Source organism: Arvicanthis niloticus, chromosome 1, assembly GCF_011762505.2.
Source record: "Arvicanthis niloticus isolate mArvNil1 chromosome 1, mArvNil1.pat.X, whole genome shotgun sequence".
Classification (NCBI taxonomy): domain Eukaryota; kingdom Metazoa; phylum Chordata; class Mammalia; order Rodentia; family Muridae; genus Arvicanthis; species Arvicanthis niloticus.
Window position 1 is genome coordinate 141,747,590 of NC_047658.1, and position 72,089 is coordinate 141,819,678.

At 38.2% G+C, this 72,089-nt stretch overlaps 1 protein-coding gene across 4 annotated transcripts; it reads left to right on the forward strand.

Annotated features, from left to right (window-relative positions):
• The first annotated feature begins 1,286 nt into the window (after window positions 1-1,286).
• On the forward strand, window positions 1,287-51,001 carry Kif20b (kinesin family member 20B). 4 transcript variants are annotated; one of them, XM_034487926.2, is made up of 32 exons: window positions 1,287-1,413; window positions 3,350-3,497; window positions 5,721-5,807; window positions 5,887-6,003; window positions 6,745-6,883; window positions 10,248-10,432; window positions 14,453-14,489; window positions 14,937-15,161; window positions 15,651-15,762; window positions 16,954-17,025; window positions 17,111-17,257; window positions 17,554-17,716; window positions 18,518-18,805; window positions 19,842-19,981; window positions 20,115-20,253; window positions 21,262-21,490; window positions 22,624-22,658; window positions 27,068-27,209; window positions 29,195-30,431; window positions 30,910-31,048; window positions 32,338-32,457; window positions 34,658-34,718; window positions 35,557-35,682; window positions 37,056-37,183; window positions 39,017-39,172; window positions 41,512-41,688; window positions 42,266-42,376; window positions 44,088-44,285; window positions 46,596-46,697; window positions 47,074-47,224; window positions 48,666-48,808; window positions 50,765-51,001. In XM_034487926.2, the coding sequence occupies exons 2-32, from the start codon at window positions 3,351-3,353 to the stop codon at window positions 50,840-50,842; spliced, it is 5,331 nt and encodes a 1,776-aa protein (XP_034343817.1). In that variant the 5' UTR covers window positions 1,287-1,413; window position 3,350; the 3' UTR covers window positions 50,843-51,001. The 4 variants fall into 4 exon arrangements, with proteins under 4 accessions (XP_034343817.1, XP_034343824.1, XP_034343833.1 ...); XM_034487933.2 differs by having other exon boundaries at window positions 30,910-31,036; XM_034487942.2 differs by having other exon boundaries at window positions 21,382-21,490.
• Window positions 51,002-72,089: the final 21,088 nt, after the last annotated feature.

Consider the following 72,089-nt stretch of genomic DNA (forward strand, 5'->3'; position numbering starts at 1 on the left):
AGTCCATTAGAACCTGATGTTCATCTAGGGCAGTGTGCTGGTACATTCCTATAATTTCAGCATTGGAAAGAGGCTGAGGCAGCCTGGGCTGCATAAAAATTTTGTTTAAAAAAACTAAAAGTTAAATTCCACCCTGGAAAGGAAAAAAAATTTCTATTTTTATGTTTTCTCCTTTCATATTTACATTTCTTTGTTCATTTTTCCTTTTGGTCTTGTATCTACGTATCTATTCCAAACTAGTTCCTCTCAAGTTTGATTATTTCGTGGGGGGAGGAGGGTGTGTGTTTGTGTGTATGAGAGAAGTTAGAGGCAGGATAGTGCTGGGAGATGTAAATACTGTATCAAGGTTGGAAAACACTAAGTTCGTCGCGCTAGTATTCCCAAAACGCTTCTAATCAAGAGAAATAGCTGAAAATGTGATCACAGAAAAGCAAGCTCACAAAACTTCTTCAGCTGAATTAAAATCCCGGTTCCATTTACTTTCGTGCTCATTACTTACTTAGAATGTGTAAATTGGGACGGTAGCAATACCTACCTTAAAGGGTTCTCTGGACCAGTGAGGCAATCCGTTTTATGAACGTAGTGCCTGCGGGGGCATAAGGTAAATGCTCAATTTACGTCAGCATTATTTTTATTCAAAGTGAAGTCTCGCCTCAATAGTAAATTCTCGTCCTATGAGTGTATTAGTAAATTAGTCCTGAACTCACAGGGTTACTTTAGGGAAGCAGAGAAGGGCGCATGGGCAGTTGACATTTTGGGCACCGCTAAGACCTGTCACAGCCCAGTGCCTCTCATTGGTAGCGGATTTATATTTTTAGAGAAACCAAAAGAGGGTAAAAAGGATGAAGAAAATGCTCCTAAAATGTATTTTGAGGAAAAATCTGTTTCATCCACGAGGGTTGTCATCGACAAGTAGAATCACTCAACGAGGGGAGTGACCTCGGTCCCAGGTCGCAAGTCCTTTCTGGCCCGGGAATGACAGGACTCTGAGGTGACCAGTTCGCCATTCCTCCGCTCCTGGGGGCATCGCAGAAGTCACTGTGGAGACAGCGGCCTCAGCAAGCCTCGTCGTCACGTGGGTCTTGAGGACGGAACCTGGGGCCTGAGTACCGAATTAGTATCGATAGGGTTAAACTTACTTGGCTCAGAGAAACTCCCAGCCAGGTAGCCCACGAGCCTTGCTACTGCCCCATTGGTCGCCTAGAGCACCAAGCCCCGCCCCCAGATTTGAAAGCCGTTTCCCGAGGGCTGGCGAAACTCCGCGGCGCGCCAGGCCAACCCTCGGTTTTCTCCGGAAGCCCCGCCCACTCCCAGGGTTCAGCGCGGCGCCTAGCCGCCATTGTTTGAATTTGAAAACCGAGAGGATTTGGTGCTGCTTCTGGGGAGGCAGGCGGGCACAAGCGATTGCTGCAGGTGAGGAGCTGACGCTTTTGGGGTTCAGAGGGTGGCTGCTTGCACAGGGGGCCTGAAACTGCGACGCCTCGGCCGTCTCAGCGATCACGGAGTTCGTGACTCCCGTAGTTTAGGAGCTGGGCTGCTGAAGGTGGGGCTGAGCCGAACCTTCAGGTGGTTAAGTCGCGCAAGACTTTAATCCGTCTAGGCCTCGGTTTCCTGGTCTGTTAAAGGAGGTACATTTTAGATTCTCAGACACTGGTTTTCTTAGACAGGAAAAGACTTGCCACAGGTGGATGCCTGAATCCTGGATATGAGCAGTTGTTTTGTCACGTGACAAGGTCTTCTAGGTCGAGACCAGTGTTTTTTTTTTTTTTTTTTTTTTTTAATGTCACTGTACTTCGTGGCTAGAAAATAAGCTTATTTGGGTTTTATGTGTATATAAAGAAAATGGAAGTGAATCAGGTTTAGTTGGGCACGTTTGTTGATCTGTATTTTGAGCCTGCGGTGAAGAGTAAACAAATTTAGATGAATGCCCATTTACTTAAATTGGGATCACGGTGCTAGATGCTTTAGATTGTTAATCTGTTTCTTTGGAAAAAATTAAGAGAGAGGTGTCCTTTTCTCTCTAGTATTGTGCATCTGGTAGATTCTTAAACATTTTTAAGTTAATTTTTTGGGGTCAGATTTACTCTATAGGGATTTGATGTTCAATTCAGATTTAATAGTTTACTGATGGCATTATTCTATATTCATATGAAACCTTGTGATGTGTCAGTTACTGATTTTTTTCTTATTCTTCTCCTGTTCTTGCTCCTCCTCTTTGGAGATCCTGGCCATGGTACCTCAGGTACCCAGAGTTGCACTCTACTGGCCAGGACCCAGTTCTCTTACTTTAAGTGTAAAGTTTATATGCATTATTTCACTTTTTACTTATAATATGAAAAAATCAAATAGGAGTTTATTTTGTAGATAACTGTGTTTTAGTCCTAAGTGTTAAAATTTGGTTTGCAACATTTTCCAAAAGATACTAAGTAATGAAAACAGCAGAAGATCTTGATTCACCCAGAGCTCTCTCTGCTGTTTGACTTCTGAGAGGAGGGGATCAGGCTAAGTGAACATTTCATAATTTTTTCTTTTACTAATTGCATTTGTTCATGACATGTCTTTGGATAAATCTACCTAAAAAAATTGGATCATGGGCTGGAGAGATGGCTCAGTGGTTAAGAGCACACACAGAGTGCTCTTCCAGAGGTCCTGAATCCAATTCCCGGCAGCCCTCTTTTGGTGTGTCTGAAGACAGCGACAGTGTACTCATATACATAAAATAAATAAATAAATCTTAAAAAAGATTGGATCACACAAATAGCTGTAGGTAGTGTTCAATATTAGTATATTCAAAATCGATTAATTTAATTTGGCCTTTTGTCTTTTCATAGGTCATTGTGTACTGTAAATGAAGTGCCTAATGTTTTCTTTCTCTGAAATTAATTTTTTGGGGTTGGGGTGGGGAAGTAATGGTTTGGATTGTAGACTTTGCTTTTTTATGTTAATTAATTGGTTAATTTGTGACAGGCCCTGACTATATGGATCAGGCTGTCTTCAAACTCACAGATCTACCTTCTTTTGTCTTATGGGGTGGGTGGTCTGGACTTATGCTGTCCTATCTAGCCTATTTTTAATTTTTTTCTTTGAGACAAGGTCTTTGGCCTAGATACCTTGGATACCCTATGTAACTAAGATGACCTGGAACTTGTGATTTCTACCTCCCTAGTGTTGGGAGGATAGGCCCATGTCATCACACCCTGTTTATGCTTGGGATGGAACCCAGAGTTTCCTGCATGGTAGTCCTTTAAATCAATTACTTCTAAGTTCCCAGGAGTGTAAACTTCAAATTGTGGTGGCTTACATGCTGATTTATTAAGGCTGCTTAAAGAGGTTGCTGTTCTTCTTGCAGAATGGAATCTCATTCGAATCAAGATGGATTGCCTAGACCATCTTATGTTTTTAGTGCTGACCCAATTGCAAGGCCTTCAGAAATCAATTTTGATGGTATTAAGCTTGATCTCTCTCGTGAGTTTTCCTTAGTCGCCTCAAACCCTGGGGTAAGTACAATGTAAGAAAAACACTTGATTATTGTGCTCCAGGGAACATGTGTTTATTTCACAAAGGCATTGAATATATGTATCAGTTTGGAAAACATTCATAATATGATTGAGTGTTCCAAACACTGAGCAAGCTGTGTCTTTATTAGGGTTGGTTTTTAAATTTCTCTTAGCAGTGTTTTGTAGCTTTCATTGTATAAGGTCTTTTCTTCATCTATTCTGTTTTAGAATTTTTTATATTCTTGTGAATGGTGGTGTTTTTTAAAATATATCTCTTAACTGTTCACATGTAGCTAGAACAGTAAGTGAATTTGCATATTCATCTGTACCCTACATTGTTGACTACTTTGATAGTTTAGTAACTCAGAGTTTAAAGGTAGATGTTTATGTCTATGAGAAGACATTTCATTCATAATTGGGAGTATTTTCATTTTCTGTCTTTTTTTTTTTTTTTTCAGATTGGACTGAGTAGGAATGTTTATAAGTGCAGTGTTGAATAGAGTTGTTAAAAATTTTATTTCATTTTTGTCATGGTTAATTATTTTTGTAAATGACCTTTATCAAGTCAATAAATTATGTGAATTAAGTTTTTTAAAAAACTTTTTCCTGTTTTCTATTTAAATGGGTAAATTTATTTAAATAGAATCACCTTATTTTAATTAATTTAGAAATAGAATATCACACATCTGGTTTAAAGAAGCCACTCAAAGCCGGGTGGCGCACGCCTTTAATCCCAGCACTTGGGAGGCAGAGGCAGGCGGATTTCTGAATTTGAGGCCAGCGTGGTCTACAGAGTGAGTTCTAGGTCAGCCAAGGCTATACAGAGAAACCCTGTCTCGAAAAACCAACTCAAACACTCACCTAATCCCAAACTCTATATCTCTGTAAATTTAATCCAGTTAGGATAAAGTTTATTTTCATTTTTGAGTCAGGATCTCTCTTTGTAGCTCTCCCTCATCCCACCCTCCAGTCTCTGCATCCCTTGAGTCCCGGGATTTGTTGTTTCTGAGAAGGAGATATATATAGTCACTTACTCTAGGTCTGGTCTGGAGCTTGTATGTGGCTGAGAATGACTTTGAATTCCTGAACCTCCTACTAAAATCGTGTGCCTCGTTCTCACAACTGGGTTCCCTCCCCCTTCCCCTCACCCACAGAGGTTAAAAGCTTTTCATATTTATGTTTTTTTTTAAAAGAAATCTGAATTATTTTGATAAAAGTCATGGCCTGTATATGTTAGGTGATCACTTTACCACTGAACTATATCTCTAAGATCTTTTAAGTTGCCCGACTGGACTGGCCTTGAACTTGTGTATATCTTGCAGGCTTCCATTTTTGATCTTCCTGTTTCAGAGTATCTGGGATTATAGGTGTGTGATAGCATGCCTGGAACACTGAGATTTGGTTTTGATTTTGTTTGTTTTGTACAATTTATTTTATTACATGTGTATCAATCAGTGTTTTGCCTGTATATAGTACAGATGGCAGTGAGTTGTCTGGTGTTGATGCTGGAATTGTTGTCAGGTCCTCTACAAGAACACTATCCACTCTTATATTTAAACTATCTCTCCAGTCCTTCCCCATTTTTCATCCTTTTTTGGGGGGTTGGGAGGTGGGTATGTAGTCCTAGCTGTCCTGGAACTCACTCTGTAGTCCAGGCTGGCTTTGAACTCAGAGATACTGCTGCCTCTACTTCCCAAGTTCTGGGATTAAAGGTTCTCAACACCACTGCCCAGCCCATTTTTTGTTTTTTAAATGTATAAAGTAGTTAAACATGTAGTGGTGGCTGGGTATAAATGGTGCAGGCCTGCAATCCCAATACCTGAGAATCACAATTTAGTAGCTGGTTCATGTCTCAGTGGGAATAGCTGATGTTGTTATGCCTAACCATATGTGTTTGATCCTTCAGACCCACATAGGAGAAGGGAAGGACCAACTCTTGAAAGCTGTCCTCTAAGTCCACATGCTAGCCAAGACACCCCTTCCCAACAAAACAAAAAATACCACCACCAACAAAAATGGTGACTTTTGGCTAGCCTTAGCTATATAATAGCAAGACCTTGGCTGTAGAAACACTAAGAAACAAAGCCAATATAGGTTAGTGACTGAATAAAAATTCTGTAGATTATTATATAATCAGCTGTATGAAGACAGTTCATTTCTGAAAAGCTATGTTTTGTACTTTCCTTTTTGAAATGGCATTTTGTTTTTTGTTTTGTATTGTAGGCAAACAGTTTGGGATCTAAAAATTACCTCCAGGTTTGTCTTCGAATCAGACCATTTACCCAGTCAGAGAAAGACCACGAGGCTGAGGTGTGTGCTGAACGTGATTAGATTTTACTGTTTTGCTTTCATTCATAAATGCAGTTCTTATTGTGCACATGTTTTCTAGGGCTGTGTGCAAGTTCTGGATTCACAGACTGTTCTGCTGAAAGACCCTCAAAGCATCCTTGGCCCTTTAAGTGAGAAGAGCTCTGGACAAGTGGCACAGAAATTTAGTTTTTCTAGGGTAAGGAAGTACTCTGGGAAACTGAGGACAGGTTTTGTGTGTGAGGGAGCTATGGAGTAGACTGAGTGAGGGCCTTGCACATGCAAAGCATGTACTCTATCCCTAAAGCACACCCCAGCACCCCCTCCTTGCTCTGTTTCATTTTTCCTTCTTTTTTATAGAGTGAGATTCGGCTTAGGTTCAGTTGTTGTATAATTGTGCAGTGACGTTTATGCTCTGTGGTCATAAAACTTCAGTCTTTTGTGCTGAGTTTTTCCCCTAAGACTTAAGACTGAAGTCTGTACATTTATAATTTGAAATGAGTAAGTAATTGTATTGATCATAAATTATTTTATTGCCCTTTTTATTCTAATTATTTTTTTCAAACTTTGAAAAATTGACCAGCCGGGTGTGTGAGATCTCAATCTTAGAGTTGTTTTATAGTTATACTTTATTAACTGTGTGTGCGTGGTGTACATGTGAGAACCTTGCAGGATTCTTCGTTCTCCTTCTACCTTGTGGTTGTCAGGGATTTAACTCAGGTTGTTAGGCTTGCTGGCAGGCACCTTAACCCACTGAATCATCTTGTCAGCCTTGAAGTTTCTATCCTAAATTTATTTGTTGTATAGCAGTTAAATACCTGTCAGTGTACTTTTTCGGTAGAGATATGATGCCTGTTTTAAATAAATATTTCAGAACAAATGTTTAATAGTTTTGGAACATGAATTTTTTTAAAAGCTATATCCTAAAATGGTCTCATAGGTTTTTGGACCTGAAACTTCACAGAAAGAGTTCTTTCTGGGTTGCATTATGGAGCCAGTAAAGGACCTCTTAAAAGGACACAGTCGACTGATCTTCACATATGGGCTGACTAATTCTGGAAAAACGTATACATTTCAAGGTAAATTTTGTTTATTTTGACTAGAAAAGAAAAAGAACCATTAATTCAGTATTTTCCCAATTATGTAGTAATATTGCCATCATACAGTCCATATTTTTTAATTTTACTATTTTACTATAATTTCTTCTCCCCTAGCTCCTTTTATATCTTCTCTGCTCTCCTTTTCCAACTCATGACCTCATTTTCTTTAATTATTACTGTTATATATATATGTGTATGTGTCTTAGAATTTCTATTACTGTAAAGAGAAACCATGACCACAGCACTCTTTTTTTAAAAAAAAGTTTATTTATTTATGTATATGTGTACACTATTGCTATCTTCAGAAGAGGGCATCAGATCCCTTTTCAGATGGTTGTGAGCCACCATGTGGTTGTTGGGAATTGAACTCAGGACCTCTGGAAGAGGAGTCAGTGCTCTTAACCACTGAGCCATCTTTCCAGCTCAGCCACAGCACTCTTATGAAGGAAAATATTTAATTGGGTTGACTTACAGTTCAGAAGTTTATGTGGGAATCATGGCAGTGTGCAAGCAGATATGATGCTAAAGAAGGAGCTTGGATTTTAACAGTCAGTTCAGCAGACAGAAAGAGAACTGTCTTGAGATGCTGAGACCACAAAGTTTACCCTTACAGTGGCACACTTCTTCCAGCAAGGTCATATCTTGTAATAGTTCTACTCCATATAGGCCAACCATTTAAACACATGAGTCTGTGGGCCATTCCTACTCAAATCACCACAATATATGAATAAATATATAAATATAACCTACTGAGTGTTAAATATTGTTTATATGTATATGTTTTCAAGACCTATAAACATGTTAATGTAAAAAGTCTTGGAGCTGGAGGTATTGGTGCACTCCTTTATTTCCAGCACGTAGGAGGCAGAACAGGTTGCTCTTTGAGTTCCAGGACAGCCTGGTCTATGTAGTGTGTTCCAGGCTAGCCAGAGCTAAATAATGGGATCTTATCTCAGAGAACAAAATGAAAGTGTTGGTTTCATTTTGCCATTTTTGTGTATATATGTCACTATATGTTGTTTTCACTTACCCTACTTTGTTCATTCACCTCCATGGCTTCCTCTTCTTGTCTCCTTCCTTCTTTCTATGGTCTTTCTACTTGTGTGGTATATATCATGGATATGCATATATTTATAGTTACATACTCTAGCCCTCTGGTTTTGCCTTCTCTTCCCTTCTCTTTCCTACTTCAGTGATATTCTCTTTCTAGATCTGCATAGGAGAAGAAATACACACACTTGGTTTCTACATTTGGCTTATTTCCCTGAACACTGATGTCCATCTTGTTGGACAAGCCCTTTACAATTATACCACCTCCCCAGCTGTGCTCCATCATTTTCTTCTGACTCTCCTCCTTAACCTGGTTATACAGAGATAACTTTTAACTAGCTGTCTTCTCTGGATGTCCTTTTAATTTTTAAAAACATGTCACATATATGCTGCTGATGATATTTAATTCAAATATATGTATAAAATTATTTTATACATATAATAGAAAGTAAAATAATGTTAAGATATGCTTTAGAGAGTGAATAAATGAGAGGCCTGGAATAAATGAGAAACTTCGTATTTTTATTTTGTAATTATGGGCGACAGGAAATTATATTAGGCTAGATCTGAATATACTTTCTTGTCAGGAGCCATAATGGGACAAGCTAATAATTAGCAGATGATCATCCTGAAATGCTTGCCTTGGATTATTATATAATCTGCAACGAGTGTGCCCCATTAGCAAGGCTGTGGTGGACCTATTTTAGGAAAGATTCCTGCTATTAAAATGCTTTTCCTCGCACGCCTTTAATCCCAGCACTTGGGAGGTAGAGGCAGGTGGATTTCTGAGTTCGAGGCCAGCCTGGTCTATAGAGTGAGTTCCAGGACAGCCAGGACTACACAGAGAAGCCCTGTCTCGAAAAACCAAAAAAAAAAAAAAAAAAAAAAAAAAAAAAAAAAAAAAAAAAAAATGCTTTTCCTATTATTATTAAACATATGTAACAATCACTAAGCAATATCACACCCCTTTGGAGCAGATCTCTGCAGATCCACAAAGATGTACTGTCTTGTAGTGACACTATATAGACATATAGATGACTTCTTAAGTCTTAATAATGATCCTATAAGAATTCCTAAAATTATATCAGTGATTATTAACCTCTTTTATAACGGGACTGCTATTAGGTCCCTCACACATAGTCAAAACTGCAGTGAGAACTCTTCCAGTCTCCTGAGTGTTATCAATTAATTGCCCCTAGATAGTAACCAGACTTTTCTCCTGCTCAGAGCACATTCCAAGAAGTCATAAATCTGTTAACTAAGGTCACTAAAAGGGGAACTCATGATTTATTATAGGTACCAGGACAGAAGAGAAAATATTGCCTGGGTTTATCTATACAAAACTTCACTAATTTCTTAAGTTATAGTGTTAAACCTTCAGCGAACCTGTGGAGTTAGACAGGTGATAAATGTCTAGCTAAATAATTACTCCTAATGGATATGCATGTAAACATTCTGTGTTGTAAACTTCTATTTCAGTTTATGATTTGAATTTTGGTGTGAACTTTTGATGAACTTTGTTACATGTGATCATGTACTGTGAATGATGTATAAGTACTGAAGACAAAGACAAAGGGGACGTTCGTTAGGAGCCATTTGTCCTTTCTTTTCTCCTGCCTAGAATTTTTTCCCTTAGAATTTCTCCTTTGTTAGAATTTTTTCCTTTTCCCCACTAAGGACCTTTCCACCTTTCCCCTCAGATAGCTTTCATAGGATACTTTTTACATTTAATAAACTCTATAGCAACTTCTCTAAGTGTCTTTTCTTCCTGAGACCTCAGACTAGCAGAGGTAAATTAGAGCCCAGCAGTTCCTGCTGAGAGTGCAAAGGCTGTTTGCCTAATTCTCTGCTGTTAGGCTACAGGTGTTAATCACCTAAGCCTGCAGTCTTTTACCCTCAGAAGTTTTTAGGATATTTTCCTAAATCCTCTGCTGTCTTTGAGCTGAGGTGCTAGTGCCAGAGGCTGCAGTCTTTGATCAGAGAATAGCAGAGGGCAGGCCAACTACAGTAGCATAACCCTAGGTCTTACTGCCTACTGATGTTTCCCATTTCCCTCGGCTGCCTCTAGAAGAATAGGAGAAGAAAGAAGAAGCTGCTTCTCTTCCCACCAAGCTGGGAAACAATTTCTGGGTATCGAATCAAAATATGTTGACAGTACAGTAAAGACTAAAACGATAGAAAACTGAATAATTCCTTGAGTTCTTACATTTTTCCTTTTTACTCCTGCTTATTAGGTTGTGTAAAAGGAGTGTTGTTAATCCAGAAAAGTTGCCTTTGTCTTATTCTTTTACAGGCACAGAAGAAAACATTGGCATTCTGCCTAGAACACTGAATGTATTGTTTGATAGTCTTCAGGAGAGACTATATACGAAGATGAACTTCAAACCACACAGATGCAGAGAATACTTACAGTTATCATCTGATCAAGAGAAAGAGGAAAGTGCTCACAAAAATACATTGCTGCGACAAATTAAAGAGGTACACTAGTATTTTAATAGTACAAAAAATATCAAACTCGGGAAATTTTTTTGTAAACTTTCAGGATATTTTTAGCTTGTATTATAATCTGGTTTTGGTCATAGTGATTTTTGGTTTTGAAAAAAATATGTAAGGCAGCAAATGACAATACTAAGTAGAAATGCAAATGATACTGGTCTTTTTGGTTATATAGCAGTAGACTTTGAAAATATGAAATATTAATTTGAAAATAATACAAAGAAAATTTAAAGAAAAGAATGTATGAAATGAAAGGTGATTTTTATGACAGGCTCCCTAGTTAGTTTAGCTGACCTCAACTTTGCAATCTTGCTTCTGCGTCCTGGGTGCTCGACTTACTGGGTGCACCACACTTCTGCCTCATGCAGACAGCTTTGTCTCTATATGGGTACAAGCATATGTAGTACCTTCACATTTTATTTTTCTGATACTGGTTATTTGAACTATATCACTCCCCCTTTGTGTATGCAGAATACAGTTTTTTTTTTAAACAGAAGTGAAATACTATTCTTTTAAAATTTAACTAGTTTCTCAATAACCTGACTTAAATCTCTTAGTACTATTACTTAGTACTCTGTACTTAGTACTCTGTACTATTACTATTACTTAGTACTCTGTACTATTATTAATCGTATCTATTAGCAGTTAAGTTTGTGTGTTCAACTTACTTCCTTTTTAAAAATTAGCTTAAAAACTAATTTCATATTGGTGAACTTTCTATAGTCAGTGCTTCAGTGAGTACATGTTCTATTTCAAATATACTTCCTGTTACTTTCTAAACTGAGTTCAAGAGTGAGCAGTTTCTCTTCCTTTTATGGACACAATCTCACTATGTAGCTGTGGCTTGCCCTCACTCTCAGTGGAGCCTGCCTTAATCCTTGGTGCTGGGATTACAAGCATGTGACCAACACTTGTTCCTGAGAGTGATTTAATAGTTTGTAGGTAGACGTCTAAACAATGGTCTCAGTTCAGCCTTTTATGTTTCTCTATAAATGAGGTAGTTAGTGCATCTGAGAATTTTTCCTGTGAAATTGCAGGTGTTTGTTGCCATTTGATTTATTTTTCTTATTTTTAAAGAACTCATTTGTTAAAATAAATCATAAGGGCTAGAGATTTACTGCGGTGGTAGAGGGCTAGCGTAGCATGTATGAGACACACAGTTTACATAAGCAAAACATGCAAAAACGTTAAACGCATTAGTAATGGCTTACAACTTTTCCAGACTGTCATTGGCTTCTCTTTTGCATATTTTGCTTTTCTCTAAATATATACACAACACACGTGCACACACACACACACACACACACACACACAATTTTTTTAATGTTTTTGATGTGAATGTGACAATGCTGGTACACATGTGCCAAGGTACAAATGAGGTCAGAGGATGACGTGAGAAAGTCCTTCTGATGTTGGTTCTGGGGATCGAAATCAGATCATCAGGAGGTTTATGTAGCAAGTGTTTTATCAGCTGAGCCATCTCCCTAGTCTTTATTTGTTTTTTTTCGTTTGTTTGGTTTTTTGGTTTTTTCGAGACAGGGCTTCTCTGTGTAGCCCTGGCTGTCCTGGAACTCACTCTGTAGACCAGGCTGGCCTCGAACTCAGAAATCCGCCTGCCTCTGCCTCCCAAGTGCTGGGATTAAAGGCGTGCGCCACCACCGCCCGGCTATTTGTTTTTTTCAACATTCATTTAGTATGTAACTTTTTGTTAATGTACTATGATCTAATAATGTTTCAAATGTTTAGGGGATATGGTCTTACCTTTATGTAGAGAGACTGTTATAGTTGTTAATTGAATACTTCTGACTGGGTAGTTTATAGTTAGCCCATAGTTCTGCACCCAATGAATTTTTAAAGTTAAGTGTGTGTGTGTGTGTGTGTGTGTGTGTCTATGTGTCTATCTGTGTCTGTATTTGGTTTTGTCAAGGTTGTAGGAAAACTTAGATAAGTCTGTTTTCTCTACTGTTTGTGCCATGGGGATCTCACTTAGGTCTTCAGGCTTGGCAGCAAGTGCCTGTACACTCCTAGCCATTTCACTGATTCTGGATCCAGAAAGTTATCAATAATTTCAGCTAGTGAGGGCCTTTTTGCTGGTGAGGACAGTACAGAGTCTCAAGGTGATATAGGGCATCATGTGCCAGGTACAGAGCCACATCAATTCTGAGATAAACCATTAATCCACTGATTAATAAATGGATTAATCCATGAGGTCAGAGCCCTTACAATTTAATCATCCTCCCCTGTCCCCCCACCTCCTCAAATTGAAGCAGGGTTCTCACTGCAGATCTGGCTTAGAACTTGCTATGTAGACTAGGCTTGCTTTGAACTCACAAAGATCTTTCTCTAACTGCCAGTGTTGAAATTAAAGGAGGGAACCACTATGCTTAGCCTGTCACCTCTTAATAATTCACAATGGGGATTATTTTTTGATGTAAAGTTTAGTTGGAACATTCAAACCATAATAGACTGACAAATAGAAAAATGAATACATAGCATGCTCTGGAGAGGTGCTATGCTATAGAGGGGTGCTACGCTATGGAGGGTTAGTGTTTTATAGAAGATAGTACCTTGTTAGTTTCAAAGAATCTTAAAATGAGTTTATCTTCTGTCTTTCTGGATTTTAAGTTTTCAGATATTTTTACTGTTAAAGATTAAAAAGCTATTAATTTGTTTTAATTAGAACTTTCAAAATAGTAATGGTTTTTTTCTTTAAGACTTTAGAAGTATATACCATGTGCCTTTATAACCATGTAGTTATAAATTCCTCCAGATCCTGAGACAGGTAGATTTCTTGAGTCCAGGTTTTTAGTGCTAGCCTGGAAAACATAGTGAGATCCTCTTTTACCTCTATATTTTAAAAGACTTGTATTTATTTTATGTATGAGCATTTGTTTGTATGTGTTATATATATATGTATATATATTTATATTTATAACATGTACATGCCTGGTGCCTACAGAGGCCAGAAGATGGCTTTAGATCTCTTAGAACTGGAGTTAGATGCAGTTGTGAGCCACCATGGTGATGGGAACCAAACTTAAGTCCTGTGCAGCAGAAGCCAATGCCTTTAACGAGTGAGCCATTTGTTCACTTGTGACACCTCATCCCATATCCTATTCCAAACTTACAACTGATCAAAGGACAGAGAGTAAGTGTCAGTGTAGTGCTTAGCTACAATCGAAACATCTGTATCACACCTTCCTCTCCAAAGAGCAGGACCTATTTTGGAGGAGGGAACAGAAAGATTGTAAGCACCAAAGTTTGGAGAGGACCAGGAGTAATATCTTCTGCATATGACAGGACCTCTGTACTCATCAATTCACATCAGTGTGGATGCCTGGATAAGATTAAGCTAGTCAAGACATTAGCACGAGTGGGAAAGGGGGTTCATGAGCCCCCACCAACTGAGGAGTTGTGGACAATTGATGTCTTTTGGGGGGAAAGAAAGCCAGTATTCATTAAGAGTGGGGTCCATGAACAGTCAACCATGCTTAAGTAAATAGCTCCACATCCAAAGGTCTATGGCTAGCACAAATTGGAGTTGAGAGAAGTAAAACTAAATGTAAGGGGTAGGGATGGCTCTTTGTTAGAATTTGTTTAGTATTCACATAGCTCCAGGTTAATGCCTTAGCACTTCACAGAATTAGGTATGTTGCATATACCTGTAGTCCTGGCAACTAAGAGGTAGAGGCAGGCAGATGAGAATTTTAAGGGCATCCTCTGGTACATTAGCAAGTTGGAAGCCATCCTGGGCTCCATAAGAGCCTGCCTCAAAAGACCCAACCCAACCCAACCCCACCCCACCCCACCCCACCCAGTCCAACACCAACACCAACACCAACACCAACACCAACACCAACACCAACACCAACACCAACACAACACCAACACCAACACCAACAGTATTTGAAAGTTTATGAATTTGTTTATGGCTTAACTGGATAGGTGATTAAAGTAGTACTTATTTTGCTTTTAACAAAAACTTTACTCTTTCTTTTTTAGGTTACCATACATAATGACAGTTATGACATTCTTTGTGGTAAGGATTCTTTTCTCACTTATGGTCATTTGCTTGTCTTGAAATATATTTGAAAGGTTTTACTTTCAGAATCAATCTCAGTGTTGATTTTTTTTTTTTAATCATGTAGTACCTACAGTGCCTAAAAACTGTTTCGAAGCTATATGAACTGTTAAGTTTGACTTGTACTTAGTATCATGAATGTATTTTCTCTGACTTTAATATTTAGAGAATTGATCTTATTTTTCTTGGTCATTTGCATTAATTTGTATTTGATTCCTTCTTACTTCAAAATAAGTAAGATTAAAAGAAACTAAGCTTTTATTGTCACAAATATTTGTTCCTTTGCTCCCTAAAATGTTTTCCATGTAGATGGTAAAGAGATTAAGGATTTTAAGAGTCATTAATCTATATATTTCTGTTTCATATTTAGTCAGGATTTTAATTTGATGCCTTTTGTTGTTATAGGACGCTTAACAAACTCTTTGACTATCCCAGAATTTGAAGAATCCATGACCAGTTGTGACCAGTCTAGTCTGAATGTGGATAATATAAAATATTCTGTGTGGGTTTCTTTCTTTGAGATTTACAATGAAAGTATTTATGATTTGTTTGTTCCTGTGTCCTCTAAGTTCCAAAAGAGAAAAATGCTACGCCTTTCCCAAGATGTAAAGGGCTATTCTTTTATAAAAGGTATGTTAGCGACCATTTTAATTTTATTGTCCCAAAGTTTACTATTAGGTTTTGTGATGGGTATAGGCAATAAACAGGGAGGCTTTTTTTTAAAATTATTTTTTTAATCCATTATTAACAGAAAGAAAATGAGTTTGTGCTTTGGAAGTATATTTTGTTATGTTTATTATAATTGAGTAGAAGAGGGCCTAGCATGATTGATTTGTTTGGTGATAAAATGCAGGATGTTCTTTACAGTATTTTACTTTGTATTTGGAACTGTTAAATGTTATGTCCTCCGTGTGTGTGCGTAACTTAAATGCTAAGTGTCTTTATAGCCTATCTTTACAGGTCTTGTGGTATAAAGATTAGTTTCAGTGGATGCTCTAGGATGTGTGACCAGAAGAAAGATTTTATGTAGTGCTAGGAAAATACTTTGCAAAGATTATACTGTAACACAAATGCCATTTTTTCCCCTAAACTAGTGCATATCTTCTTTATTTGTTAAAGATCTGCAATGGATCCAGGTATCTGACTCTAAAGAAGCATATAGACTCTTAAAACTAGGAGTGAAGCATCAGAGTGTTGCCTTCACCAAACTGAACAATGCTTCTAGTAGAAGGTAAATCTTGAACCCTAGGGTCCAATCCTGAGACAACCACAGTAGTCTGTGTAAATGTAAGAAGCTAATTTTAGATGGATGTGACCAGTAGGTTCCCTGAAATATACTGTGAGTTTGTAGGGATGAAAACCACTTGTAGATAATAGTAGTAGTTGATTTTCCTGTATATTAGGTTTTCCAATATGCAGGTTGTTTCTGAGGCATTTTTATTTTACTCTTTATGTCAGTGTCTTGGATCATTTTCCCAGTGGCTTAAAGTGGTGGCCTTTTCTCTATGCCTTACCCTAATATGTACTATTTGGAAAATGATTCAGATCATATTCTCAAGACGTTAAGGAAGGATGTTTGTGATGAGTAGGGTTAGGAGGTAGAAGACAGAATAAGCTTTATCAGTGAGATGAACACATTTTTTCTCTTAAGGAGGAAATGCCCTGTCTTCCTACATGAAGATGGACATAGGGGGATAATGTAATCACGTATGTAGAGCAGTTTATGCTTTGCTTTAGGTATATTTTCAAAGAATGTAGTTTGCATTCCAGCATTTTCACTAATAGCAGATCTCTGCGGACATTGTTGTTTCCCCCCATAGTTTTGGAGGTTGAGTCTGGGGTCTCACATGCACTAGGCAGGCATTCTCCTGCTGACCTACATCTGACTCCAGCCATTGTTTCACTTCTTATTTTCAAAGAGTCCCATTTAGTAGCCCGGACTGGCCTTGAACTTAGATCTGTTTGATTTATCCTCAGGAGCAGCTGCATATTGAATCTTTTTTTGGTTTTTCGAGACAGGGTATTTCTGTGTAGCCCTGGCTGTCCTGGAACTCACTCTGTAGACCAGGCTGGCCTTGAACTCAGAAATCCGCCTGCCTCTGCCTCCCAAGTGCTGGGATTAAAGGTGTGCGCCACATATTGAGTCTTATTACACATGATTTTATTAATAATTAATAGAAATTAGAGTGCCAGGAATGGAAGGTTTGAGGGATTTGGGGTTTGGGAAGTGATAACTTGATGCTAGATAGTTGGGCAGGTGTGGGTGAGAGTGGAGTCTGGGGTTGACATGTCTGGTAGCTATGTATCTGTGACAGAGGATAGATGAAACTAGTGTAAAGAAGTCCAGGTTTAGATGCGTGTCTCTCATAGAGTATGGGCAGTGAATTGGAATAATACTTGATCTTTGTGTTTCTCTTTTTAGTCACAGCATATTCACTATTAGAATATTACAGATAGAAGATTCTGAAATACCTCGGGTAACACGAGTTAGTGAGTAAGTTGAACACTTTTAAAATTGTAGTTATTTTGAAACATTTTGAAAAATTTTACAGTAACCTTTTTTGGGGGGGTTGATTTAGATTGTCTTTATGTGATCTTGCTGGTTCAGAACGAAGCATGAAGACACAAAACGAAGGTGAAAGGTTAAGAGAGGCTGGGAATATCAACACTTCTTTATTGACTCTGGGAAAGTGTATCAATGTTTTGAAGAACAGTGAAAAGTCAAAGTAAGTGTCGTTAGTGTAAATATCAAAATCTTTAAATATTTAACTTTGCTTTCTTTAGAAAGTACTTTGTGAAAACCTGTTTCTTACATAACACTTTGTAGTGATCACTTTCTTCTCATAGTGTGGGAGTGTGTGTGTGTGTGTGTGTGTGTGTGTGTGTGTGTGCGTGTGTGTGCGCGCGCACGCATGACTACCTATCTATGTATGTACTAGGCAAGAGCTCTCATACTGAAGCATATTCATAACCCTACATGGAAATATATTTTAACTTGCTGTATTTTCAATATTTTCCATAGGTTTCAACAGCATGTGCCTTTCCGAGAAAGTAAACTGACCCACTATTTCCAAAGTTTTTTCACTGGAAAAGGGAAAATATGTATGATCATCAATATTAGTCAGTGTTGTTCTGCCTATGATGAGACACTCAATGTCCTGAAGTTCTCAACCATTGCACAGAAGGTGAGTGTATTTAGATTTGTGCTAAATGTATGAACATCTCATAGAGCGTTAACTGCTTGCCTTGGAAGAGCAAATGCTTAGGTTTTGTTTTGTTTGTTTTGCCTTTTTTTTTTTTTTTTTGTTTTTTTTTTTTTTTTTTTTTTTTTTTTTTTTTTTTTTTTTGAGATAGCCTGACCTAGCAATTGCAGAAGTCCTCCCTTCCGCGCTGCCTTTGTTTCTTCAGTGTGAAACTATAGGTGTATGCCACTATACCTGGGTAATGGTTCTGTGAAATAAGTAAAATTTTGTGTCTGTTACTCTAAGATTAGGAAGTATTTGAAAATAAAATTGTAATTGTTGAATTAATTAGAAAAACAGGAAGAACTTGAACTTTGTCCCTGAAAGGAGTAAAATGACATTTACTATTATGTATTAGTGATAAATGGATTCTAGATTCATGGTAATTATGGAATGAGTTGTCCACTCTGCTACTCATCTGGCTTATGAGTGATGGCCGTCTCTGCCAGAGGCAATGCAGAGGTTAGAGAAAGGCATGTCTTCCTACCATACGGTTCATTTAGCGATGCTAATTCATTTTTAAATGTTTGCTTGCATAGCTTTAGTATTTAAAGTGTCATTTGACTTACTTTACAAAGTTAGGCTGGGCGGAGTGGCTCACACCTTTAACCCTAGCATTGGCAGGCAGAGGCAGATGAGTTCTAGGCAGGCTGATGCTATCCAGTGTGAAACTGAAAAAAATTACTTAAATGAAAAAAGTTTTTTCCTTTTTTCTTGTAAAAGCCATGATGGATGTTTTAACAGGTCTATGTTCCGGATACTTTAAGTTTTTCTCAAGAGAAATCTTTTGGGTCTATCAAATCTTTACAAGATGTATCACTAGACAGTAATTTGGATGATAAAATACTAAATGTAAAAAGAAAAACTGTTTCATGGGAAAATAGTCTAGAAGATGTGGCTGAAAATGAAGATTTGGTTGAGGACTTAGAAGAAAATGAAGAAACACAAACCATGGAAACAGAACTCACAGATGAAGATAGCGATAAGCAGTTAGAGGAATGCAGAGTCTTCACAGGTCACAAGAAGAACAAGGTACCATTAAGAACTTTGCTTGGCCTATTTGTTTTGAAGTTGGAAAATATTCTTGATGCCCTCTCTTTTTGTATGTGTAAGTGATCATGTGAGTATGTGCATGTAGAGATCAGAGGTCAATGTCAGGAATAAGTGTGGGGGTGTATGGTGTGTGTGTGTGTGTGGAGAGAGAGAGAGAGAGAGAGAGAGAGAGAGAGAGAACGAACTTATGCCATGATGCTCATCTTAGGTGTTGGTCCTTTTCTTCTTTTTTGAGACAAGCTCTTGAGTCCACTGTTGAAATGTGTACTACTGCATCTGGCTTTGTATCTAGGTGTGTGTGTGTGTGTGTGTGTGTGTGTGTGTGTGTGTGTGTGTGTGTGTGTTTTGGGGTGGGAGTGGTTTCTAAATGCTTGTCCTCATGCATGCATAGCAAGAATGTTATCTTCTGGGTTATATTCCTTTCCCTAATAGGACACTTTTTCTGTTTTTATATACAGTCTTACTATGTAGCCCAGGCTGGTCTAGAATTCACAGATCACCTGCCACTTTCTTTTGAGTACTGGGATTAAAGTCATGGGTTACCATGCCCAATGAATAGGACATTTCAACCCAGCCTTTACCATATAGATTTTTATATGGTAAAATTTTTTTATAGATTTGGTCCTTATGTTCTCTGCTTATGAAATGTGGTGCTATCAAACTCATGGAGTTGTGTGAATAAAATGAAAAACATAACTACTGAACAGTTCTTAGTGGAAATAAGTGTCCCGATTTTTATATTACATGTTTGTTTGCTAGACAGTGGAACATCTTTTACAGACCTGTCTTTAAGATAAATATTCTTTTTGTATAGGTTTGTTTCTAAAATGTGGAGAGTCATACTTTGTTTTCCAGGTTAAGGACTCTCTATAGTTGTATAATTTTCTGCAAGACTATTAGTAGCATTAAAAAGGATACAGTTATTATTGACTAAACTATAATAGCTATCTTTGAGCAGTATGATATATTTCTCTTGGGATTTACTTTTTCCCTAATGTATATGTGTTTATTTTAGAAACTGTTGGATTTAATAGAAAACTTGAAAAAAAGACTAATAAATGAAAAAAGAGAAAAATTAACATTGGAATATAAAATTCGAGAAGAAGTTACAGAGGAATTCACTCAGTATTGGAGCCAACGGGAAGCCGATTTTAAGTAAGTTATTTCTCTGTGACCCGTCAAGAATTGAGATTTATTTATTTAATTTATTTAATAGCTATTTCTTAATTTATATGATGACTTTATACAAATTAGATGTGAATTAATGGAATTAATTTATGTTTTAAAGGGACACACTTCTTCGTGAACGAGAGGCATTAGAAGAAAATGCTGAACGTCGCTTGGCAATCTTCAAAGATTTGGTTGGAAAATGTGATGGTCAAGATGAACCATCAAATAGAATTTGCACCATGGAACTTGAAACTGAAGTATGTCAGTGAAAATATTAAAAATAATGAGGCTTTTGGTATCAGAATTTAATACCTCACATCAATAATGAGAAATGCTAATGTTATGAAATATTAGTGTTTAAAACAGTACTTTATGGCTTTATTGTAATGAGGCATGCATTATTGGAAATTTATAGGTAAATAGGTAGAGTTTTTGGATTGTATTTCTGGGACAGACCCTCATTATACAGCCCAGGCTGGTCTGGAACTCCACTTTCCTGCCCTGGTTTCCTCAGTACTGATGACAGCAGTTTGTCACTTTTCTAGATGCACACAGTTTAAACAGAACTTTTGGTTTTAGAAAAACTTACATTTTTGTGGCATTTGTTTTCATTTCAGTTTTTGAGTCATTGTATTGCTTGTAGGCAGTAACAGTCATTTGTGTTGGCGAACAGAATACTCCTTTCATAAATGTCTTAAAATTTATGAAGAAAAATTAAAGATGTAAAGGAGCTTGTAAGGTCCCTTACTTAACTGTTCTGATCAAAACAGACACGTGTTTATGAAAAGGCTTGCCTTTGTTGGAAAATAACTCAAGGAAAGGTGATGGGTTTTGCTGTTCCCACTGAAGCCGATGAAAGCTTTTGTGAGGGATCGTTTGAATTCTCTGAGTGTGTGCTGTGCTTTTGTTTCTCCACCACTGGATTCCGTGGCTTTCTGTCACTGCATCATGGTGTAATGTGAACGTGGTTTGGAATGTGGACTTAGTATCTGAAATGGAGGAATGCCACATAAGCTTTCTTATGTGATTGGAGCCATACTGGAACTAGATGATCAAAATGTTCTGTAATGACATAGTAAGACTTATGATATAATCCTGAGGAAATAAGCTTCATATTCTATATTTTAAAAAATGAATATTAAAACACAAATTTTGTATAATTGCGGGGGGGAGGCAGGTCATGTAATTTAAAGAGTCTTTAAAGTATGCCTACATGTAGTGAAGTCCACTGTTAATGTTAGACATGTGGTTTTTGTTATTTCTAGGAAGCTCATAATTATGTAGGAGTTGAAGATGTTTTTGGTTCTCTTCAAGATGATGTCACTGATATTAAGAAACAAGCCGAACTTGCTCATTTGTATATTACATCTCTTATTGATCCCCAGGAAGCTATTGCCTGTTTGCAGCTAAAGTTTAATCAAGTTAAAGCAGAATTAGCTGAAACTAAAGAAGAATTAATTAAAGCCCAAGAAGAACTAAAAAAGAGAGAGAGTGGTAAGTCCATGTATTTTATTCTTATTTGGGTTTTTATGAATACATAGAAACTGTTGTTGGTGAGTATAGAGATTTATGCAACTTTTTAATTGTAGTGACCAGAAAATACTTTAAGCTATATAACAAAGCTCAGTATATTTACTATTTGTTTTGTGATTTACTACTGTAAATATTTTTTGGGCTGGGCAGATGGCTTAATAAAGTTAGTGCCATGTAGTAAGACCTGAGTTTGAGTCCCCAGACTATACAAAACAAGTTGGACATGGTGGGCATGTGTTTGTAATCCCAGTGCTAGGGACATGGACAGAGACAAGTCTTGGAACTTGCTGACAAGCCAGCCTTGCTTAATTAAGCACAAATTCAGCTAGAGACTGTGGCTCAAAAGGAGCCAGGTGGACAGTGCCTAAGGAAAAACATTTGAGGTTGACCTCTGCCCTCTACAAGTACACATGTGTACATGACCCACATGTTCAGGTATGTGTGCACACACACAAACAAAATAACTAAAGTAGTTTTTATTATTAGAAAAGACTTCTCAAAATGAGAGCAAATAAACAGAAGCAACCCAGAGATAAAACAAGAGTCGTTATAAGAAAACATAAAGAAAATTGTAAACAAGTTAAATTTGTTGATTTATAATTTTTATGAAACCTTTACATAGAATAGTTGAGGGTAGGGTAATGTCTGTGGAATGATGTAAAACAGTCTTTTGAACTGATACTTCATTTGATCTTTAAGGAGGAAAGGCACGCATGCGCGCACACACACACACACACACACACACACACACACACACATGCACACGTAGTGGCATTTGGGTCTTAAGGGAGCTGAGGTGCTCCGCTCTTTACTGGATGAAAGAAGAGAGGTAGAAGACACCAAGTCAGTGGTGCCTTGTGAAGTGGGCCAGTCAGGCACTACCTGTCTGTTCTATGTCACCATGTTTCTACTTTTTAGCATGTACTTGTCAGTTTGCTCCAAATTCTGAAAGTGACTTTTTTTGAAACATCATCTTCTAGTTTAATATTAGTACTGACAAAATGAATTTAATGTAATTTAATAGCTGTTTCACTCAGGGTTCTTTTTGATTTTAGATGCTTAGATTTTTCTTATTAATATTCTTATCTTTACAGACTCTTTGGTTCAGGCACTCAAGACATCAAGTAAGGTAATTTAAATTTTACTTTGTCTTGATAAGAATATAATGAATAAATAAAGTAGAATGAATTATGTCTGCATACTTATTTTAAAATATTTTTGAAAAACACTATAAATGAAGGTATTGTAAAGCATGCAGAGGTTGGGTCTGAAGAGATGGGTTCAGTAGTTCAGAATGTGCTACATTCAATTGCCGGCACCTCCATCAGATGGCTCACAGATTGCACATAACTCAAGTCCCAGAGGAACTCAAAACATCGGGTTTTAGAGGGCACCTGCATTTCTGTGCACATGCTTATATTCTCTCTCTCTCTCTCTCTCTCTCTCTCTCTCTCTCTCTCTCTCTCTCTCTCTCACACACACACACACACACACACACACACAATTGTAAATAAAAAATCAAAGTAAATGTATAAAAGCATCTCAGCACTGTCTTCACCTGCATACTACTTTTCAGTGATGGTCAATAGAAAATTTCTTCAAATCTGATTTTGCACATGTAGAACTTCCATTCTTTAGAATGTTCTAAAAATGGGATTGTATCTTTGGTCTTATTGGATAATGGGATTAATTATGTTACTGTATACTAGATTATATTCTTTTAGTTGTGTGTTATGTTGATTTGATGCATTGACTAGTGTTTATCAAATTGCCTTGTATTTTTAAATGTGGGGTGGACTGAGCATTGTACAGTTTGACCAGAGGCTGTTTCAGCTTGGTGTGCAGAGCTTGTTAACTTTAGGTCAGATAGTTACAATGCTGGGTCTAGGTGGATTTGATACTTACAGGTCCAAAAACGAGATTGTAGGTATGTGTGGACCTGGAGTGAGTTTAACGCTCAGAACTTGCCACTTTTCCTCTCCGTCTTCTGATTTTAACTTAGTTATGCTGTTAAATAGCAAAGCCCTCATGTAATGTTTATTCTAATTAAAGAGGAAAAAGGAAAGAACAGAAGATGACTTATGTGTGTGAGTGTGTGTACATATATGTATGTGTGTGTGTGTGTATATATATATATGTATGTATGTATGTATACATATACAGGTATATATGTATATATACTTTCCCAGGCACTCTTTTAGCTGTTTTTTTATATTAACTCATTTGAATATCGACAATTTTGTGATAAAGTTATATTTATTGCTTATTCTATGAGATTGGGTCTTTTATAGCTCAAAATTCCCTCAAAATTGCCATGTAGCCCAGGACTTGGACATTATGTCTTCTTTCCTTCACCTTCCAAGTCCTGAAATAGAGGCTTGTGCTGTTGGGCCACTTTTTTTCCCCTAAAGTTGAATGACTTTTGTAGAATGACGTAGTTGAAGGTCAAAGAACAAAGATTTAAACCCAGGCAGACTGGTTTGGGTGTTCTGCTTTCTTCTTAACTAATCTATTGTATTGGTTTTCTTTCCTTTATGTAAAAACACACACATACACACACACACACACACACACACACACCCTCTAAAATTTTATCTTCCTACCTATCTAGTTTTTAAAATCAGGACCTCACAGTGGTGGCCTAGATTGACTCACATTTATGGCAGCCCTCTTGGCTTCCTCTCTCATGCTAGGATTAAAAACATGAACCCTCACGCCCCACTGACATTTCGTTTAAAGCAAATATAATATTGTGTGAGGTATGGTGGTACATGCTTATAATTCCAGTACTTGGGTGGTGAAGGAGGGAGAGTCAATAATTTTAAGTTAGCCTAGGCTATCTGAGACCCTGTCTGTAAGAGTAGCAATAATAAAAATATGAGATTATACTAGATTATGTATTGCTATTGGTTATTTTTGTTTAAAAATTGAAAGTATTCTAATGCTGCATCATGTTTACATTCTAGTTTTCTTCAAATACACTTTCCAATCATTGTCATTTTCTTTTAAAAGGAAATAGTTCTATAATCTAGTCTTTGGGGCACATTCCTCTAGTTCTAGCACTGAGAAGGCAAAGTAGCCTGGTCTCTTGAGTTCAAGGCCATCCTCATCTCCATAGTGAGTTGCTGCCTCTGAAAACATAAAGGTTATAGACTTGAGCATTTAAGAGTTGTGAGGTAGAATTAAAGGAGTGGTACTGTCAATAAATTTCAGAGTCTAATGTATGAAAAATACATTTTAAGGTATTTTAAGACTTTAACTTTATAAAGTGTCTTTTTAATTAGATAGTGATGTTTATATTTTGGTTCAGACTGGGATATTTTAAAATTGCATATGTGTCCAAAAGTAATTTATATAAGAAAGGAGAATCACTTTATCCTGCCACTGAGTTCAGTTTATTTAGTTGCACAGATCTAAACTATTGAAAATGTAAAAGAGGGCCTTCAACCGCTTTAAAACATGGTGCCTTAAGTATGCTGACAGTACTCTGTATGTGAGAAGGAGACTAACAATACACAAACACTGGCTGTCTTAGGGTTTCTGTTGGTGTGATAAAACACCGTGACCAACAGCACCTCGAGGAGGAGAAAATTTATTTCAACTTTCATTTTCACATTATATTCTAGCACCAAAGGAAGTGAGGGCAGGAACTCAAGACAGGTATCTGGAGGCAGGAATTGATGCAGAGTTCATGGAGGAGTGTTGCTTATTGACTTGCTCCTCAGCGGCTTCCTCAGCCTGATTTCTTATACAACCCAGGACCACCTGCCAAGGGGTGGTGGCAACAGCTGCTTTGAGATAGGCCCTATTATATCAATCGTTAATCAAGGAAATGCGTCACAGGTTTGCCCAGTGGACAGTCTGTGGGAACATTATCTCAGTTGAACTTTCTCTTTGATTCTAGCATCTATTAAGTTGACATTAAAAACTAGCCAGCACATCTGGGCTAGTTGGACATTATTCTGAGGATACAGAAATTTGGATACATTTAGATAATGATGGTTGGTCCTGAGTCATGGGTCCGAAACATGGAATTAAATAGTAAAATTGCTGCTGCTTTTCATGTGTTTATTACAAGGATGTTTTCTTTAGAAAGTTATATACTATGACCTTGAGAGTCTCTCATGGGTTTTAGCATCTCATAAATACAAATTTCCTATTCAGATGGTTTAGGTGAGGATTATACATTTGTCCTTTAATTCTTAACATGGCATGGGCATGTTGTCTGCAAGATATAAATGCAGAGGTCAGAGGACAGCATGCAGGAGGAGTCAGTTCTGCTCCTCTACCATGGGCCTCAGGTATCAAACTCAGGTTGTCAGGCTTGGTGACAAGAATTTGCTTAGCTATCTTGCTAGCCTGAATCCTTTCATAGATTTTTTTTTTTTGTTAGAACATTTAACAATTACTTTCTACTTTAGGAATGTAAAAGAGGATAATGCCATAACACGTAGAGTAAACTATCATCCAAGTGCGCCTGCTTTCCTTAAAATGTGTTTCTAGGGGCCGGAATGCTGGCTCAGTGGTGAAGACTACTTGTTCTTGCAGAAGGCCCTAGCTTGCTGTCCAGTCCCACATGGCAGCACACACCCATCTGTAACTGAACTTCCAGGAGCTCTGGTTCCTTCTGCTGACCTTTGCCAGCACCAGTCAGTCATGTGGTGCACAAAAGTACATGGAGTCGAAACACCCAAACATCTGTGTTTCTAATGATTATAACATGCAAGAGTGACATCTCATGGTTACTGATGTATTTTGACAGGCATATTCAGTGCCAATCATTATTCTCTAAATTATCTGAACATGATATGTTAATATATTTTAAGTCTACAACCCAGAACCTCATACATCATAATGGCAAACACCCCGCCACTGAGGTGCACTCCAGGCTGGGTGGGCCTTAGTATTTTGATAAATGTGCAAGGTTAGCTCTCTGTACTACACCTCACAGATACCTATTCTTTAAATAATATGTCATTCTATTTTTCTGACTTATGAATCTGTTCTGAAGGAAATAACTCCTTTTAATAAGGTAAGGGCATCGGCATGAGAAACCAAAAGTGATTTCTTTCAGTCAAAACCCACCATCTACTGGCTACCAATTACTATGATAGGTTATTGGAACTAGATTAATAAAAATGTATGTATGTGATACTTCGTTGTATTTTATTTCAAAGCACACTTTATTCTTTATTTTAGTTTTGCCTTAGGAGTTTTTAAAGACAGAGTATCAGTGTGTTGATCAGCTGGTTTTGAGTTTGTATGCTGGAGCCATCATCTTCCCAGGTCATTCTCCTGAGTAGTTGTCAACATAAGCTTTCTCATTCCAGCTGAAGCACAGTATGTTTTCAGGGTGACTTTAGTGATATCTCTGTAAATTCTTTCTTCTGCCGGCAGCACCAGCTATTTTAGGGTGAGATGTAAACAGCACGCAAAGTATTTCAGAATTTGAGAACAGACTGATGAGAGGTAATGTGGGTAGTAGTTCTTGTGTTCATACGTTTCTACATGAGAACATACTGAATTTTTTTGTTTTAGGTTGATACATCTTTAACCAGCAATAAGTCAGCTTGTAATGAAACAATTGAAATGCCCAAGAACAGTAGAACCCAGGTACATTCAGAAAGGAAAAGATTAAATGAAGATGGACTTCAGCTTGGTGAGCCACCAGCAAAGAAAGGTATTGACTCTTAGCTACCTGCAGGGGTGCTTCATAAGAGGGAGTGACCTGACCAAGAGTAGGTTTCAGGAAAGCCTAAACACCAGGAGTGTTGTGTCGACATTCTCTAAGCTGTCAGGAAATATACGTATGTAAAATTGTCCTATGTTCATTTAATCAGCCAGGCTTTAGTTGCTGAGCTTTTACCACTCCCTGCCTCACATTTTATTCTGTGTTCTTCACTTTCATAAAAAGGTTGTGGCTTTGCCAAAATCTGTTCTCATTTTTTTTCACTTTTTTTATGCATTTGGACAAATAGGGGATAATTGGCAGACTTTGGGCCAAATATTACTAACAAACCTGCACTTGAGCTGTACTTAAAATGCTAGAAGAAAGTCTCTTGAAAAATACTACTGTAAATTGAAAACTTTTTTGAAGTACTTAAAAATAGTCAAATTTGTTAAAAGAAAAAGATTGTAGAGTTGGTAGCCTCTTTAAGTATGCTTAAAAATCATTAACCAAGTGTCAATTGCAAATATAGGAAAACTTTGAAAATCCACTCAGCAGCTTTTAACAAGGATTAGCACCTGGATAGTGTATGTGCCTGTGACCTTATGCTCAGGCTTGAATGTGTGCGGGTTTGAGGCCTTCCTGGGCTACATAGCAAACTGTCAACAGGACAATAAAAACTAAATAAAAAGAGATATGAAGAGGCTGTACAATGCCAAATGAGGCAATGCCAAAAGTTTTACCTCCTCTTTAGGCTAAAAAGACAATATAAATTATATGTTTAAAAAAATAAATGTATTTACTTTTATTTCTGTGAGTATTTCTGCATGTATTTATGTGCTCCATGTGTGTGCCTGGTTACCTCAGTGGTCAGAAGAAGGCAATAGATCCCCTGAAACTGCAGTTATAGATGGTTGTGATCCACCATCTGGGTACTGGAAACAGAACTTCTCAAAGAAGTGCTCTTATCACTGACCTATCTGCCCAGCCTAAGATACTACAGATTTAAAGTTCTTTAAGTAGTTAAAGCTGCATCTAGTGAGCTTTTAAGTTAATCCATAGTAAATGAAATCGATAGATCTTGGTCTTAGTTACTTATTGTTCTGACAAATGCTAAGCAGAGCAAGTTAAGGACAGAAGGCTCATTGATTAGGCTGGACTCAAAAGTCAGCGAGCCCAGTGCTGGGATTTCAGATGTGTGCTATCACATCCAGCTTTTTTCCTGTGGGTTCTGGGGATCAATCTTGGGCTTTCCTGCTTACATGGTAACATTTCACCAACTGAGTCGCTTATTTGAGCCTGTTAGCACTAGTTTTTGAGTAAGGACCAGCAGAGCAATCTCGATCCTAGAAATGTAGACATTAAGCCTACTAACATGCCTTGCATTCATGCTTGGTTGAGCCCTTCTGCATTGATTCTGTCTTATCTCTAAAGCACTGTGCTTACCTTGATCTTCATACCTACAATATGGAACCACTAGCACTGGTTACTTTCTCCATCTGAGGAAACAATTAGGTTTTAGCAGTTTAGTTAGTGAAAGGTGGGGCTGCATGACCTACCTTTGATACTGTATAACTTTTGAGAATGTCAACCCCCTCTTTATATTTATCTATAAAAAAATTTAATAAGATTTTCAGTCTGTATATCAATAACATAGTGACTTTACTTGAAACTATTCTTCAGGATGTTGGTTGCTAGAATTTCACTGTAATTCCGTTTCTCATAATGTTAGATAAAGGTCTGGAATTAAAGTTAAATAATAAATATTGGAAATGATTAGAAGTAGCAGTCATCACTTCTTTAGATGATTTTTGTCAACTCTGACCCAGGGCTATACGTTTTATATAAAAGTTCTGCATGTTTTTTTTTTCTTTTTAAAGTTTATATCAGTTTTTCATCAGAAGTGTGATGTTTCTGGTGTATGAATGCTGTTTATATGCGTTTTACTTTTTTTTTTTTTTTGCTAGATTAATAACAGTACCAATGTTCTCTTAAAGGGCTTATACTTGTTAGTCCACCCATCACTGAAGGTCAAAACAAAAGGGAAGAAATGCAACAGTCTGTTTCAGAAGGTGCGGAAGGCAATAGAGTTTTGCAGGAAAAGAACGAAGAGCTAAAACGACTTTTAATTATTGGTGAGAATGAACTCAGAACTGAAAAGGAGGAAAAAGCAGAATTAAACAAACAGGTTTTGAGTCTGCAGCAGCAACTTTGTTTCTTTGAAGAAAAGAACTCCTCCCTGAGGGCAGAGGTGGAGCAAATCCAGGCCAGTTATGACACTGCACTTGCTGAGCTCCATACACAGAAAGCTGTGAACCAGGAGCAGGAGGACAGGATCCTGAAGCTGTCACAGGAGATGGAAACTGCTGCAAGAAGAATCAAGAGCAATGTTTCACAGATAAAACGAATGCAGACAAAAATAGATGAGCTTCGGTCATTCGATTCACCTTCTCACTTGTCAAAAATAGATTTACTCAACCTCCAGGATCTATCAGTTGGTGCTAAAGGGGATAATTTGCTGAACACATCACAACAGCTTCCAGATAGTGACTTATCAAGCACGTGGCTTAAAGAATATCATACTGAGGCGCTCAGTAGGGAAAGTTCCTTCCACTCTAGTATTGAAGCCATCTGGCAAGAATGTAAAGAGATTGTGAAGGCTTCCTCCAAAAAGTCTCATCAGATTCAGGGACTGGAAGAACAAATCGAAAGATTACAGGTGGAAGTAAAAGGCTACAGGGATGAGAACAGTGAGCTCCGAGCACAGGAGAGTGAGGGTAAGAACAGAGATGAGCAGCTGAAGGAGAAAGAAAGTCTTATCCAGCAGCTCAGAGAAGAACTGCAAGAAAAAAGTGTCAGTCTTAATGTTCAAGTGCAGCTTGTATCGGAAAGAGAGCAGGCTCTTTCAGAGCTTTCCCGGGATATTACCTGCTATAAGGCAAAAATAAAGGACCTTGAAGTGACAGTAGAGAGGCAGAAAGATGAGGGTAAGCGCTTAGTTGAGCTAGAGCAAAGCATTTTAGAGAAGGAATCTGCCATCTTAAAGCTGGAAGCAAGTCTAAAGGAATTTGAAGCAAAGCACCAGAATCACATCCAAAGCACCAAAGATTTAAATGCAAAGGAAGTCAAGTTCAGAGAAGAAATCACACAGTTGGTGAATAATTTGCATGATACAAAACAGTTACTCCAGTCAAAGGAAGAAGAAAATGAAAGTAGCAGACAAGAGACAGAAAAGTGAGTTAAGTCTTATTTAAATTAAACTTTTTATGTTGTGTGTTATGCATACCTGCATGTGTGTGGGGTTCAAAGAACAACCTGTGGGATTGAACTCAGGAGATGAGGTTTGGCAGCCAGCTCCTCTGTTCACTAAGTAAGCTCACTGGTTCCAAGCTTTCATTTTTTTACGTAACTTTTGTACAATTAGATGGACAACAATTAATTTGGTAGAATATAGCATATATAATGAGAGAAACACTTAAACTTTCTTCATATAAATAAACCTTTAGAAACAACAGTTGTATGCAAGAAATTTTACATACAACTCCTCCAGCTCCCCATGACACCCTCTGAAGCACACATTGCTAGTTTACATGTTTTATGTTGTAAAAAGATGTAGTTCTGTGACACTTGTTGCCATTTCAGACAATAATCCTAAGCAGCCAATGGTGACTCACAATAGACAAGCAGTTTGTGATTCTTTTTTTCTTTTTAGATTGAAAGAGAAGCTTGCTGTAAACTCTATTTTTACTCAGAATCTCCAAGCAGACCTTCAGAGGAAGGAAGAAGATTGTGCTGAGCTGAAAGAGAAGTTCACTGATGCTAAAAAGCAGATCGAGCAGGTACAGAGGGAGGTAGGTTATATGAAAAGCTGTGTGGGCCGTTTGGTGTGCTACAGATGTTCTTTAGGTTCCAAGATTAGGGGTAGATTTTAGGATTAAACAGGACATCTGTGAACTTGAAATTTTCTCTAAAATGATGAGTGCTAATATTTTACAAAAGAAAATGCAGCTAACTTAAATAAAATGAAATTAGCATGAAGTAAAGTAAATGAGTATAATAGCTTTAGAAATGACACAGCCCCCACCTGCCGAAGGTGTGCATGTACAGAATGCATATGCTTTATAGGACTAGAATTCTTAAAAAAGAATAAAATTTATATTGTATGCCTTACATATAGTTCTAGAGTCTTTAAATAGTATAAAATTTATGTTTCTCTAAAACAAAGTTGTGTTTGAAGTTAATATTTGGGATAGGCAGAGTGACTTATAACACATTTTCATTGTAATTTAATTTAGATGTTTGTCAATTCAGGGTGGTATGGTTATAAACTAACATAATTTCAAAAAAAGGAAATTTGAATTTCCTTTAATTACACAATTCCAAAGTGTGAGACATACAAAGAAATCTTTAGAGAGGGGAAAAATCCATTCCATTTCTTCAAGTCATTTTCCTTGGAGGTGATGTATGTGACCAATGATTTTTGCCCTTTAGTTTTCCTTTTCTCAGTACCCCCACCCCAACCTGTATCTTCTGATGAAAATTGAAAACACCTTGCTGAGTGTGATGATGTACAACTTTAATCCCTGCACCCTGGAGGCAGGGCAATCTTTTACGTTCAAGGCTAGCCTGGTCTACCGAACAAGTTCCAGGACAGCTAGGGGTACACAGAGAAACCCTGTCTCAAAATCAAAGAAAAAAAAATCTGAAAGCATCTTCAGAACCCAGCACCCCTCTTTCCGGACCTCTCCTCCCCTTTCCTTTTCTCCCTTCCCCCCAGCAGGCAAGCTGTACATCTTGGCAGCTACTATGTAAGGAAGAGGGGGAACCACCGAAGTAATAGTGCTTGAGTTTAACAAGGAGCTTGACCATATGACTGGCCATGTGTTACAGGAAACCTCTTGCTGGAGCAAAGGGGCTGTAAAGATAGAGAAAGGAAGACCAATGTGTTAGGTAAAGCATGCTTAGACCAGAAATAGAAAAAAAGCTCACGTCTGCCACTTAGTGATGTATTACCTTTAACAGTATTAGTTCTTTTCTGATGAGATTAAAGGGCATGTTCCCCGAAGACATGGCCATATAATTTAAACAATAATAAAAATGCTCAAAATGTTCAATTTGCTTTATAAATTATGCTTTGTAGGTATCTGTAATGCGTGATGAAGAGAAATTATTGAGGATTAAAATTAATGAACTGGAGAAAAAGAAAAACCAGTATTCTCAGGAATTAGAAATGAAACAGCGAACCATTCAGCAACTTAAGGTAGTGGTTATGTTGTTAATGATACTTGCATTCCATTCTGCTGTAATATTCTATTGCCCGATAAAGTATGATATTTATCTACTGTATTAGATTTTGTTTTGTTGCTCTGCGATAGGGTGTTACTTTGTAGTCTAGAATGGCGTTGACCTCATGGCAAATTCTTCTACCATCTTTTCTCAGGTGTCAGGATTATAGTCAGGCACTAGTCACCAGAGCCTACTACCATATGATTGTTTGTTTGTTTAAATCCAGATAGAGTGTTACTATAGTCCAGATTGATCTGTAATGATACATCCTAAAACAGATTGTAGAGCAGCAGTTCTCAGATACCTGTGATTGAATGACTATTTCACAGGGGTCCCCTAACACCATCAGAAAACACAGGTATTTACTTTGTGATTCACAACAGTAGCAAAATTACAGTTGTGAAGTAGCAACAAAAATAACGGTATGGTAGGAGGTGCCATAACATGAGGGACTGTATTAAAGAGTCTCAGCATTAGGAAGGTTGAGACCCACTGGTCTACAGCTTGTGATGGGAAGAAAAGGGAGCATGTAGTCTTGGTGACCAGACATGTTCTAACTAGAATTGTAGGCCTTGCCGTCCCTGTTGAATTTTTCCCTTAAGACTCCTGATTCTTTTCTCAAACTTTACAACAGCTTTTTTGATAGAGGGCTCTTATGTTTTCTATAATTTGTATTTCATAATGGGGATTTAAAAAAAATTCTGAATATACATTATACTTCTATTTCCCTTGATTTTTTACATTTTATGGTACGGGAGAAGACATTTCTGAGTAGGCGTAATGACAGAACTGATATTAAAAGTATAATCTTTTTTATTGTTTTCTGTATTTTTAGTCAAAACCATTTACGTTTATGTGTGCATGTGTTTATATGAGTAAAGGTGTGTCTACACATGTCATGGTACATGTATACCCCACTTCATGTATGGAGGTCAGAGGACAAACAACCTGTGAGACTTTTTTTCTTCCATTTTATGTTCCAGAAACAGAATTCAGGCTTGCCAGGCTTGGCTGTGCTGTACTCACTTGGCCCATTTTACTCGCCCCATTTTCTGATTTTTTTTTTTTTCCAGCACAGACAGGGTCTCACTATGTCTCATTATAGCCTAAGCTGGCTGTCCTTGAACTCATGAAGATTAAATATGTGTGCACCACACCTAGATCTTATTAAGACCTATTTATTCACTATTCTAAAGACTCTGGGATCTGGGAGAATGGACCCAGTGAATGAGACTAAAGTCTCATGCCATAGCCTACTTTATTCAGAACCTCTGACAGTTCATATTCTCTGGGTTAAGAAAGGTCACATGCGTAAAAGTTGTCATGAGGTCATCAAGCTATATGCAGTCACAAGGAGTATACAAAGACAAGCCACACATGGCAAGAGCATGTTTATATATATATATATATATATATATATATATATATATATATATATATATATAAACCATTTACGTTTATGTGTGCATGTGTTTATATGAGTAAAGGTGTGTCTACACATGTCATGGTACATGTATACCCCACTTCATGTATGGAGGTCAGAGGACAAACAACCTGTGAGACTTTTTTTCTTCCATTTTATGTTCCAGAAACAGAATTCAGGCTTGCCAGGCTTGGCTGTGCTGTACTCACTTGGCCCATTTTACTCGCCCCATTTTCTGATTTTTTTTTTTTTCCAGCACAGACAGGGTCTCACTATGTCTCATTATAGCCTAAGCTGGCTGTCCTTGAACTCATGAAGATTAAATATGTGTGCACCACACCTAGATCTTATTAAGACCTATTTATTCACTATTCTAAAGACTCTGGGATCTGGGAGAATGGACCCAGTGAATGAGACTAAAGTCTCATGCCATATATATATATATATATATATATATATATGCTATTTTAACATTTCATTGAATAACAATAGCAAGCAATAATGAATAACCTGAAGTAAAGTCACTCCTATGCACTACACCTTACAGGAGCACAAAACCACCTTCCAGGAACAATTCCATGTTTTAAAGGAACTGAAGTCTCAAGATTCTTGTCTCCTTTTTTTGGAGTGTTCTTACAAGCACTCAGAATTCTCATCCAACTCCATCCTGGACCATGTTCTGACACATACTATTAGCAACTGTTAAGTATTGATTTCTATGTGGCTTTAATTGTATTCTTTAATTTCTTAGGAGCAGTTAAGTAATCAGAAAATGGAAGAAGCTGTACAACAGTATGAGAAAGTGTGCAAAGGTCAGAACCAAGTTCTTGTTCTAGAATTAAATTGACTGTTAAATAGTTACAATAACAGTTAACATTTTTCTTTAAAAATGTTGAAATGAGTAATTCTGCTGGATAACTTATAAACCTAAAATTATGATTATTAGAAAAACATTAAGTAATAGTCATTCAGTATAATATTGATTCTTTGGTAATGGCCAGTACTTTTTAAAAACATTCTTTGAGAATCTCATACCATGTGTTTTGATAATATTCACTCTCCTTCTAATTCTTAGATCCACCCTACCTTTCCAGTCCCTCCCAACTTTGTGTCTCTTCTCCACGTATCTCCCTCTCCCTGTCCTTTCCCTCTTTCCCTCCTCCTCCCTGTCTCTGTCTGTCTCTCTCTCCCTCTCTCCCTCTCCCACCCCCTCACACGCGCTTTGTCCCTCCTTTCCTCCTTCCTCCTCTGTCTCTGTATTTGGATGTGTGGACTTCCACTGGAGCAAGGCTGACTTAGCAGGTGCTATCCTCTCAGAGATGAAGGTGTGAGTCCTTTTGCTTATGTGTCTCATCTGCAGTTGTTTTGGCTCTGTTAGGTGCCGGGCATGGCCACATGGATTTTAGGATCAGTCTGCCCACTACTACATAAAAACATGTAATTTTAGTAGTGATTGTGTTAAGTCTGCTGTTCTAGTTGGGAAGATTGTTATTTAACAAAAACTTTCATTAGTGATAGATATACCTTTGTGTTTAAAGTCTTAAGTTCCAGTGATTATTTCTGTTTTATTTTCAGTGTACACATTTTCAGAATTTTTTTCAAACGGTTTTGAGTTGTTTGCAATGTTGTAATGTTTTTTCAAACCTTCAGATCTTGGTGTTAAGGAGAAGCTGATTGAAGACATGCGACTGACACTAGTGGAGCAGGAGCAGACGCAGGCAGAGCAGGACCGGGTGCTCGAGGCACAGTCAGAGGAAGCCGACCGGCTGGCCACAGGTACAGAGCAACTGCATCTCAAAGCTTCATTGTCCTGATTTCTTCCTTCTCTAAAGTAGTGTAGTTTATAAATCCGTAACTTTCTAATTCTTTCACACTTGCCTTTCTCACTGTGATGAAAATTACTTTTTTCTGAGTAAAATTGTATATCATGAAGAAATAAGAACGCTGCATGGTGGGGCTGAAGAGAAGACTTAATGATTAAGAGCACATGGAGCTCTGTCAGGGGATCAAGGTCCAGGTCCCAGCACTCACATGGTGGCTTTCAACCAACTACCTGTAACTTCAGTTGCAGAGATCCAGTACCTCTTTTGATCTCAGTGGACCCCAGGCATGTACATGGAACACATACAAAGATGCAGGCAAAACACTCATCCACAAAAAATTAAAAAAAAATCTGTAAAGATAAAGCAAGCTTTGATTGGTTTTTGCACTTGCAAGCTTTTCCATTAACTTGTTTATCTCAGTACATACTGATTCCATTCTATCAGCATCATTTAGTTTTCTATCGTGTGGAAAATTGTAACACTAATAACTAAGGTAGTTATAGTCTGGTACCAAAGGGGAGGAATGTATGTACTTACTTTATGACATTTACATATAATTTTGTACATTTGCTGAGTTAGCCTCATTATCTACATCTGGGAAACATGGCAGATGATGACTGTGGCATGTTTGTGATTGCACATTAGTGTTCTGTCAGCATGAGAGTACTCTGTATGTAAGCCCTTGAATTGTACTGGTGCGTGAAGTTTTTCATACTTTCCTAGCCATTTTCATAGACTTTAATTTTAATTTTTTTATTTTTATTTTTTTGAGAACCACATGAATTGTTATATGTTATTTTAGATTGAAATAAATTTATACTTTGTACTTGGAAAATCTTTAAATAATCTTTAGTTACATGAGAGATCCCTGTAGTTTTCACTGGGGATTTGGTAACAGCAGCTAGAGAGACAGCTCAGAGTTTAAGAGCATTTTTGCTCTTGAAGTGGATTCGGCTTTGGTTCCCAACACTCATATAGTAGCTTACCACTATCAGTAAGTAACTCCACCATCAGTAAGTAACTCCAGGTTCAGGGATCTGATACCTTCTTCTGACTTCCTTGTATACCAGGCTCATGTGTGATACAGACATACATACATGTGTGAAATACATATGTGATGTATCCATACATACATGTGATGCACATACAAACATACATACATACAAACAAAGTAGTCTTATAGAATTTTGTGAGACTGCTTAAAGTTCAGATGTTGGAATAATTTTAGTCCCATCTTGGTCTGTGTTTTCTGCTCCACTGATTTTTCTTTCTTTTTGGTCAGTCATATTGCTACATATCATAACATTTGTCTGTACTTTAAATCAGAATTGGATAAATGGAAAGAAAAATTCAAAGATCTGGAAGCTAGAAGTAACCAAAGGTTGAATACAGAACCCATGGATGACATAGACATGCTTAATAAGAAGTTCAGTAAGCTTCAGGACGAGCTGCAGGTATCATTTCCCTCCCTCCCTCCTTCCCTCCCTCCCTCCCTCCCTTCCTCCCTCCTTCCCTCCCTCCTAGCAGCTTCCTATATTTTTTGGTCCACTGTCTTTCTGGTAAGAGAATTCAGCATTTTGTATTTTATGACTAGTTTTGTGGGTCAGATAATACATGGAGATTAGTAATATAGAGAAAAAATTTTCAGTGCATTTTGAAAAATATCTTGGGGATATAACTTATGATCAGCTAATGAAATCACATTGATTATGTCCTCAATTTTATGTGTAATTGACGTGTGTGTGTGTGTGTGTGTGTATGTGTCTGTGTGTATGTATGCTCACATGCCACAGCATGTGGATGTCAGAAGACATTTTTCAGTTGTTGTTGACAGAATCTCTTGTTTGTGCTGCTAAGCAGCATCTTCCAGGCCAGCTGGTTTATGTTAAGGGTAAGTCTCTTTGCCTCCCATTTTGTTATAGGAGTGCTGGGATTACAGATGTATCCACCATATGTATTTTAAAGCATCATCTCTGAGTTGTAAGGCTTTTGAAAGAAGCTAGCATTTTTGTCTACTAAGCTCACTCCCTGACTGTATATAGAATTTTTAAGTTACTGCTTTTCCTATCTTTGAATATATTTTTTACTCCACTCTTTACTTAGCAAATACAGCTCTGGAGAAGACAGCCATTGGGAGACTTTGTTTATTATTAACTTTTTCCAAGTTTGATTATCAATTTAGAGTAGTGTTATATATCTGAACAATGAAACATGAAAATATACTATATAAAAGAAATCTATTTTGTATTTTTATTTATTCTTGTTCAGGTTTAATATACTGTATGTAGAATATAGTATATGGAGAAACAAATACTTTTTGATGGTATTTAACAATTCTTAGAGGCTAGCATGAAATATATATATGATGACCTTAGACTTTGATCCTCCTGTCTTTGCCCTCAAAATGCTAGGATTATGGGTGTGTGGCCCCATGCTTAGTTTTGCATCTGGGTTTTTTTTTTCTTTTTTTCCCCCTCCTTTTGAAACAGGGTCTCTGTGTGGAGCTCTGGCATTCCTGGAACTCACAGAGTTCCACCTGCCTCTGCCTCCCAAGTGCTGTGATTAAAGGAGTGTGCCCTGAGTTCCTAAAAATAAGAAAATTACTTTTTCTTTGTAATGATTAAGTATACACTATCCTTTTCATTGTGAAAATCTAAAAGCAACTGGAACAAATTATCCATTTATTGTGACAAATGGTAGTACATCAGCCATATTAAGATTGTTATGCCTTGCTGTATTTGCATTTTTGTAAGATAATGTAATCTCTTATTTTGCAAAGTTTGTAATTCTGATATGGAGTACTGTTTTGGTTTTGGCGTTTTCTTTGGGTTTTCAATGTCTGAAACTCGATTGCCATGAGAACAATTTTAGATCTATGGAATTCAGTTTGAAAAATCACTTAATCTATATTCTCTGAGCATGTATTCTGAATGTTCCTTTCATCAATTATACAAGTTATAGGTCATTTTGTGTTTTATTTTTGGAACTATGTGATGGCATTTAGGAATATTTGAGTCACTGTAACTCTTATAGAAATTTCAGTCATTTAGTTCATCTGAAGCTCATTGGTGAAGGGACTTCATAGGAAAATACTGTTTATAAGTGAAAGCAAGACAGTTAATGTTTCTTTTTAAAATCTGAAGTAAATTCATATTGTCATTATTTAACCAAAAAAACCCACTTGTTTGCTAGCTTTTAAAGAGGTGAACTGTGATGGATTACATGCATATATTATTAAAACTTAACTTCTTTGCCATGTGAAAATAACTTTTATTATCTTTACCAAGGAATCTGAAGAGAAATATAAAGCTGATAGAAAAAAGTGGTTAGAAGAAAGAGCAATCCTTACCACTCAAGCAAAAGAAGCAGAGAATCTGCGAAACAGGGAGATGAAAAAATATGCTGAAGACAGGGAGCGTTGTTTAAAGCTACAGAATGAAGTGGTTGGTGGCAATGATTCTTGCATGTATTTCATCTTTTCCCCTTGGTTTATTAAAAATACTCTATTTTTGTGAGATAGCCCTCCCCCTATTTGGTTGCGACGTTCATTTTTGTTTGTTTTTGTTTGTTTGTTTGTTTGTTTGTTTTTTGTTTTCCTATCTTTTCTCACTTCATTAGGTCACTTGGAAAATGCCTGATTGTATTTCTCTGATTGTCAAGGATGCTTAACAGTTTCCATGTTTACTGTCCGTCTGTCCGTCAGTCATTAGTAGACTGTTCTTAGGAGCCCAAATAGGGTTCATTTGATTTTTATTTTTATTTTTTTGCATGTGTTTAATATTTTGAGATCTTTATGTCTAGATAGTAATCATCTTGTGAGATGTGTAGCTAGCCAAGATTCTTTATGTTCTCTTCTTCATTTGAATGTTTCCTTTACTGCATAGAGGCTTTTTACCTTTTTATAATACTATTTGTCAGTCCTTGAGATTATTTCATATGCTAATGGAGAAAGACTTCGCCTATGGTTATATTTATAGTGTTTCAGAGCTTCAGGCCTTTTAATTCATTTTGAATTTACTTTTGTGCTGGATGAGAGAAATAGAGTCTTAGCATTTTAATTCTGCACCTGGTTATGTAGATTTCCTAGCCCTCGAGTGGCCAAGTTTGTCTATTCATTGTGTTTTAGTATCTTTGTCTAAAATAAGGTGTCTCTAACTGTAGTTATAGGGGATCTGAGTCCACTGCCACCAGAAACAGATGGTATTCAGTTTCTTCCTTCTGGCTAAAAGTGTCCGGTAGTTCATGTTTTAGTGAATAGCTTGTAACACGTGTTTTGGTTTCCCCGAGTGTGGTTCATAGAGGGCCTAGGGTGGCCAGACTCTGGACTACACAGGGCTTTTTAGAACTGTTTTTGTTTTGTTTTGTTTGCTACTGTTCTGGTGGTGTGTCAAGAGGAAAGCAAGACTACTGCCTCCTCCCTCTGCTGCTGCGATCAGTGTACTTGACAGGACTTTTGGCTCCCTTTTCTCTTCTCTAAAGTGCCTGTTACAGAAAGTACAGTGCAAAGTTTTCTGAGGCTATTTTAAGCTGTGACTCTGGCCCTCTGCCTATACTTCCTCTCAGTAGAAGGAAAGACCTTGTAGTGGGCTCTGGACTTTGTCTTTTTGTTCTGCAAAGATTCCTACTTGCCTCTACAATTGAAACTAGAAACTTTCAGTGTTGACTTATCTTTTAATGATAGCTGCACCAACTCTTTCCAGGTTATTCCCCAGAGATGCTAGCAGTTTCCACATTTAGATTTTCTATGTGCTTCAAATCTGACACAGTACTTCACACTTGTTTGAACCTGGTACAAATGAATTTTATTTTATTTTTTTTTTTTTTTTTTTTTTTTTTTTTGTTGTTGTTTTTTTGAGACAGGTTTTCTCTGTGTAGCTCTGGCTGTCCTGGAACTCACTCTGTAGACCAGGCTAGCCTCGAACTCAGAAATCCGCCTGCCTCTGCCTCCCAAGTGCTGGGCTTAAAGGCGTGAGCCATCACCGCCCGGCAAATGAATTGTTTTTAATGTTCATTTTTCTTTGAATTCAATTTTTTTTGTTACTTTTCTTTTATGGATTTGTGTATTCTATATAGGTGTAGTGTGTGTGCCTGGCACCTTCAGAGGCCAGAGAGTATGTTGGATCCTCTGGAACTAGAGTAACAGATGGTCAAGAGCTGCTGTGTGAGTGCTGGGACTTGAACCCAGGTCCTCTAGAAAAGCACCCAGTGTTCTTAACTGCTGAGCTGTCTCTTCATTCAGCTCCTTACTTCATTTTCCTATTTTTTAGTTACTATGAGATGTGTCATTTGTTTTACTGTAGTTTTATTTTTTATTCAAATATTGGAAATAATATTATAAGATGCTATAATTATAATTATTTATTGAAAGAAATTACCAGTAATTTGATTTTTTTTTGTAGGTGGTATAAGGACAAATATAATTTATAGAAATTTATTTATTTTGAGTCAGGCTCTCATTAATTAGCTTTGGCAAGCCTAGAACTCATGTAGATCAGGCTAGCCTGGAACCCAGAGATCTACTTTCCTGTGACTACCCTGTGTTAGGATTAAAGGTGTGGGCCACTGCTCCTGGCATATATACTTAAAAGATAAAATAGTGTTTTGTATTTTATAAGTATTTTATTCACACATGAATGCATAATATATATTTTAAAAAAATCTTCATACATTCTTAGATTGAGGTTTAATTTTTCAGTTTTTTAGATTGGGAAACAAGGTAATGGGTTTCATTATGGCATTTTCATACCTATGTCATCACACTCCAGCATCTTTTTTTGACTAGGAAACACTGACAGCACAGCTGGCAGAGAAAAATAGTGAGCTTCAGAAGTGGAGAGAAGAGCGGGACCAGCTGGTCACAGCTGTAGAGACACAGATGAAGGCTCTGCTCTCCAGCAGCAAGGATAAGGATGAAGAAATCCAGCGACTAAGAAAGGCTGCAGCAGAGAGCACAAGGACAGTGAGTGGACGCTTACTCTTTCTGGACCTTCTTGTTGAACATAAGGCGTCGTCAAAATTACTTCTCAGCTGTATATACTCAGTACATGAGAAAGGAGCCAAACGCTTTAGCAATTTGGATATTTTTCATGGTTTTTGAATCTTTAGAGTTTATTATTATAATTAATTAGTCAATGGCTAAAGTGTAACAGCTTCTCTTGATACTTTTCATACTTCCCAGATTAAAGTAATTAAAAGTCTATAATTTAGGATTATCTTACTCTATGTTGAAAATATAGAAAGGTTGTTCAACATGAAGTTTTGTTGAGTCTTATATAATTAGACCCACCCGTAATTAAGTGGCAAGTGGGTTCAATCTTTCAGATTTTGTCTCCGACTGACTGAGAAGAGGCTGGTACGTTGCCAAGCCAGCCTTTCTTGAGTCTAAAGATGAGAATGCTGAGGGAATGACAAGTGGTTTATAGGAGTCTGCACTTCTAATAATCAGTCTGTGCACGGCTTAATTTGTAAAATTCTATATGGCATTTTTTTTTTTCAGATTAAAAATTATTTTCTTATTTAATACTTCCTTGTTTTAGGAAAACCAAACCGTGAATCTCAAGTCTGAGTGTAATGATTCAGTTGATCTCGGTGGAGTTGAAACTAAACCTCAGTCAACAAGTTTTGAAATTTCTAGGAATACAGCAGAGGTTGGTATTCAGTGATACAGCTGGTTCTGTGATCTCTTTAACTGCTTTGAATCATTAGCAAGCATAATTACAAGTGTAATGGAATCAAGCATTGTAGGTACCCTGCTACATAATTAACTGAGTATATGCTGATATATGTGAAGGAAAATTAGAGGTTCTTGAGAAATTAGATCCTAGAATTACATTTGTCTTTTATATACTTATTTATTTTTATTTTAGTTTCTTGGTGTTCTTTGTGGGGTAGGCAGTATGTATGTCACATGGCACATGTGGAGGCCAAAGAACAGCGTGGGAGTTGACTCTGTTATTCTGCCTTTATGTGGCCTGTGGTGATTAGGCTCAGGTCATCTTAGGGCTTTTGCTTTCTCCTTAAAATGTTCATTAAAATAAACTTGATGGTCAGAAATAGATTCCATAAAAGATAAAAGGTCAATATTTGTTTTCATTATACTTTGTTTTGAAATTGTATTCATTATAATAACTACCACTAAGCTCTTATAATGAACTCCATTGGGTTTAGGATTTTGTATTTAAGCAGAATTCCTCAGTTTGGATTATGAAATACGTAAATAATATTTTATATTGCCTAAAATATCTCAATTATTTTGAAAATGTATTGTGCTTACTTAGCATTGGGAATTTTGGTAAATACATAAGGGCACAAACATAGATGAGACATGATGGGCATTTGCATGGAGTCAGGAATATTGGGAGAAGTTTCTCCAGTACAGAGCAGTGTTACTATCCGAAGGCTAGAAGGAAGCCCTTGCTTGGGATGTTTTGGGCTGGATTACAGAACACAGTATCATGATAACATTCTGCTCTGCTCTTACTGGTCATATATGATGGACATTACTTTCCCCATAAACTTATAATCTTTGTTCTAAAATCTCTTGGTTCCAGTTTCCTATTAATAATTCCGGCAGTTATTGTCTATTTTGTGGTTTTGGAAGAATCAAGTTTGGCATTCTCTTCCGTGTCTTTTTACTGTCTTTGTGAGATTGGTAACATCAACGGGACTGAAAGGCCGAGTGACTCGATTTCCATAGTAGACGCAGAAAAGATGTCTGTGACCTCTACTAAGGCCTGAGCCGCTCACAGGATAGAGGATGGGTTTGGGTTTGGGACATTTTCAATAGGTGAATTGTCCGGAAAGCATCCCAGGGGACCAAAGGGGCAGGATGGAAGTGGCAGTGCTCCTGTAATTGTGCTCTTTAGAACCATGCTCTATAAGCTCCAGTAGCCACAGAAATCGTTACAAGGAAGGAGAATGAAAGACTCCTTTCCTAAATGAAAAAAAGTCACAAAGAATTTGTTGCTGTAGTTACATCTATTATAATTGGGGTGCGTATCGAAAATACTAAATTTTTCCTTAGATGTTTCTGTCTTAGTGGATTTTGTGGTGAGGTCTAGTAAATTTTAACCTATATGTCTCTTAGGTTCATAAGAATTTGGGTGATTCCAGTCTTTTAAGTTGCCTCCAACTTATTTGTTGGTGTTAGGAAGTGAACCCTGACCCTATTCCCCCTTTTTTAATGTAAGTGTGTAACCTGGAGAGTGTAGATATGTCAGTTTTCTGTCCATGCTGGTGCCCAACATACTCCTTTTCAAGTCATTGTCTTGAAGAGCATTTGAGAAAATTGATTGAGTGATTTATAGATCCACGTTACAAAAGTAAATGATATTTTCTCCCATTTTTATATTGTTGTAGGACGGATCTGTAGTTCTTGACTCTTGCGAAGTGTCAACAGACAATGTACAAAGTACTCGATTTCCGAAACCGGAATTGGAAATTCAGTTTACACCTTTGCAGCCAAACAAAATGGCGGTGAAACACCCTGGTTGTGCCACACCAGTCACAATTAAGATTCCCAAGGCACGGAAGAGGAAGAGTGGTGAAGTGGAGGAGGTCAGTAGTCATCTGGGTAGTAATGTCTGCTGCCCAGTTCTGTTCATAAGAACTTACTCTAGATACGGGAGCTTCATAGTCCTCAGCTGTGCTTATTCGTTTATTCCTTATCTGTAGTAGGTCACATGATGCTCCATTTTATCTGACACCTATTTCAGTATACTAGTATACAGTAGACTAGTGTGTTCCAAACTTGTTACATCACCTCCACTGGAATGGGAAATGTCTGATGCAGAAATTAGAGAGACTAAAAGGACAAGCTTGCTTGATCAGTGTTTTTGTCATTTAGCTAAAATCTTAAATCTTTATGGTCATGGGAAATTTGGAAAATAAATTCTTTTCCATCAGCTAGTATTAGGATTGAGACCTTCATGTAGCAGTGGGTAAAAGCCTTTTCAACTTATTAGTGCAGCTTCCTGATGGTAGGGCTGCTGGACTTTGTATTATTGGATCTTAGCCACATTTATGTGGAGAGTCACATAAACTTTCTGATCCTTAGTTCTTTGAGGCAATGTATTAATGCTTTTAAAAATGCTTCTTTCTCTCTCTGTGGGAGGTATATAATAAATGATTATATTTACTTTTAAAGTTACTTGTTTTAAGCTTAACATGTCTGGGAAAAAAACCTTTCCCAAATTTCCTTTTATTTCTTTAAAGAGTAATATATTTTCAAGCTGGTGGAAGAACAAAAATAGTAGTTATCATACTCCTGTCTGTCTGTCAGGTAATCCATTCCTGTGTGGACATTGTTGAGCATAGCTTCCCTGTGATACATACAGTACCTTGAGTACTTAGATTTAATGTTAGCCCCACTCCCCACCCCCCAGTGGTAAGCACATTTTAAATACAATTAAAATATTTAAATTTTATCATCTATACTACATTGACATTTCTTTGTTACATCTTTTCCCTCTATGCTTAACAAGAAAAAGTTTAAATGTGATGTTTCCCCCACCCCCACCCCATATATGTTTCATCTCTATCTCAGAAAATATTTTCTGGATGTTTTAGTTTTATAACACTGAAATGTGAACATTTTATCTGATCTCGTTACATCTTCACTGTTGTAATATATTAGCTCTTAGGCCCCTGTGAAAATCTGTTCAACAGCACTACATTCTATTCCATTAGATACGCCCAGAAGCTCTTTATTGAGCACTCCGAATGTGTTGGTACAGCCTTGCTATCTTTCCTTATTTGCTTCCCATGATTACTGTTAAACTCCTCCTGTAGTCTGCCTATGACTTTGTGCCTTCTCCTTTGTAACTTGGATTCTGAGGTTTGGTTGAGATCTCTCCTCTGCTGCTCTGCTTGTACGCTCCTCACTTCATGTATCCTTGTATTGTTTTGACTGCAGCTAAAAGTGTAACAGTTAAATTTACTAAATATACCTCCTGCCTCTGAAATGCTTCATCCTATGTACATTTCCTTTTTTCATTTAAGAAACATCTATTTGTTTTCATTTTAAGTGGATGGGTATTTTGCCTGTGTATGTTTGTGTCCCATATGGAAACCAAAAGAGGATGTTAGGTCCCCTGGAGTTGGAGTTGCTGATAGTTACCGCCTATCATGTGGGTTTGGGAAATTGAACCTTGGTCCTTTGAAAAAGTAGCTAGAGTTATTTTTGCTGGTTTTTTTTTTTTTTTTTTTTTCTTGAGACAGGGTCTCTTACATAGCCTTGGCTGTTAGAACTTACTATGGAGACTGGGCTGGCCTTGAATTTATGGAGATCTGCCTAGTTCTGCTTTCTAAGTGCAGGAATTAAAGGCTAGTGGCAACACACTCAGCTATAGAATAGTTACAGCCGTTGTTCTTAATTGCTGAGATGAGCCATCTTTCCAGCCCTGTGGTTGTATCATTTCCCTGTCTTGCCTTTGTGAAGTTTTAGTTTTCTTTTGATCCTGCCAGATTTCAATGAGATTCTGTAGAGCTGCACATAAAGTTCAGGTGAAACATTCTTGGAGGTTCTCCATTGAGTTCAGGCAATCCCATCGCTAAGCTCACACGTTGACCCATGGTTTCTCAGCCTCAGCACAACTCATGGTTCTAAGCTAGAGGCCTCTTTTTTTTTAGGGCTTTGTGGTTTTTATTTTGGACTTTTACTCACTAGTTGCCAATAATATGATCTTTCTCTCTAGCAAAACAACCAAATATCTTCCACCATTGCTACTGATTTTTGAACAGTAGCTGCCCCTGTTAAAGAACAAGTATCTTGATTAGTAATGTAGCATTTACGGACATTCTTCTTGAATCTAAAGAAATTGTTATCAAGAAAGTAACCAGTACTGTTACTACATTCACTACTTGTAGGACTTGGTGAAATGTGAGAATAAGAAGAATTCGACACCCAGAAGTAATGTGAAGTTTCCCATTTCAGAGCATAGGAATTCCTCTGTCAAAAAGGAACAAAAGGTTTGCCCTCCCTCAAGTTGACAATTTCTGTAGTTTTTATGATAAAGCAAAAGCTTAGATTTAAGATGTCAAATTTTGAGTAGTAGTCTTCTTACGTCCAATCACAGTTGTGTCTAATTACAGCTCAGTTGAAAATTTTTACATATGTAAATTACACATTGTAATTCATACTGGGATATAACCTTTAGCATTTGCCCATTAGCAGTTATTTCTTCATGTGTTCATTTTGCTCACACGAGCTGTCAGACTAGTTCCGCCATTGTTTAGGCCTTCAGTCTAATATATGAACTTAATTCTAAATTCACTTAATTAACACTGGCCATAACTGTGTTCATGTAACCCTTTTCATTATCAGTGACAAAGTGTTTGTTTTTAGGTTTTCTTATGTCCATCATCTAAGAAAACATACTCCTTACGGAGCCAGGCATCTACAATTAGTGCAAACATAGCCTCTAAAAAAAGAGAGGGAACGCTACAGAAATTTGGAGACTTTTTGCAACATTCTCCAACAATTCTTCAATCGAAAGGTTTGTGGAATAGTTAAATTACCTTTTTAAAATACATGCAGAGTACATATACTCAACAGTGTAGTAGTAAGTCTAATGCTTAAAGCAGGCAGGCAGGTACTGTCTTATTCTGGGTACTGTGGGAAGAAATGGATTAAAAAATTATGTTCCTGCATGTTCACTGTATATTGGACTAGAAAGGCTAAAATTTAAGTAACTGATCTAGCAGAGGTAACATAATATATTTATTATATGTTATAAATGTAGCAGAAGTAAAATAAAATGGTTGGGCAATATTGGAGGAGAGAGAACGCTAATCAGAATGATGAGGGAATTTTGGGAAAGCATTTTTAGGATGGGAATGGAATGTGGGTATAGAAATGGAGGACTGCACCCTTCTACCCTTTGGAGCTAATGCCTGTTGGTATTGTGTATCCTTGTAGTGCTTTTGCTTTTGTCTTACATACCTGTAAACATTAACTATCCATATATATACCATACCAACTTGGGGGAGGAAACATCACAGTCCATTATTGGAATGTAGTACTCATGCAGAGACGGTGGAGGAACAGTGACATGTTATACAATATGATTTTGTTAAAATATGTACTATGTGTATCTATATACATACATATGTGCATATTCGTTATAAGGAATAGTTTTAATGCTGGTAGAATATAGAATACTTAACAGTATATACATGAAATTCCAGGTAGGGAGAGTGTGTAGAGAGGTTTTGTGGGATTACCTGAGTGAGAGCAATAAGATCAATTGGAGACCAAAAGTGGGGAAGGAAAGATTAGAATCACAGTTGATGAGACGAAGTACTTTGTGAAGACTAACGAGGTTGCCAAACTTTCTTGATTCAGTGCCTTTAATGCCTCAGAAAAATTTTAAATTTTCTAGTCTATTTCCTAAAATCTATCCACTATGAATTGGGTGTGGGGTAGATGTGCATGCACATAAAGAATTACTGATTATATTGTCATTATGGACATCTTGAAATGTGGGTATCAAAGCAAATGTACTGTATTACTTCATTATTCATTTATTTGGTTTATTTAGTGTTTTGAGTTTTTGAGACACGGCCTTTCTGTATAACATAGGCTAGCCTGAAACTCAAAACTCTTCCTGTCTCATCCTTCCAGGTTTCAGGATTACGTGTGTGTGTGTGTGTGTGTGTGTGTGTGTGTGTGTGTGTGTGTGTGTGGTGACTGGCTTTAGCACTTTACTTTTAATTTACACGGTGGGGGTCAGCCCTCTAAGTCATTAAAGGTGCTAGAGGTGATACTTTGTTGCTTTTCTCCCCTCTTTGTTGAATGTTATTGGATGTACTTATCTAGTCATTTCTAGTCACCATTTATATAGTGCATCATTTTTTTTATTTCTATGTATTTTCATTAAGAATTTCAAACCTTTGCAGCTAGAAGATTAACACAAGAATTAACATTTTTATTTATAGCAAAAAAGATAATTGAAACAATGAGTTCCCCAAAGTTATCAACGGTAGAAGTAAGTAAAGAAAATGTGTCCCAGCCAAAAAAAGCCAAACGGAAATTATACAGAAACGAAATTTCATCTCCCATCAACATATCTGGTCAAGTGGTAAGCTACTATTTTTTCTTTTTCTCCCCCACCAGCCCTAAGCTATTATTTTTCAAGAGTGTAAAACTATATATTTTCTTTTTAATTCCAAAGTATTTGTAACAATTTTATGATTTGAATTTTATGATTTTTAAATTTCTTTTTAAAACTCATTTTTAATATGTATGGGTATTTGGGATACTACACACACACACACACACACACACACACACACACACACACGCCTGGTGCCTGTAGAAGTCATAAGAGTGTTGGATCTTGTGAAACTGGCATTACAGACATTTGTGAGCTGTCATGTGGAAGCTCTTTCACAAGAGTGCTCCAACAGTGCTTCTAACCTCTGAGCCATCTCTCTAGCTCCCATGGCTTTAAACTTTTTTCTTTAGTGCTCTTTTTTTTTTTTTTTTTTTTTTTTTTTTTTTTTTTTTTTGGTTTTTCGAGACAGGGTTTCTCTGTGTAGTCCTGGCTGTCCTGGAACTCACTCTGTAGACCAGGCTGGCCTCGAACTCAGAAACCTGCCTGCCTCTGCCTCCCAAGTGCTGGGATTAAAGGCGTGCGCCACCACCACCCAGCTCTTTAGTGCTCTTAAGACAGGTGTTATACTTTTGGTTTCAGGTATAGTACTTACATATAAATACCACAATAATGTATAGTATATGCACATGCAAACATGCTTACACACACACACACACACACACACACACACACACACACACACACACAAATATGCATCATGCAGTGACATTTGAAATTTTACCAGAGTAATATTTCCTTCAATAGATCACAACTAATAATTTATTTACTTTTGAAATTTATTCTTCCTTGTGCTATCATTATTACAAGAGTTTTGTAAGTCTGGGTTCATGTATCTATTAGAAACACAAAATTGATATTTTACCATTTTCTCTCATTTTTCGCATTTTAAGCCTTCCATGTTTTTGTGGGTTTTTTGTTTAAATTTTATTTTTTTTTTATGTGTATGAATAATTTGCACATATGCATGTATGAATGTGCACCATATGTACAGTACCTTTCGAGGCCTGAAGGGGGCGTTGAAACCCCTGCAGTTGGAGTTATGGAGGGTATTGGACTGCCATGTGGATGTTAGAAACTGAATCCAAGTTTTCTGCAAGAACAGCTGCGTTTTTAACCACTGGGTCACCTCTCTAGTCCTGTTTGGGATTTTAAGATTGGGTCTCACTATGTAGTCTAGAATGGCCTCAAGCTTGTAAGCTTGTAAGTTTCCTTCTGCTGGGATCATAGGTTTGTGCCTGCACGCCTGGCTTTTTGTAGGCCTTTTTTTAAGAAAAGGAGGTTGTTGTCACTCTGATTCATTATCCCTATGAGAGCTGTTACAGGAAAAGTTCTCATTTGCTTAGTGGATAAAAGTGAAGTAGAAAAATAATTAAGGGATTTCAACAGGAAATGACCAAGAAAAATTTAGAGTATTGATTTTGCAATAGTAGTTATCAAACCTAAGGCTGGCACCAGAAGGCACCTAGAAAGGATTTAGTGTCAGTTACCAGTTGAGTTGCTGTTTCCTGTACTGTTGTACTAGTCACATTTCCCATCCGAGCAGTGCAGTTTCTCCTCTATATTAAAGGAGGATTCCCGTGTCTACAGAGTGGTTTGCTGTGTTAGAATGTGCTTTCCACTTAACATTAGACCCTATTGCTATGAAGGGTGATCACCTGAAACTGGTTTGAGGTATATGTGTCCAAATATTTTAGTAAATATTTCAAGCTTAGATCTGTCTTGGATTCAGAACAGACTATAGGTTTTTAAATTCTTGAATTAGGTAATGTTGAATGAATCTGTTTTCTTTTACATGTGTTTGTTTAGAAAAAAATGAAATCTAATGTATTTATCATAGTCAGTGATTAAGCACATAAGTACATCACTCATAAGCAAATTATTTTTAACCTGTATTTGAAAATCTGAATTTGTTAATTTCAGATTTTAATGGAACAGAAAGTAAAAGAAACTGATCATCAGATTCTCAAACGACGGCTTCGAACACGAACAGCCAAATAAATTGCTTTGGAAGACTGTTTCAGTGTAAATTTTATATTCACAGCCATTGTAAACTATAAGTTCTAAAATTTACTTATATATATTATGATGTATTAAATGCCTCTGTATAGATTGGTGTCTTATATATAATCTGAATTCAATAAATATATCGGTAATATACCTGTGTATTTTATAAGGCTCTTAATTTTTCTTTATTGTATGTGTGTTTGCCACAGCACACATGTAGAGGTCAGAGGGAAACTAGTAGGAATCTAGATAGAAGTTGATTCTCTCCTTCTGCCATTTGATCCTGAAGCTTGAACTCAGGTAGTCACACTTGGTGGCACTGGAATACATATGTACGCATTGGTCTAAAGTAGGCTCTTTAATTGGACATTTATGTCTTCTTAATCTGTAGGCTGAGAAGTGCTTTCTTTACTCTCAGTTGTAGATACTCTCATCACATCCTGTTAGCAGTGAGAAATTGGGGAAAGAGCAGTGCCATGTCCTAGGACTCTTAGGGCAGGGAGGCCTGCCCTGGGCCTCCTTGAAATCCTTGTACAGGGATAGGTCACTCTGAGTGGTAGCTCAGGAACTGCTTGATTTCATAGGAGCAGGGATCCATCTGTCTGGGCTGCGAGGTAGGACAGACAACAGGCTGGGCAGGTTCTGAGCTTCCCCCACTGAAGGTGACAATCCCAACTGTTATATATATATCATATATCTCATATATAAAAATATAAATATATATGATATATAAAATAAATATCATATATGTATAACCCCTCTGTTATACCTGTTGCTGTCGATTCCAGGCATGGCAGCAGTAGTGGGACCTCACAGAGTCCAGTAAGAAGCATAGCAACCACCTGGTGCTTGGAGCGAACTAGATTATACTTTTTTTTTTTTTTTTTTTTTTTTTTTTTTTTTTTTTTTTTAGATTTCTGAGACAGGCTTCTGTGTAGCCTTGCCTATCCTGGAACTCAATCTATAGACCAGGCCGGCCTCAAACTCAGAGATCCACCTGCCTTTGCCTCCCAATTCCTAGGATTAAAGACATGCCATTTCTCCTCAGAAGATACTTTTTGATTCAAGAAAAAAAACGTTCTGAAGCAAAACTTTGCCCTTAAAATTCAAGCTGAGCAGTACTATTTGCAAAGACTGTTGCTGTGTGTTAGCACTAGAGGGTACCCAACACAGAAACCAAGTCACTTTTCAGTCCCAACAGGACTGATAGACTGACGGCATGCCCGAGACCTTCATAGGTTCAAACCACACAAACTCCCAGCTCTGAGAAAGGGGTGTGAAGCTGCCTACAAGCTAATTGAAAGTGGTACGTGCTGAGAGCGGAAGATCAGTTCTCTCCAAAGCAGTGTCACTGGGTATTTCAGCCGTACTCCAGGGCAGGCCCCATGAAAAAACTGAACTGCTTTTTTTTTTCTTTTCTTTCTTTCTTTTTTTTTTTTTTTTGGCCTTGATTTGCTTTATTTTTGGTACATGTAAGCACTTAACTTTGTTTTGAAAAAAAAATTTTTTTTTTGTCTTACTAGTTTTTTTTTTTTTTTTTTTTTAATTTGGTGGTCAGATGGGGAGGATCTGGGCAGAGTTAGAGAAGGAAGACTGTGATCAAAATTTATTGTGTAAGAAGGTGTTTTTCTTTTTTAATGAAAAGTTAGAATTGTGGTTGAGGGTGTTGCTCAGTGAGATAGTACCTTACTTTTATGTACAAGGCTCTGGTTCTGCATTACATGCACACACGTTGCAAAGGGGAAAAAAGGAAGAAAATTACTCTGTATTTTTCTTTTTTTTCTTTTCTTTTTTCTATACATAATGATCCAAGTCAGGTGTTTGGCTTTTTAATTTTTTATTTATTTTTTTTAACCTGAGATTGGGGGATACTCCAGGGTGTCTGTGGAAGTGACTAGCTGAAACTCCTAGTAGTGGCAGATATGGATCTTGAAGTGGCCACTTCCTATAGCCAGGCAGGACTCCCAGTGAGGGGATAAGGATAGCAGCTCACCCACAAAACCTTTGACCCAAAATGTGTCCTGCCTACAAAATGTGCAGGGACAAAGATAGTGCTGAGAGGGAAGGAATGCCTAATGACTGGCCCGAATTGAGACCCATCCCATGGGCAAGAACCAGTCCCTGGTCCTATTAATGATACTTTGTTATGCCTGCAGACAGGAGCCTAGAGTAACTGTCCTCTGAGAGGCTCCACTCAACAGCTGACCAAAACAGATGCAGAGACCCACAGTCAAACATTAGGTAGGGCTCCGAGTCTTGTGGAAGAGTTGGCAAGACTCAGGGATCTGGAGAGGTCTTCCCTGTCATAGGAAGACCAATAGAGTCAACTAACTTGGATCCTTGGGGGCACCCAGAGACCGAACCACCAACTAAAAAAAAAAGCATGAGTTGGACCTAGGCCCCTCATACATGTGCAGTCTTCAAGTGGGTCCCCAACAACTAGAGTGGGGACTGTCCCTGAATCTTTTGCCTGCCTGTAGATATCATTCTTCTAACTGGGCTTCCTTGTCTGGCCTCAGTGAACTGAGGGGATATGCTTAGTGCTTTATTTGCTGAAGCATGTGTGTGTGTTGTTTAGAAAGGATCCTTTGACTTTAATTAGAATATCTCTGTTTCTTTTTCTTTCTTTTTTCTTTTCTTTCTTTTTTTTGTTTTGTTTTTTTTGTTTTTTGTTTTTTCGAGACAGGGTTTCTCTGTGTAGCCCTGGCTGTCCTGGAACTCACTCTGTAGACCAGGCTGGCCTCGAACTGAGAAATCTGCCTGCCTCTGCCTCCCAAGTGCTGGGATTAAAGGCGTGCGCCACCACGGCCCTGCTCTATGTTTCTTAAAATGTAAGAATTGTATCATTTTTTTTGTTTGTTTCTTGGAATAGAAAATATTAGAAGTAGAAGTGAGAGAGAAAGAGAGAGAGAGAGAGAGAGAGAGAGAGAGAGAGAGAGAGAGAGAGAGAGAGAGAGAGAGAACATGAGTCTAAGCTGCTTTTCTAAAAAAAGAATTTTAAGCTTGGACCTTAGAAATAACATTTTCTTTCCTTTACAAATGAGAAGATCAAAGCCTGTCAAGTTTTCTTTGGTTGTGCTGTAACTAACGTGTATTCACTAAGAGCACACAAGCACACAGCTGATGTCTGTTCAGCTAACAGTGCATAAGTGTACAGAGAGCTCAGCATTGTTGCCCACTGAGGCTTTTTAAAGGTAAACACATTTAAACATCTAAAACCTTACAGTTTCATTGTTTTTTGGCATTGCTTAATTGATTGTTAGAACCGTGCCAGTGAGGAAAAAATATTTTCAGTGTTTTATTTGGGAGAAATATTATCTTTAGGGGTTATTTCCATCAAAACAGTTGTATTCCAAACCTAAGGGCTATGAGCATTAAAATGTGTTCATTGTGAGTTTTGGAAGGTTGGTTGCTCCTCATTATTCACAGGCTCAGGACTTGCAAATCCGCTTACTAGATAAGGTCTATTTGTGTGTCCCAAACGAAAGAGTGCACAGTTGTCATTTGTAGAAAGGAACAGAGTGCCCAAAAAGTTACCCCATGCTTGGAGCTGAGGTTGAGTAAGTCAGTCCTCTTGTGAACTGGAAAACAGAGAAAGATAAATGAGAGAATTTAGGTACATTTAACAGCATGAGAAAAAAATAAGCATTGCATCCAAGCTACTGACCTGAAGGACTTAATTAGAATGTATTAATTAGACAAAGGACTTGTAAGTCATGTGTCCGTTAATTGAATCCATCCAGAGAAATGCATCATTAGGTAATGCTTATCACTGGATGCCCAGGCATTGGGAAGATGGTTTGTGAAGATAATCAAGGTCATTATTAGGGAAAGCAAAGTCAGGGAGGGCTAAAACTAATGTCAGAAGGAAAATCGTGATTGTCTAGAGCAGTGCTTCTCAGCCTTCCTAACGCTGTGACCCTTTAGCACAGTTCATGTTGTGGAGCCCCCAAACCATAATACTATTTTTGTTGCTGCTTCATATAATTTTGCTGCTATTATGAATAGTAATGTAAATATCTGATATGCAGGGTGTCTGTTATGCCCCCCTAAAGAGTTGCAACTCACAGGTTGAGAATGCTGGAGAGGGAGAGTGTGGGGGCTGGAAAATGGGATTCATGGACATGAAGAAAACAGGAAGCCATGTTCCCTACCCTGATTATTGTATATTCTGTACACAATTGGAAACAATTGTCAACTTGAATTGTATGAATTTTATCTTAGAAAGCTGCAAAAAGTACACACACACAAGCAGATCATGAGATTAGAACAGCTAAAACGGCAAAACCTGACAAAACCAGGCAAAATTATAATCTACAGAGCCTGTCTTAGGCTGTGATCAGACACCATGACCAAGGCAGCTCTTTTAAGGACAACATTTAATTGGGGCTGGTTTATAGGTTCAGAGGTTCAGTCCATTATCATCAAGGTGGGAACATGGCAGCATCCAGGCAGGCATGGTGCAGGAGGAGCTGAGGGTTCTATATGTTCATCTGAAGGCTGCTAGGAGAAAACTGGCTCCCAGGAAGCTAGGATGAGGGTCTTAAAGCCCACACCCACAGTGACACACCTACTCCAAGGCCACACCTCCTAATAGTGCCCTCCCCTGGGCCAAGCATATACAAATCATCACAGTGCGTATTAACACATTCTTTTTCTTACTATACATCTAAGTGAACCCACTTGATTATAACATTTTATGAAAAATGGAGGCATCTGTTGAAACATTCTAAGTGTAATTAAATTAAAACTTAAGTTCTAAAGGTTTTTTTTTCAATTTTCAGATAGGTTGGAAACAGTCCCTCTTTAGCCCTTGGTTACCCTCTTGCAACATCTCATACTATTGAGGTCCATCTGAGATACCTAAGAGTCAGACATTGCCATGATAGGATTTCATGAATGTTTCCATGTGTGTTCTTTCTCTGTGTCAGGGTCTTACTCAGGACAACCTGTCATAACTAGTCACCTGTTGCTTTTGTTTTTCCCAGTTTGTGAGAGTTTCTCAGATTTCTTTATTTCTCAAGATGTTGACAGCTTTGTATGGGTGTCAGGAAGTCAGTTTAAATAATGTCTCCCGTTTTGGGTGTGTTAATGTTTTTCTTGTGGTTTGGATTATAGCCTATAAAAAAAACAAAACAAACAAAAAAAAAACATTGTAATGCTTTCCTCCCATAGCATTGCAGTGTTATGTGTTCTAAGCCATGCCATGGTCAAGATAGTGTTTACAGTATTTCTCCACCATCACTGGTAGCACCTTCTCTTCCTCCTCTGTTCTTTGGAAGCAGCCAGCACTCGGTAGTGAGGAAACTGTGTAAAACAAATTTTAAAGTGTGTATCTTAGCTCCATACTTGGAAAGGAAATGGTGATTCCATGCAGCTCTTCATATTTCAGGTGAACTGTTTCTTTCTGTTTGAAGCTTCGTATGATGTGATTTACAGAAGACATTTTGGGAAACGAAACATCTTTTGATGTTTCTGTAAGGTACACTGAATTAATAACAACAGAATGTGAAGCATTTGTTTAAAATACTTTATTATATTTTTGTTTTATTATTTTATGTGTATGGGGGTTTTACCTGTAAGTATGTCTGGACACCACATGTGTCCCTAGTGCCCAAGGGGACCAGAAGATGGCGTTTTATCTTCTGTCACCAAAATTAACAGTTGTAAACCTACAAATGAGAGGACCCTGGAAGTTATTCTCACTAGTCAGCCAAAATGATTATACCTGTAGTAATAATTATACTCATAAAAACTTAGAAAACACTCCTCCAAGCTACCCTCAATTCTAAGGCCCACTGTTAAATACAACAGTTCCTGTCTTCATTGGCTCTCCAATGAGCTTAACTGGGATGAACAGTGGTCTCTATCAACTGAGAAACCCCAAGAGCTCACACAGTAAAAGAACTCCAGCTTCACTGTGTTTGCCCTTTCTGCAGGCCATGGAATCTGCTTGTGTTTGCTATAAAGAAGAGCTCAGGGGGATGGAGACTGCTACAAGACTTAAGGGCAATTAATAAAACCATTTTGGGTTTTGAGATCCTCACAAAGGAGGGTACCTCTTGTCTCCACCATTCCCACCAATGTCCCTCTCTTTTTCTTTATCCATCTCCTTCCAGGGTTGAGCTAACACAGCCATTTTTTTTGTGTGTACAATAAAATAGTATGACCAATATATGGGTTGCTTTTCAACTGTAGTTTTTTTATTTAGTCTTGTATGTATGTATGTTTGTTTTGACACTATGTCTCTCTACATAGTTCTTGTTCACTATGTAGATCAGGCTGGCCCCCAATTTACAGAGATTCACTTGGCTTTGCCTCCCACATGCTGGGATTAAAGGCACGTACCATTATGTTCTGGCTAAATTTAATTTAATTCTAAGGCACATTTACATTTTTGGTTATACCTTCTGTACATATTAAAAATATAGATCCATGTAAAATAAATGAATTTTATAGTGCAGACTCAGTTAATTAAGTTCTATATGGAATTTAAATTCATGTACTTAATTTCTGTGCCAGTTTGGCAATATGATGATTGGTAGTTGCTGGTCTTGTGAAGTGACAGGGCAGATAGGCCAGCATCCCAGTAGGATTATATAACAAGGTGTTCCCTGTGTTGACACTTCAGTTTATGATTTACTTTGGAATTCTTGTCCATTGTTTACCATTGATGAAGTTATTCGACAGTGAATAGCTATGAAGACACCATAAAAATGTCATGGTTGAGGTACAGCTTAATCTCATTCCTTTCCCCTCCCCATTTCTACCACGTCTTTCCACTCAGCTCTGCTCTCCTCCACTCTAATTTTCTCTCCTCTCCTCCTCTTGAGGCAGACTCTCACTGTGTAGTGAGCCAGCCTGGCTTAGAACACACCATTCTCCTGTCTGTCCTTTCTTAGCTTCCCAAAGGATGTTATTATAGATCTGTATTACTACGATGTTTCTTAAAAGTATATGTAAATCTCAGGTAAGCTACATATCATTACTGATGATGTCTAGTAGACTTAGGGGTCCAGTGCCCCTCCCCCCCAGGTCCAGTCATGTACATATCATCTGTAGCACCTTTTTGTGCTGTACTGGCAGAACTGAGTAGTTATGATAGAAACCCTATGGTCTGCAAGGCTTAAAATATTTACCATCTGGCCCTATGTATGCCAGCCACTGCAATTGACAATCCAGCAGAGATGGCAGTTGCTAAATACAGCTTATCCAGGACAGTGCCAAACATCTTGTGTTCATTATCAAAGCCGTCTTTCTTGCCATATTTTGGCATTGCCTTCTGAATTAAGAGGTAGTGTCGACAGTGCTTGTGATATATGGCTTGCGTATTGTACATATGCTATTTATTTATTCAATTAAACATAAACATGGTATTATGTTTAAGAGCAAGTTCTGACAAAGCAAGAGAAACAGTATTTTTAAATCTAAAATGCCATTAAACTGTGGCTGTTAGTAATACTTGATAATTTGTGAAACCTTATTTTTTCATAAAACAGGAAAGCTCTGCCCTGGGGCTTCAGTACTCTAAGTGTGATCACAGACCAGCATCACTTTACAGTGTTGTGTGGGTGTGGGTGCAGTTATATATGTCCTCCCCAGGACAGATCTAGGGAGTTGGCTCTCACCTGCCCCCTTGTGGAATATGGAACTGGAAGTCATGTCATCAGACCTGGGACCAAGTGGCTCTTCTAGCTGAGCCATCTCATGGGCCTATCTTAAAGCTTTCAAGACATTTAGAATTGTGGGCTGTCTCTTAGACTACGTGATACAAACCTTCTTTTTAACTAGATTATTCAGTGAATGACAGGTAAAGTTTGTACGTGCATAGCTCAAGGATTAATGCTGCCCTACCTAAGGAGAAAATGCAAAGAATACTTGTCTATTATTATTATTTATTATTTACAGAATTCTGAGTATCATGTTGGTTTAAAAAAATAAAATGTACAAAATTACCAAAAATATAAATATCTTGCTCCTGCCCAATCTCTCCTTCTCATCTAAAGATAATCACTATTTCTGTCACCAAGAACTCCTGCAACTGTATGCACTCACTGCCGGACTTCATCTGGGTAAAACTACATTTGTGAAATTTACCCGTTCTAAAGAGTTATTGGTTTCATTACATTATTGCACCATATGAGCATGTAGCATGATTGATCCATAGTACCATGAGTAGGCACTTATCCATCTATTTCATTTTTTACTATTTCTAAGTAATGCTGTTAAATAAACATTTTCTGCATATCTATAGGCGTGCCTAGAAGTTGAAATTGCTAAGTCATAATACTGCTCAAATTTAACAACTACCACTAAACACTTTCCCAGGCTGATTGTGCCAAATTTCATCTTCACCCGTGGAATATGGGAGTTGCATTTGCTCAGCATGGGTTAGTATTGTCTTTTTGGTTTTATATATTCTGAAGGATGTTTCAGATTCTATATTGTGGGTTTTTTTTTTTTTTTTTAATTTTCAGTGCTTTGATTACAGATAGTATTTTATTATTGTGTGTGTGTATGGTGTGTGTATGTGTGTGTATATGTATGCATGGTATGTGTGTATGTGTGTATTCATGGTGTGTGTATGAGAGAGAGAGAGAGAGGCAGAGAGAGAGAGAGAGAGAGAGAGAGAGAGAGAGAGAGAGAGGCAGAGAGAGAGGCAGAGAGATATGAGCACATATGAAGGTGGAAGGACCATTTTGTGGATTCCATATTCTCCTTCCACCCTTGCATGGGTTTTGGCAGTCACACTCAGGATAGCAGGCTTGCCTGGCAAGTGCCTTTACCCACTGACCCATTTTGACAGCCCCATGACAGTCTGCCTTTTCAAATTCTTATTAGCTTAAAATTATTACTTTTTATTGTTATATGTATGCATGTTTTTTACCTGTATGTATGTCTGTGTATCATGTGTGTTCAGTGCCCATGGAGGCCAGAGAAGGTTGTCTGATCCACTGGGATAGTTACGGACAGTTGTTAACTGCCATCTGGGAATCAAACCCTGGCTCCCTGGAAGAGGAACCAATGCTCTTAGCTGCTGAGCCATCTTCCCAGCCCCCTTATATCTATTTGAATCTCCTGCACTCTACGTTCTGGATATAAATTCTCCAGCATTTATGTATGTTGTAAACAAAAATCAGAGCTTCCTTTTCACTAATTTAATGATAAGTTTTTTTAAGGGTCTCAGAAGATTCAGAGATATTTAATGCTGACTATCTTTTTAATATATAAAATCATATATATATACATATATATATGGTTAAATACAAATTTTATAGCAGAAATGCATATGTCATAATGAAGACTGAGTCACTATTGACTTGATGATAGTGACCAGTTTGAATGCAGCTTCATTTGAAATGTCTCCTAGAATATAAAAAATAAGACAAATGCTCATGGAACATAAACTATACTGGTTTATGTGTCTTGGGTGTGTTTGCACTCAATATTATCAACCATGTGTCTGATACACCAGTATTAAGTATATCTCTAATCAGCTGGGAAAAAGCAAGGTGAGAAAGAATCAGGTTACATAAACCATGTTTAAAAATTCCATTTTATTACTATGTGCATATGTGTGTGAGCTCATGGGTCAGAGAAGATTTCTGGGAGGCGATACTTTTCCTCCATTGTGGGATCTGGGGGTAAAACCTAGATTGCCGGGCAAGGATTTTTATTCATCACACTATCTTTCTGACCCCAGAAAGCAAGTTTTAATCCTTGCCCTTCTCATTGACTGCACCTGGAAGGAGCACAGTCTGCTGACATTGGAGCCTTAACATCATCCACCAGATGGAGACAAAGCACTGTTTGCTGGATCAGTCCCATAGACCCTGCTTTTTGACTCTCCATTTGAACCAATTCTAATTTATGTAACATACCATCAGGGCAAAGGAAGGTAAAAATTATCATCGATATTGTTTCTTTCCATATCAGGTAATTCTTGTTACTACTGAGGACTATTCCAGGAACTAATGTTTAAACTGGTTTGGCTGAAATAAGTCTTATTCACCCAATTGCCTTTAACTGGGGTGTACATAATCATTAATTTTTGTTTTAGCTCGTTTTGATGAGATAGACCATGGAAAAGTGAAGACTATCATTGCTTATGTATTATGCAATAGAAAACTTGGAAATATGATCACCTCAAGAATTCTGAAGCTAGCAACCAGCATTAGTATAAGTGAATTAATTAGCTTAAGACTGTGCCCTTGATGAATGTAAGAAGCACGTGTGAGTAACAATGTGGGTCAGTTTTGATCTGAAGTACTTGGTTGTGATTGCCAGTTTCTTGTTTCTTTTACCTACCTCTAGCATAAAAGTAAAAGCCACAAACGCAAGGCCTGCCCCTCCCCCCCCCCTCCCTTTGTAAGTGGAGACAGCTAACACTATGTAGGTAGGGAAAAAAAAATCACTGTTTAAAATGGCAAAAACTTTTCACACTAGAACTTTTTCTACTTTGCTTCCCTGTCCATCCCCCTGGGAACATGAACCTTGGAGGTGCGGCAGCCATCATTATCCCTAAGCCTAAGACAATCATGAGGATAAAGGCTGTTGTAACAGGGTAGCAGAGAGGCCAGGCAGGGTCCCTCCTTTGTGACCACATGGAGCAATTCCTATGCCAGGGAGAGACTGTCTAGGTCTGGACTTGTAAGGAAGCAGAAACGCTTTTGTTAATCTTGTTTGGGGATAAGTTATTTTCTAATCTATCCATCATTGGAGAGTTACTACTGTAAGTACCTTTATAGTGTTGAGTTTAGATGCTGGCTTTTGTAGCCTAACAAACCCTTTAGATGAAGCTTAGACCTTGGAAGCTCAACACCCTTGCTTATTGCTATTGTTATTCCTAAACAGCATGAATTAAATGCCTGACAATAAATATGAGGCCATCTGCCAAATGCTCTTGCCCTATTGACAGTTCTGGGCCAAAATGTACATTTTGACATTTCACCTCATTATAAGAGAGAATTTTTGTTGTTGTTTTAACAGAATTGAGCGTGAAAATGGAAGCTGGCCCATTACCCTCGTTGATACAGCCTTCGATTCTTCAGGGTAGAGAAGTCAGGCTCATCCATCACGGCTGTGGACAAATGCAAATGACGATGGAGTCAGAAGTGAAATAGCAACGGGCAATGAAGTATTGACAAGAAGCTTAGTTAAAGAAATGCCTAAGTTTTCAGCATGCAAGATCACACTCAGGGCCAGGCCAGTGCTCCACCAGCCAGCTACATCCACAGACCTTTAAAATATTCATCTTGTGACAGGCTCTTGTTAGGTCATGTGGGTTGACTTCAGACTTGAGACCCTCTTACCTCAGTTTCCTTAGTAGCTGGGATTCTGGGCATGAGCCACCTCACACAGATAGAGTTCGACATTTCGATTAAGCAGAATGATATTTTCTATGAATATTCAACAAACAGAATAGTCAGAATAATAGTTGTTCCTCAGGAGTAGTTCACCAAACACATGGACTGTTCATAGAACTGGAAAAACCTAATTTTCTCAATGGTATGGAGAGAAGGAGGGAAGGAGAGAGGGAGAAAGAGAGAGAGAGAGAGAGAGAGAGAGAGAGAGAGAGAGAGAGAGAGAGAGAGAGAGAGAGAGAGAGAGAGAGAGACTCAGCATATGGTGTCACAGTAAAAAGCCATGAAAAAAGGTAGAAGGTTTTTGTAATAAAATATAGAAATATAGAAATGTATCCCTATCCCCTGGGGTTCTACCAGATGCAGTTCTACCGCATAAGTGACTGATAAGACGGTGCTGGTGTACTTGGAGAAAGCCAAAGAAATTTATGTATTTCCTACTGGGTGTGGGTATTTAAAGAAGGGGGTCTTGCTTTGTGCGTCTCTATGTATATATAGCAATGCTTGGTAAATGGAATTTGCTCATAATTGAATGGAAACGGAAGTGAAGAGTTTTCCTGAAAAGGAAAACAGTTTGATATCTACGTCAAGGAAAGAGTGATCAATGCTTTGACTACCTAAGTGGCCCCAAATGTTGATAGCACAAATGTTATAAGTCTCCAAGAGACACACATTGTCATCAGCTCTAAGTGGGAAAATCTGCTCAGTCCACTAAATTGTCAATATGTTCAGGGACTTACATGTGAGGAGACACTGGCGGGTCTGTCTCCTTCAGAAGGAAAGTCTGCCTTGTACCCTTCTGTGTGCTCAGGGTTCTCATGACAATGGCTGTTAGAGCTTAGATCAACCTAGGACAGCTTAAATTATGGGCTGGCCTTTAAGTTCAATCTAGCATTCAAGGCATGGTCTCTTAGTAGCCGTACACGGAAATCATAGGCACTGCAGCCCATCCTATGAGGGGTTATGGACCCAGCTATTTAGACGATTGAACAAACACAGTTGTATTTGAGATACAAATAATCATTTTTTTATTGTTTATCTGAAATTGAAATTCAGCTGGACATTCAGTCTGTATTTTTAACTGTAAAATGCACAAAGGAGGGATTTAAAAAAAAAAGCATACCTTGTATTAGGAGCCGATTGCCATATTGGAAAGATCTTTGGGGGAAAGGTGAAAACTGTCTCAGCTTGCTTTGCATCTCTTAGGTACTGTCTATTTCTGAAACGGAACCTTAATATGTAAAACAGGTAAGAACTGGTCTTCAGGCTGAGGAGATTGTTCAGTGGGCAGAGTCCTTGTCTCGTAGGCATGAACATTGGAGCTTGGATCCCCAGCACCCAGGAAATGCTGGGTGAATCTGTGGCCCACCTGGATTCCCAGTGCTTAGGAGGCAGAGGTGGGATTTCTGAAGCAAGCTGGCTAGCTAGACTAGATGGATCAGTAAGCTCTGGGTTTAAATAAGAAACCCTGTTACATACTCTATAAGATAGAGACTGATCAAGGAACGCACCTGATGTCAACCTCTGGACTCTAGGTGGGGACCTGCGCACACATGTGTCTACACACATGCACACACATCACATGCACATACATATGCTAAACAACAGAATAGAACCGTCATTTCTGACTGGGGCTGAACATATCTCTTCCCTGCACCAAGATTAAGACTGTATCACTGTTTGGAAACTACCAGGCTTGGTGACTTCTAAAATTTCTTCTTTCCAAGGTGGCTTGTGAGTCAAAGTGATAAATCATAAAGTCTGTGGTTAATCACGGCATGCCCTTTCTCCTTTCCAGTAGAAAAGGCTTAAGAGAGAAGAAATAAGATTATTTGTGATAATTATGTAGGACAAAATAGAAGTGTTAAGCATTTTCATTTATTTGCTTCATTTATTTGCTTGACACACATTTTCGAGTGCTTATTCTAAGTAGAACAATAAATTACATGTGTGAATGGGGTTATTAAGAAAAAACTCACATATAAATTTGGTAGGTGAGCTAAATTTTGTGTAGAGGTAACAATATCTATTACTTATTTATATTTACTTTGTATTAGGATTTTATTGCTTACAGTTGAAAAATAGATGTACAAACACTGGACCCAACTTGTAATTTTTGTTCCTTTCTACAAACCTTTTTTTTTTTTTTTTTTTTTTTTTTTTTTTTTTTAATATTTTCTGAAACTTACCGGCAGGTGATTCCTTTTCTTATTTTTAATCTGTGTTCTTATGTGGTTGGTTTAAAATATCTGGCTTGATCTTCTAGGAAAATACCACAACTTAGCTCAACTTTAGGATGGTTAACTCAGGAAATATTTGTCTCAAGAAGTGTTCTCTGGGGGCTGAGGAGATAGCTCAGTGGTCAGGAACATTTGCTGCACTATCTTGAGAATCAGAGTTTGGAGCCCAAAACTCACATAATAAGCCAAGTATGGTCCTGTGAATACCTGTAACCCTAGCTCTAAGAAAGGCACGGCCAGCAGGTAACTTGGTAACTTGCAGCCTCTATAAGATAGAGACTGATCAAGGAAGGCACCTGATGTCAACTCTGGACTCTAGGTGGGGACCTGCGCACACATGTGTCTACACACATGCACACACATCACATGCACATACATATGCTAAACAACAGAATAGAACCGTCATTTCTGACTGGGGCTGAGCACATCTCTCCCTGCACCAAGATTAAGACTGTAGAAAACCCACAAACCCCAGGTTCAAGAAAAGATCCTATGTCGTGGGAATAGGTAAAAAGTGATAGAAGAGGCTGCGGACACACGCTCTTTTGGCTCCCATGAGTGAGCAGGAACAATCTCTCTCTCTCTCTCTCTCTCTCTCTCTCTCTCTCTCTCTCTCACACACACACACACACACACACACACACACAATCTTCCTTTCAAATTCAGCATTCTTAAAATCAACCATCTAACAGTTTGTAGGTCTAAAGTCTCCAAGTTACTTTGGACATTATTCTTATTTACCCATCAAATTCTGGCCACTTTTTGCTCTGTGGGATTCTCCTAGCTACTCCTTCTTCTTTCCTTCTCGTGATTTCTCCCTCTTTTGGTCCCAGCCCTCTCTCCCCCTTCCCTCCCTCTCTCCCCTTTCTTTCCCTCCCTCTCTCCCTCCCTCCTCCTCTCCCTCCCTCCCTCCCTTCTTCCCTCCCTTCCTTTCTTCCTCTGTCCCTCCCTTCTTTGCTTTTACGTTCTCTCTCTTCCTATGCCATTCAAACTCTGGTTATCTTTCTTTTTTAAAATTTATTTATTTATTTATTTATTTATTTATATTGGATATTATATTTACATTTCAGATTTTATCCCTTTACCCCATTTCCCCCACCACCCAGGAACCTCCTATCCCATCCCCCTCCTCCTGCTTCTATGAGGATGTACCCCCACCTACCCCCCACTCCCACCTCCCCACCCTCGAGTCCATCCCCCCCCCCCCAACTCGGTGTTCAGCCTTCAAGGGGCCAAGGACCTCCTCTCCCACCTATGCCCGAAAAGGCCATCCTCCCCTACATATACAGCTGGAGCCATGGGTCCCTCCCTATGTGCTCCCAGGCTGGTGGTTTAGGCCCTGGGGAGCTCTGGTTGGTTGGTATTGTTGCTCTCCTCATGGAGCCACCAACCCTTTCAGCTCCTCCAGTCTTCTCTGGTTATCTTTCAACCCCTTCATTGATATCTTCTTTTATCAAACCTCTCTCCCTCTTCCCTTAATATCTTGAAAGATTCAGCAAAGGTTCCATTTAGACACCCTAGATTTTAAACTTCCTACATTTCCCTTGTGTTTCAGACACTGACAATTCCTAGATAACCATTTGGGTGCAAAAAGCCATCTTTTGACAACTTATAATGGCCAGTTGTTTTTCCATTCTTTGTTTCTTACTGCATCAGTAAGATGGAGGTGTTGGAAGAAAAATCACTCATTTGTTCATAATACGAAGATTATACCAGTTGTAGTGTCTATACTCCCAACACTCAGAAGACTAAGACTGAAGGATAGCCATGAGTTCAAGGCCAGCCTGGGCAACATAGGTCGTGTACCAGACCCTCCTGGGTAACAGAGTGAGACCTTTTCTCAAAAAAAAACGAATCAAACCATCTATTGGCAAGAATATTCCTTGAAAAGAAGTTAAGAATCCAGCTTACAAATAGGAGCGTCCTAGAAACCAGAAACACCTGTGTTTGTGTGGACATTTTACACTACCAATATCAATTACTTTGCCAGACTGGCTTAGCTCAGTGCTGAGAAGATGGCCTCAGCCTGTGACTTGTGTGGGTGTTGGGAGGTCTGTGAGGTTAGCGAGTGCATGCATGCGGCAGTGGTGCAGCATGAATTGCCACCTTATCTGAATGGCCTGGAGAAACTGGTTCCCAGGAACAGCTAGGAGTAAAGCTTGCTTCATGGATTCGTTCTCTACCTCCCAAGCACTGGGATTTCAGGTGGGCTACAGATCCACCTAGCACTTCCCCCTTTATTCTTAGCTGTCCCAGGGAACCAGGTTCTCTGTACAGCTAGTATTGTGAAATTGACAGCAGTTAGAGACCTAACATTGTTCTCCCATAGGAGAGGAAAGAAATTATTAGGTATTTTAACTATCCACATTTCAGGCTGTCTCTGTGAGCTGGTTTTCTGTCTTACCTCACGGGAAGCCTGAAATAACCAAGATTATTGTCTCCTGGGACAGTTAGCAACAGAGAAAAGAAGTTGTCATTTTATTTATTTATTTATTTATTTATTTATTTATTTTTTACATCCAGACCAGCTTCACACAATTGAGAAAAGACAGAGTTGAGTCCTTTTCTGCAGGAGGGAGGGAAAGAAGTATTTGGGGGGGCCCTGCAGGAGCCACAGGGGTTGTACTTCCGGATGTTTTGTCGCCATCTTATTTTGTTGCATTTAAATGTCTCCCCAAAGCTTGTGTATTGAAATCCCGGTTCCTCATGTAACCAGGGTCAGAGACAGAGGCCTTGTGGAGATTATTGCATCACAATAGCTTTGAGCTCACTAGTGGCCTGATTCCTTTATGGGTTGATAACTTAATAAACTACCAGCAAGTCATGAACACTTTAGGAGCTGGCGTCTTGCGGAGTGACGTGTGTATGTATTGTCCTGGCTTGACCCCTGACCTCATTTCTGCTCACAGTCTGCCATAAGCCGACTTTTCTCCACTACTTGCTTGCTGTCATGAGTTTCTACTTCAACATGGCAGGATAATACATTCGAAATATTGAAAAAAAAACCTTCACGATATGAGAGGTAAAGGCTTTTCTCGACAAACTTTAAGGGGATTTATCAACACTAAACACATCTTAGAAGAAATACTAAAGGGAACCCTCCTAGCTCAGATGACAGCACATGAGTCAGTGGTAGAAAAACACATGAAAATATGAAAATCATGAGCAACGATAAATGTGCAGTAATCTTCACAGTATCCTGACACTGCAGTTCTTTATACTCTGCCACTAAAGTAAAAAAACAAAAGTATTGAAAGTAATCACAGCACTTGGGATATACTTGAGATCAAATACAGTTAAGAGACACGTGCAGAATAGTCTACCCAGTAATATACTTCAGATCAAATACAGTTAACAGGCACATAAAAAGCAGTCTACCCAGTAGAATGCACATTCTTCTCAGGCACGCACAGAATATCTTTCAGAATTTATTGTATGTTACCATGCAAAACAAGTTTTAAACAACTTAAGGTAACTAAAATATTACAAACATCTTTTTTTTTGTTGTTGCAAAAGCAGATGCCCAGAACTTAGTAACAGGAATGATATAAAAATTCACAAATTTATGGAAACGAGTAACATACTCCCAAAGAATCAAGTTAGAGGAGAAATTTAAGAAGTCTGAAAATAAATTCTAATGCACAACCAACCACAATGGGTAGAAAGAAATAAAACATCAGAAAAGTAATAAAAAAAGTGCAGACAAATATACTTGAAGAACAATAAGAAACAAAAGTCTTCAACAAAATATCAGAGACCCTTGTTTTTCTCTTGATCCTTTCTCCTCTCATACAAACATAGAAACCAGAACTCCCAAACTAAGCCATAAAACCTAGAGCTACCATTCCAACCTTCCCCTACTTCTCTTTCATAAAGAAATTCTATGAGCTACTTTCTCTGACTCAGAGATGAGGAGGCCCTCATTCTAGAAGGGATCCTGTGTACCCAGAGGAATGGACAATGCACAGATCACAAGGAAGCTAACAACACCCCCTCTAAGCTTTCTCATTCTAGTCTATTATATTAGAGCATGCATTTCTACATTGGCTGTCCTTTAAATCAAAGCATAAGAATGGTTTTCTGGGAGCCACTGGACCCTCATTTTGGAAGGCTCCAATGTCAAATAATACATTGAAGTGCAAATGTCTAATGCTTTTCTCTTAACCTGCCTTCTGTTAGAGGTGTGTCATCTGTGACCTTTACGACTGACAATGAAAGGCATCACTTCTTTCTAGCACCTACGAGAGATATGAACTAATTCTTGCTTTGCCTCTGTGATCTCTGAGTGCGAGGTATAGAGAGTTACAGCTAAGAGAACATGGAGGTGATGACATGAGATGGTTGTATGCTCTCTTGGAGACCCTTGGAGATGGCATTTTAAACCTGCAACTAGATTGGGTTAAGTTTTCTGCATTGATTTATATCTAGTTGTGTCATTGCTAAGAACAAATAAACACTCATAAAAGAAGCATTGAAATGTTGACAAAAATAAGGTGCATTTCATGCATGTGTGTCATTTATGGCCGCTTCAAGTCATATCTGCTCTTCTATATTCAGGTGAGAAATGGGGCTTAGGGAAAGGAAGTGATTCTTATTCAAGGACTCAGTGTTACTGAATGTCAGAGTTGGGCCTGGAACCCATTTACTCATCCACTCTGCCCATGCCTTCATTGGCCAGCCACAAAGAGCACAATTATTCCCAAATTGAATTGAAAATATTGACTCCCAAGGCAGATAATAAACACCATGATGGAATGTGGGATAGAGAGGAAGCATGTCTTCGAGGAATTCAGGCTTGTAGTAGGTAATTTGGCAGCAAGTTCAAAGAAGCTGGACTGAGCCCTCAACTGGATGCTGTGTGAAGGATGATATTTCTGCCAAAGATTAGAGATGGTGCAGCTCAGGAAGCCATCTCTGAGTCAAACATGCTTTTTCCTAACACAATCATCTTGGATAACAACACACCCATGTTAAAAGAAATAAGAGAGTTGCAGTGTCTCTGACTGTTTTACCTGCTCTTGGACCCTTTTCCTCCTACTGGGTTGCCTCATCCAGCTTTAATATGAAGGTCTTTGCCTGGTCTTATTGTGTCTTGTTAAGTCATGCTTAGTGACTATTCCTGGAAAATTTGCTCTTTCCTGAAGGGAAATGAAGGAGGGCTGAATCTGGGGGAAAGGGGAGGTGGGTGTTGGAGAATGGGAGGCATGGAGGGAGGGGAAACTGCAGCCAGGTTGTATTAAAAACAAACAATAGATTAATAATTATACAACTGATAACTAATAGTAAACATGTGACTTGGCGCCAGTGTTTCCCTCATTTTGAGGAGAGAGGCTGGTTGATTTTGGAGAGTTTGGCTCATGTGAGTTAAGAACTTAGGTATGATGTCATGACTCTAATCTTAATTTGTCATCCTAGAAAGCTAGTCATAAACTGAACTTCTTCTGCTTTTACTCTCTATGTTCCTCAAATCATAAGAGTCTGAGAATCCCTGGGCTCCATTTGAGCATGAAGCCTATGGCTTAACCTGGGCAGCAGAGACATTGTAGAAGGAGAAGGCTTGTGCACACACTTTTGCTGTGATCATGGCTGTAAGTGTGATTAGCACTTAATGTTCTTCCCCTCCAGTGCTGTTCAGAGGAAGTGAGACCCTTGGCAGTTCCCATTACTGACTTCTGTGCTTTAGAGAGCCTTTCCTTGCCCATGCTACATCAATTAGACCTAAGCTGAGAGAGGTAAAGGGGTCCTGTGAGAACAGTTCGTGTGGTCAGGACAGAATTTCACATGTCAATAGGTTGTTACAGTTAAGGTTTACTTCTGATGAATGCATTCTTGCTCTTTACCTTGGTAATGCATGTCACCCACTTCTGTATACACCTGGTGTGAAGGGTTAAAATGTCTCATTTGCCTCTGATACTTTGATTAAACTTAAAATAGCCAGATTAACAGGAAAAAGTAACAGATTTTATTATGTGCCCAAACATAGGGCCTATTCATGTTCAGTATGAGTGTCAAACCAGGTTTTCATAGCATTTTGGGTTACACAAAGAGGGGCTGTGACTGCTTGCAGGGTAGGAGGATGCAAGTTATGGCAGGTGGATGAAAATAATGAGGTGAACAAAAGTTGTTCTAGTGTGCAGATCAACCTTCCTAGGCGACAGTCGTCAGGTCAGCTGTTGTGACCTCTATTCTATCCAGATGACAGTCATTGGGTCAGCTGTGGTCACCTCTGTCTGAATCAGGTGAAAGTCACTGGGTCACCTGTGGTCAGCTCTTTCTGGAACAGGTGACAGGTGTGGGATTCTAACCTGTCATTTTGAAGATCTTTCCCAAGTAGATAAGGAAATGACAGATAAAAAAGCCTCTGCCCATACCTGCTGCTTAGTAATGGAAATAGATGGGGTAAGTTGAAAGTCTTTAGAATAGTCCAGTGTTCTCAGAAGTCTGTGTATCTTGGATAATGCCTTTTAGGAGGATGCCAGTTTATGGAAAGACAAGGATAATGTCTATTTTATTTATCTTTGTATTTGTATCAAGGTAATGCTTATCCTGTAGTAAATGCTCAATAAAATAAACACTGCTCTGAGTTGAATTTTAGGCTCCTCCTTAATAAGAAGACCTAGTTTGTCCTGTAGAACAGTTCTAGTTAATGCTAACATTGCTTGTCTAAACTGCTTTGTGTTACCATGGAAACAAAATGAGCAGTTCGTGTGGGTACCTCCACCTGTCACTGAGAGGTCCCCAAAGAGAGTTAAAAACCCATTTGCTGGTCTCCAGCTGGTCTTCTGCAGTGGCAGAGCTCCTGCTGCAAGAAAAAGGACCCATCACGGAAAAGAGCAACAGGAGCCAGCACTAAGAGCCTTTCTTTCTGGACAAGTAAGGCAGATGGGAGTCCACCAGCTCCATTGCTCACACCATACAGCCCTTGGGCAGCATGCTCAAGGGAGTCTCTTTGGATGCCGATGCAGGAGAACAAATCCACTCTACTTTCCTAGGGGCCTTTATGTTGAGTTCCATTGGCTAGTAACACCAATTATGTCCTCACTGTTTAATGATACCTTTGAAATGGGGATTGCTGGCTTTGGAAAAATTTAGTCAGTTCCTGAATCTGCTGTTGATGGACATCAATGTCAAAATGAAGATTAAAAGACATGGAAGTCTTTCATTATTGTGCAACTGTTTCTAGGCTTGGGAGGGAGTCGCTACACATGGGTTAGCTAAGCTGTAGAACTGTGGACTGTGGCAGTCAGGGGAGGGCCTGAAGCCTCTGAATCCCAGTTGGAATGTCTTGCAAAGCTTCTGTGAAGTGATCCAAGCTAACTTGCTCAAGCGCAGTCATTAAGGTCTTGTGGGTAAATGTCAGTGGTCGCTTAGGATTAGAGGCTGGTGAGGGTTGTAAGCATCCTCCTCACACCTACCTAGCGCACTATGGTGGTAGTTAGGCTTCTGAGCAAACTCTGCCACATACTGATGGGTAGTAAGATGGCTCCCAAGTGGTCAGCTCTTCTGTTTCAAATTCTTGATTAAATTTGATGTAGATGGTCATGAGGGAAAAAAAAGTGATATCCTGGAAGCTAGATTGATCATGCATTATTGCTAATATATTTAATTTATTTCATACTTCACTTGTAATTCTGAAAA

Coding starts and splice junctions, on each gene's coding strand:
- Kif20b (XM_034487926.2), top strand. CDS start 3,351: ATGGAATCTCATTCGAATCAAGATGGATTGCCTAGACCATCTTATGTT. Junction 3,498..5,720: donor TAGTCGCCTCAAACCCTGGG/GTAAGTACAATG, acceptor TTTGTATTGTAG/GCAAACAGTTTGGGATCTAA. Junction 15,763..16,953: donor AACAATGCTTCTAGTAGAAG/GTAAATCTTGAA, acceptor TTCTCTTTTTAG/TCACAGCATATTCACTATTA.